Source organism: Podarcis tiliguerta (genome assembly GCF_965153285.1).
Source record: "Podarcis tiliguerta genome assembly, chromosome: W".
In the NCBI taxonomy this organism is placed as follows: domain Eukaryota; kingdom Metazoa; phylum Chordata; class Lepidosauria; order Squamata; family Lacertidae; genus Podarcis; species Podarcis tiliguerta.
The window spans coordinates 21,789,728-21,852,018 of NC_139552.1; the positions used below are offsets into that span (position 1 = coordinate 21,789,728).

Genomic DNA, 62,291 nt, shown 5'->3' on the forward strand with positions numbered 1-62,291 from the left:
CCCCCAGAAACAGTACTTCTGTCTTGTCAGGATTCAATCTCAATCTGTTTGCCGCCATCCATCCTCCAACCGCCTCCAGACACTCACACAGGACCGTCACCGCCTTCACTGGTTCTGATTTGAAAGAGAGGTAGAGCTGGGTATCATCCGCATACTGATGAACACCCAGCCCAAACCTCCGGATGATCTCTCCCAGCGGCTGCATATAGATGTTAAAAAGCATGGGGGAGAGGACAGAACCCTGAGGCACCCCATAAGTGAGAGCCCAGGGGTCTGAACACTCATCCCCCACCACCACTTTCTGAACACGGCCCAGGAGGAAGGAGCGGAACCACTGTATGACAGTGCCCCCAGCTCCCATCCCCTCAAGACGGTCCAGAAGGATGTTATGGTCGATGGTATCAAACGCCGCTGAGAGATCCAGCAGAACTAGGAAACAGCTCTCACCTTTGTCCCTAGCCCGCCGGAGATCATCGACCAGTGCGACCAAGGCAGTTTCAGTCCCGTGATGAGGCCTGAATCCCGACTGGAAGGGATCCAAATGGTCCGCTTCTTCCAGGCGTGCCTGGAGTTGTTCAGCCACCACTCGCTCAATCACCTTGCCCCAGAATGGAAGATTTGAGACTGGGCGATAGTTGGCCATCGTGGCCGCATCTAAAGATGGTTTTTTAAGAAGCGGTTTAATAACCGCCTCTTTCAGTGGGTCTGGGAAGACTCCCTCACGGAGGGAAGCATTCACCACCCCACGAAGCCCATCGCCCAGCCCTTCCCGGCTAGCTTTTATAAGCCAGGATGGGCAAGGATCCAGGAGACAGGTGGTTGGTTTCACTCGTCCAAGCAGCCTGTCCACATCCTCGGAGGTAACAGATTGGAATTGATCCCATGCAATTTGACTAGACAGGACTCTAGCACTCTCCCGCCCCGGCCCTGCTCCCACGGTGGCATCGAACTCTTCCCGAATCTGAGCGACTTTATCTGCAAAAAACTTTGCAAAATCATTGCAGGAGATCATGTGGCCCGTACTGGGCCCCGATGTAGCAGGTGGTTCCGCTAGATTGCGGACCACCTGAAAAAGTCTCCTGCTGCTGTTTTCTGCAGATGCAATAGAGGCGGTGAAGAAAGTCTTCTTCGCCGTCGCTACTGCCACTTGGTAGGCTCGACATTGAGCTCTAACCTGTGTCCGGTCAGCTTCAGAATGGGTCCTCTGCCACCGGCGCTCTAGCCGTCTCAACGATTGTTTCATTGCCCTCAGATCCATGGAAAACCACGGGGCTGTCCGGGCTCCATGCAATCGGAGAGGGCGCTTCGGAGCCAAACAGTCAATAGCCCTGGTTAACTCCACATTCCAGCGGGCCACCAGGGAATCAGCTGAAAGGCCATCAACATGGGATAAAGCATCCCCTACCACTCTCTGGAAACCATTTGGATCCATTAAGTGGCGGGGGCGGACCATCCGAATCGGTCCCACCTCCCTGCAGAGGGGAAGGGTCGCGGAGAAGTCAAGTTGCACCAGGAAGTGGTCTGACCATGGCACTTCTTTTGTTTCGCTTTTACTTAGTGTCAGATCACCGACATCCATTGAGGTAAACACCAGGTCCAAGGCATGTCCGCGGCTATGAGTTGGGCCAAACTTATTCAGGGACAGCCCCATGGAGGCCATGCTTTCCACGAAGTCCCGAGCGGCCCCTTGTAAGGTCGTGTCGGCATGGATATTAAAATCCCCTAGGACAACCAAACGAGGTGTCTCCAGGAGGACATCCGCCACGACCTGAAGCAGCTCGGGCAGGGAATCCTTGGTGCAGCGGGGAGGTCGGTACACCAGAAGGAATCCTGTACTGCCCCTATTGCCCAACTTCCAGAACATGCAGAATACCCTTAAGCATGGAGGGGCAGGTGGCGGCCACACCTCCCCTCCTCCACACAAGGTCAAACAATGCCTAACTGCAACCCTAACAAAGTTGTGACGATTGCTACGAGGTAGGCGAAAACCAAGTGTCCAGTGCCAATTTGCCAAGTGGAAAAATTCCTACCAGGCCCCTCGGACAACCAAGGCGACCAACCCAAGTCCATAGCAAGGCCATTGCCTAACCTGCAAAATAGGGAGGGAGGGCGGGTGATTGAGGAAGCGAGCCAAAAGGAAGTTCTCTGGGGGTTGGCTCTGACGTGGCCGGGATCCCATAGGCAACAGGGGACAGAGTCCCCCGCCCCTGGCGGGGAGTGGGTGGCCACGTGGTCCACCGCAACTCCTCCCCACTGGGAAGTGGAGCGCATTTCCCAAGACATATCCTGTATTTGCATGTTACCCCAACACATTCCTCCTATGTTAACCATGTATAACCCTCCCCTTTTCTGATGGAGTGGTGATGTTTAGCGAACTGTCTGCTGGGATAAGATAGGAACTTTTGAAATTCCTTGTCACCCCGTTCTCGGGGTTCAATTCCTCTCTGAACCTGTTGCGCAATCAACTTTGGTCTCCGCTATTTGCTCCGCTTGGTGGCTGGACTCCTTCTTTCTTCCGCAGGGACCCACGGGCTCTCAGCAGCCTCCCACCTGGATTTTTCCGTAAGAACAGAAACTCAACTAATCCTCTTGAGAGAAGAAAGGTGGCCTTTGCTCCCACTGCAATGTTGCAATCTAAATAAGCACATCTTCCTACAAGGGAATAGTAGCCACCTATCTGGGGGGAAATAAAGTGGTATGCTGAGAGACATGGTTACGGTGGAGAGGAAATCTGTGTTCCACAATCCGAACATCCCGAGAGAAACCAGATGGCAGCTTTTTTTTACTGTGTCCGCAGAACTCAATGAAAGCCTGTGGGATGTAAACACAGGAGCAGTCAATGACAACATTCCTAGAGTGTACATGTTAGAACGTGGGGAGGGATGTCTGTCCCGCAAGCAGGTAAACTTCCTGGGGCCGGACTTCCTCCGCATGTGACCAGAGGTGGGTGTGGCCTCACCTGTGCAGGTAAATGATAAAAGCACAGGGCAGGCAGCCATCTCTCTCTCTTGCCTCTTGCCTCTCTCATCTTCATCTTCCGAAGAAGCAGGATGCCCTCTTGGCTCTCAGCCAAGAGAGGAGGATAGGACGATCTTCCTATAAGATAGATTCTAAATGTATTTTACCTTTTTAAGCCTGTCTGCCTTCTGGGATCATATTGTGAACAGAACGTGAGTAAACTCTTTTATATTTTTATAAAGACTGTATTGTGTCTTGCATTTTAAGAGGGATCAAAAGGGGGAAATTACCAGAGTAATTATTATAGAGGTTCTAGTGAACCTGTGCAGACGTTACCGTTGCGAACTTAAAAGGGGGAATGTTATAAACTCGTTAGCACAAGTTGGACTAGGATATAATCTCACAATATATCCTCTCTTGCATCCCTGAACATTCCCACAAAGCCAACCAATGGTTTTGCAGTTGCTTTCCATGGACATTTTGCAACCAAGCACAGAATTCCTTGAACCCCGGAAACGCTTCTGATTTCTGCTTGAGCATGAACACATGAATGTACCTGGGGAAAGCATCAATCAATACCATGAAGTACTTTGCTCCACCTAGAGAGGTTGCAAGTGGAGCAACAAGGTCTGCGTGGACAGTCTGGTAGGCTTTAGATGCCCACCTGCCAGAAACCTTGCCCCATTGAACTGTGTGTCATCATGATGGCCTTGGCCGGTTGTGACTTGTGAAGGCCGCTTCCTGCAAGGCCCTTTCCACCTGGCCCAGACAGGCCCAGACAGGGCCCAGACACCAGCTCTACTAAAGAGGCTCCTGGTGAGACCAGAGGGACATCGCTCGGCCTGACAAGAAACCCAAACTATTGGATTCTTTTGCCCCATCTTTTTGTGCCTGCTAAACAGCCGTGTCATGCTTATGATCATATTTTATTCTCTTGGGAATTCTGCTGTTTTAAATGTGCATTTTATATTTGACTTTACTTAGCAATGTTGGTTTGGGGGGGGGATGCTTAAGTTTTTTTGTTTTGTTTTTGTTAACTTTGTGTTAAATATGTATTCTGTAGTTGACTTCCTTTGTAATGTTTTATTTTGAAATCTTTAATATTTCAGTTTTTGGTTAACTATGTTACTTTAACTGTATACTCTATATTTGACATTCTTCAGATTGTTTTATTTATGTTTTAATATGCTGTAAACTGCTTTGAATGAAATAAATAACAACAACAACAACAACAACAACAATGTTCATTGAAATGTTGTGTCCAAAGACTGCAGCCGATGGAGAGATCACCCAAGCCATCCCGAAGCCCCAATTTCACTCGGCCCCATTTCACTCTGGTCCATCTGAGTATCTCCTTTCCACCTATGCCTCCCCCTCCCCCCCCCCAATATTCACAATTAAGGAATCAGAAAACAACCCCCACCTCTCTTTCGACAGAACTAGGTGGAATGATCAGGCATAGCAACTCCTGCAGAGAGGATAAAACCAAAATGTCTCCAAGGGACGCATTTATCAAACAAGATATCTGCCCATAGCTCCGTCAGTAGAGTGTGAGACTCTTCATCGCAGGGCCGTGGGTTGGAGCCCCACGTTGGGCAAAATATCCCTGCATTGCAGGGGGGTGGACTAGATGACTCTTGTGGTCCCTTCCAACTCTACAGTTCCATGATATCCTGTGAGGAGTAGTCTGAAGTGAAGGCACAAGACAGGAGTTGATCATCATGTGAGCGGCGCACAGGTGGGCTGAAGCGAGCTGCTGACCAGTCCTGTGGAGCCTCCTTTTATTGAGACAAATATGCAAGCTAGGCAGATACATTTTGGGCTGCGACCTTTACACACCTTTGTTCACGAGATCGTGGGGTGGTACAAAGTTATTTTGGCACCTGTTTCCACCGCGTCATTTTCCCCTTGCACAGTGTATGGCGTAGGAGACAAAAGGTCTCAGGGACAAAGGTTACAGACAGGACACCGCAGACTGCTGAGACCGCAAAAGGTCAGACAGAGGGAGTGATGTTCCAGACAGCCATGACTTTGTCTGTGAGGGGGAGCATGCTACGCACCCCAGGGTCACGCGTGCAGGCAGACTGTGCTCCCTCCGGACCCCACTGCCCACTTATCCCTACAGTAGTCAACAGAGTTTTACTCAGAAGAGATGCGTCAAAATCAACACAGCCACGTAATTTGTGCCCATCAATTTTAATAGGTCTGCTGTGGAAAGGACTGATGTTGACTACAACCCTGATGTCTTCTGATTATTTTATAGAGCGTTTCCCTCAATACCAAAAAATGGAGGCAGAGACAATTTACTGAATTTCAAAACCACCGAAGCTTTATTGAATGAACGAATCAATTTATTTATGCCACATTTACTGATTCACCAAACTGACCTGGCCCCCATTCCACCCTATTTACAAGGAGGCTTCCAGGGCTGGGGTTCTATTTATGGATCCTGTCTTTGGTGGCAACGACTCCTTCCAAGCCTGCAGTTTGGCCATCTTTGTGCTGTGGCAGGATTTCACAGCCACATGACCCAGGAGGTCTGCATCAAGCAAGGATGCTGCAGCTACTGAGTGGGCTCTCCTTAGTCTGGAAAGTGCGACTGAGGGAATTGGCTGGCTCAGGGGGCGTGACCAGCCCTATTGGGGATCTCCCTCTTCTGCCGGACTTGGTTTTTCGAATACGTGGGGGGGGGGGGGGGTTGCGAGTTGATGTGCATCAGCAGGACTCCCCCTACTGGTGGTTAACCCTTCCCGGACTTCAAGCGGACGGGCTGAAGCCGGATAGTCGGTTAGGACCAATGCCTAAGCCAATACCACTCATCACCTGTAACCAATAAAGCTGTGGCCATATTTAGCCCATTAACCTTAAATAATTGTGTCATGTGTCTTTATTTCCACTTTGGGGGGGGGGGGCGGGAACTCGCCACGCAATAGGGCTCTTTTTGTTTTTTTATACACCCACAGACCCCAAACGGCTCTCCACAGGAACACAGTGGCGCATCTCATGTATGTGTGTGTGTGTGGGGGGGATTCCAACACTCCCCCCACCCCCACCCCCAGCAAAGGAAAGAGAAGGGAAGCATTTCCAGCATTTAAAAGAGCCCTCAGCACAATGCTTTTAGGACAGCAGCCCTGCCTGGAGAGCGAAGGGGGCTGCTAGGAAGGTCCTCAAAGCATCAAGGCATAGATGAGCCGAAGAATGCAATGAAAACTCTCTTAGAGTCAGAGTGACTGACAGGAAGACTGACAGAACCCCTGTCTGTTGCAGTTGATGGCTGAAGAGTTGAGAAACGGAGAAGGGGTAGAGAGAGGGGGGGTGTATAGTGGCTAGAATTCTGGACTAGGAGGACCTGGGAGATCTGAGTGCAAATCCCCACTCAGTCATGAAGTGCACAGTTTGATGTTGGGTCCAGTCACTCTCATCCTAGCCTGCCTAACAGGTTTGTTGTGAGGGGAACAACAGGGGGAAAGGCAAGCCTGGGGATCATCTAGTCCAACCCCCTGCAATGCAGGAATATGCAGCTGTACCTTATGGGAATCGAACCTGCAACCTTGGTGCTATCTGCAGCTCCCTCTAACCAGCTGAGCTGCAATGAGATTTGAGGGAGAATGGGAAGGCGGGTGGGAAGAGACTGAGAGCAAAACCAAAATCACAGGAAATTTTAAGAGATAAAACTACATCAAGTTCAGTATATGCAAATGATAAATCAAGAGATTGAATGGAAGATTAGACAAATGAGACAGAAGACTTTTGAGTCGGCAAATAAATGTGGGAAACTATTGGCGTGGCAAATGAGGAAGAGACAGAAATTAAATACAATTACAAATTTGGAAGTGGAAGGAAGAAGTATACAGAATCCAGTCGAAATTAGGAGTGCTTTTCAAAGATACTTTAAACAGCTATATTCACAACAACCACAGAAGGAGTCGGACATAGAGGAATTTTTGAAAGTAAATGGGCTACAGAAAATATCTCAAGAGAATAAATCTAAATTGAGTTATAAAATAACAGAACATGAGGTTGAAAGTGCCATTCAGAATATGCAACTGGGCAAATCTCCGGGACCTGATGGACTGACTTCTAGATATTATAAAACATTGAAGGACTGGTTGATTCAACCCTTGAAAGAAGTCTGTAATGACATATTACAGGGGGAAAAGGCACCTGCAACGTGGAAAGAAGCTTTTGTTACACTTATACCAAAAACAGAATCTGAAAAGACTCAGCTTAAGAACTACCGCCCTATATCATTGCTCAATGTGGATTATAAAATCTTTGCAGACATTTTGGCTAGAAGATTAAAGAAAGTTCTAATAGAGGAGATTCATAAGGACCAAGCAGGCTTTCTCCCGGGTAGGCATTTATCTGACAATGTGAGGAATGTAATAGACATTTTTGAACTTTTACAGGAAAATATAAACACAAAAGCAGTAATGATATTTGTGGACGTGGAGAAAGCCTTTAACAATATTTTTTGGAGTTTTATGAAGAAGAATCTCCAAGGAATGGGGGTAGGCCAAGAATTTGAAAATGGTATAGGTGCAATCTATTCTGAACAAAAAGCTAGACTAATTGTTAACAATGTTGTGACTGAGGAGTTCAGAATAGAAAAAGGAACACGACAAGGTTGCCCAATTTCCCCATTGCTTTTTATATCAGTCCTGGAGGTGTTGCTGAATATGATTAGAAAGGACCAATTGGTCCAAGGGATACAGGTCGGAGCTAAACAATGCAAACTAAGAGCTTTTGCAGATGACCTGGTTTTGACATTACAGGAGCCAGAATCTAGTGTGAAAAAGGTTTTAGAACTGATTCAAGAGTTTGGTCAATTGGCAGGTTTTAAATTAAATAAAACAAAAACTAAGGTTTTGACAAAAAAAATTAACAGAAATTGAGAAAGAAAGGTTTCGGAATGAAACAGGATTGACAGTGGTGAAAAAAGTAAAATATTTGGGAATTACCATGACTGCTAAAAATGGGAATTTATATAAAGACAATTATGATAAATGTTGGATGGAGATAAAGAAGGATCTAGATACATGGTCTAATTTGAAACTCTCACTTTTAGGCCGTATTGCTGTGATAAAGATGAATGTATTGCCAAGAATGTTATTTTTATTTCAGACATTGCAGATTATTGATAAAACAGACTGTTTCAAGAAGTGGCAGAAAGATATATCCAGATTTGTCTGGCAGGGCAAAAAGCCAAGAATAAAATTTAAAATATTAACAGATGCAAAGGAAAGAGGAGGCTTTGCCCTGCCGGACTTAAAACTTTACTATGAAGCAGCAGCTTTCTGCTGGCTGAAAGAATGGCTACTTCTTGAAAATACAGATATATTGGATTTAGAAGGATTTAATAATGTATTTGGCTGGCATGCATACTTACGGTATGACAAGGTCAAAGTGCATAGAATGTTCAAAATCCACATTGTCAGGAAAGCACTGTTTAATGTATGGATTAGATATAAAGATCTCTTGGAAAGCAAGACTTCAAGGTGGTTGTCTCCAATGGAAGCAAAAGCTTTAAAGAAACTCAATATGGAGGCCAATTGGCCAAAATATTGGGAGATTTTAGAACAAGATGGAGATAAACTGAAATTACAGAGTTTTGATAAACTAAAAAGCAAAGTCCGCGATTGGCTCCACTACCATCAGATAATGGAGGCATTTAAATTGGATAGGAAAATTGGCTTCCAGGTGGAAAAATCAAAATTGGAAACAGAATTATTAGAACCCAAAACTAAGATATTGTCAAGAATGTATAACTTGCTGCTGAAATGGAACACACAGGATGAGGAAGTGAAATCAGTAATGATTAAGTGGGCACAAGATGTTGGTCATAATATAATGCTAGCAGACTGGGAACGGTTATGGACCACTGGTATGAAATTTACGGCATGTAATGCCATAAGAGAGAATATAATGAAAATGATATACAGATGGTACATGACACCAGTCAAGCTAGCAAAAATTTATCATTTGCCTGATAATAAATGTTGGAAATGTAAAGAGGTTGAAGGTACTTTCTTTCTTCTTTGGTGGACGTGCCCAAGGATTAAGACCTTCTGGGAGATGATCTATAATGAACTGAAAAAAGTATTCAAATACACATTCCCGAAGAAACCAGAAGCCTTTCTCCTGGGTATGGTCAACCAACAGGTGCATATGAAGGATAGGACATTCTTTATGTATGCCACAACAGCAGCAAGAATACTCATCGCACAGTATTGGAAGACACAAGAATTACCCACGCTGGAAGAATGGCAGATGAAAGTCATTGACTATATGGAATTGGCAGAAATGACTGGCAGAATCAGAGACCAAGGAGAAGAGACGGTGAAGGAAGATTGGAGGAAGTTTAAAGACTACTTACAGAAACACTATAAGATAATGAATGATTGATGACACCAGATTGAACCTAAAGACTATTAGCATAAAAATTTAAAGATTAAGAAAGATAAATGTTTTAAGATATATGGAAATGTAATTATATTAAGACACCAAGAGTATGTTTAATTTAAGATATGACAGAGGGAAGGAATTTATTGTCAAAACATAAGATCTGGAATACAGAGTGGGAAGGTCTGGGGAAGTCGCAGATCCAGGTTAAGGATAAAAAATACAAGGACACAATGATTGATTTTAACTTTTTTGTTTATTGTTTATATTTTCTTTCATATATGTTGTTGTATTGTATGCATGTTGTTGTATTGTTTTTCTTTTAATTGTTTATTCGTATTGTGTGTTATTGATTGTAAAATCTAATAAAATATTATATATATATATATAAAAAAAATAAAGACTATTTACAGAAACACTATAAGATAATGAATGCTTGATGACACCAGATTGAATGTAAAAGGTTATTAGTAAAAACTATAAAGATTAAGAAAGATTAATGTTTCAAGATATATGGAAATGTAATTATATTAAGACACTAAGATAATGATGAAATCAAAATTTGACAGAGGAAAGGAATTTGCTGACAGAATATATGATCTGGAATACAGAGAAGGGAGGTCTGGGGAAGTCGCAGAAACAAGTTAATATAAAGAATATAAGGAGAAAAAAAATTGTTTTTAATATCTTTATTTCTTCTTTTTTATACTTTTTTGGTGTTTATATGTCGCTGTATTTTCTTCTTTGTTTTGTCTGGTTTGTTGTATTGTGTTCTATTTTTTGTTTACTCATTGTAAAACCCAATAAAATATTATATAAAAAAAAGTTCAAAAATTAAAAGATTTAATATTTTAAGATATAAGAAGATTAAGCTATACTAAGATATTAAAATTAAGACAAAAATTAATTAAGACAGAGGGAAGGGATTTGCTGATTAAATATATGTTTTGGAATACAGGGAAGGGAGGTGTGGGGAAGTCGGAGAAATAAGTAAATGCAAGGAATATCATGAAGATAGAATTGTTTTTATCTTTGTTTTTTCTTTTGGATACTTTTTGCTGTTTTGTGTTTGTGCAATTTTGCATTTTTTCTGTTTTTTGTTGTTGTTTGTTTTTTCTCTCTTTGTTGTTTCATTTTTTATGTAAAACTTAATAAAATATTTATATATATATATAAAAGAAAATGAAATGATAAAGTGAAAGCATTTGCTGAAATACAGTAGAGAAGTCACGCCTCCCGAGTTGAGGGAGGCCTTGCTTTGCATGCAGGAGATCCCAGGTTCAGTCCAGGATCTCCACCAGACAGGGCTGGGACTGTCCCCTGTTTGAAAACCCTGCAGCGCTGCTGCCAGTCAGTGTAGGCAGTGCTAGGCTAGCCAAGTGCAACTTCCTATGAATGCTCCTCTTATACGATTTCTCGAAACACAAGCAAGCTACCTTATCAACGAGTGGTGAGAGTTCATTCATGACTTTTAACAAACAGCAGAAACCATTTTATTATTTCTATGTGAGTACAGAAATCCTGAATATGAAAGTGTTACCGGAAAAATCCGAGGGCTCTCTTGGACAAAAAGTAAAGACACCAACCAGAGTAAATTGGAGCAAATCAGCAGCCTGTAGGCTTGGCCTTTATTGTACTGTTGCAGCAGGGTGTTCCCCTCACTCACAGGAGAGAGGAAAGACCCAGAAAAATGGTGTGAAGGCCTTATAAAAACTTTTGAAATTCCCCTCCTCTAGGTCAAGCCCACCCCCAGAAACATCATGCATACATTACAGAAAGGAGGGGTTGAGGGAGGAGTTGTGGTGGTAACCTGAGTGTCCTGTCACCTGGCTGGTTCCTCCTTTTCCCCCCTCCCCATGAGTACTTTCCAGGTGACAAAGGGGAGCTTGCAGTTTCCTGCCCCCTGAGGGGAAATCCAATCACTGTTCTTTTGTTATAGTCCGTGTTGAATCCACTCCTGTATGCAGTCTGTAGTGTAGTTGATGGCCTTCTGTCTAGGACCATCAGGGTTGGCATAGCAACTGGGCAGGGCTCCTGTGGATGTGCTGCTATGCTCAAGGGAAGTCTGTAGTGTAGTTGATGGCCTGTATATCAAACCTTCCCCATTTTGTAGTCCTTCCTTCATGGAGTAAAATAAAAGTGGAACAGTGCAAATCTGATGTATGGTTGATTTTCTATGAATTTATAACAGAAGTGTAGTGTATGTAGTGTGTGAGTGTGAGTGTGTGTGAAGTCTGTACAAACTGAATGATGGGGGGGGGGGGGCGTTTCCTGCTACAAAAGGAAGGAAACTTCCTGCCTCTGCAATAAAGGCAGCTGCACTGCTAGGTGAGCTGTCCCGAGGCCAACTGAAACAGACCCTCCAAAGATTCAAAGGTGAAAAGGGAATTTTGAGCATCTGAGCACAACTGGGCCGTCTTCTGCGTTAACGTGAAGTGCAGGAAGTGATTGCCTTGAGAGGGGTAGGCAACCGAAGGCCCGGGGGCCGGATGCGGCCCAATCGTCTTCTCAATCCGGCCCATGGGCAGTCCGGGAATCAATGTGTTTTTCCATGAGCAGAATGTGTCCTTTCATTTAAAATGCATCTCTGGGTTCTTGGTGGGGCATAGGAATTCGTTCATTTTCTCTCTCCAAAGTATAGTCGGGCCCCCCACATGCTGTGAGGGACGGTGGACCAGCCCACGGCTGAAAAAGGTTGCTGCCCCCTGGCCTTGAGCCTCCTCCCCAGTATTGATTGCTGATTCTACTGAGTCCATCAGTATATTGTTGTGAAGTGACCTGGTATTTTTAAGGAAGTGCAATATAGGCTTGTCTTACATCTTTAACAACAACAACAACAACACAGTAAATTGCACAGAAGAATTCCATGTTGCCTGTGGGAGCGGCTGGGTAGACCTCTTTGCAGCTGCATGATCCATGCATTTGATCTCTAAGCAACTGGTCAATCTTCATAATTGGCTCTGGCTTCGTGTAGGAGATTGAACGCATCCTTCTATTTCTCAGCCCTGTATTCCACCCCCACCCCCCTCCTCCTATACTCGGACGGTGCCGACTACTCATCTCTACAGAGTGAAATGTTTCTGAGTCCTGCAGATCTAGTCTCAGACGTCAAACCTCTACCCCAAGGACGGGGGAGCCTGTGACCTTCTAGAGCATACATTTCTTTGGACTGCTATATGCTGAAGTGAACAAATGTTTTGTCTGAAACCCTTGAGAGCTTCTGTGAGCCGCCCTAGAGAGCACTGGGCTAGAGGGATCATGGGGATGACTTGTTCCACAACAGCAGATGGCATGCAGAAATTTAAACTGTAGCAAAGGGAGGTAAACTGTCTAGCTAGCTAGCTAGCTAGCTATGTCTTGCTGAAAGTGCATGCACTCCTCTTAGCCAAAGCCCCAATAACTGCAAGCGTGGAGCCACACAAACATGCCTGATCTCGACACTGTCTTGGGGGAAACTCCCGATGCTGGAAAATTCATGTGCTCAATTTCTGCACATTGAGACAGGAGCCAAAGAAAGCAGTTAGCTTAAAGCACACACAGAGTAGGGGGGCTCACGAAAAAGGTTTCTTTGGGAGGGGGTGGGTTGAGGTTTGCTCCGATGTGAAAGCTAAAGAGCAGGCTTTCACAGAGAAAGGAGCAGAGTAAGGCGGAAACTACTGGGACCCGTGCTTTCCAGGCACGCTGACGGGAGGGATGAGTCCAGCATTGCATTGTTGGGTCGTATTTCCAGTGACAACTATTTATGACAGAGGTTTACAGAAAATTGATCTAAAACCTCTGCTTGTAAGAGGCTGTGGGCATTTGAAGAAGCTCATCATAATCTTTACATGAAATGTATCTTTAGAACACCGGTGGCGCCATGTCCCCATTTGTTGCCTTACTTTCTCCATCAATGCACCACCCACAATTTGCCATCATATTGGCATCAGGTGTTTTCCAGGCCAGTGAATGTCAGCAACCCCTTCTTCTAAAGCTGCTTCCCCAGTTTCATCCAAAATAGAAAGAAATGCCATTTGGTAGCCCATTGAGAAGCTTTGGCAAGTAATGAAATACATTTCTGAAAGTTATTTATGGATGCACAAGGTCGCCACATCTTTGCTTCAGGTGAATGGAAAGGAACATTTCCCCAGGCGGCACACCACTGTCCCCGAATCTCGTCCGCTGCTTGGTCATTTCAAGAGATTGTGTGTCTTAGTAAGATTTTGTACATTTCAGAAAGCTTTCCCTTGCCTACAAATGAAGTGCATGATTTTTCAAAAACTTATTACTTTTACTTCTGGTGTGGTAAAAAATTGCAGGATCTGGCTATCATTTAAAGCAGTGTAAGATGCTGGTTTACGTTTCCCCTCACATTTGGTGACTAGGTAGGGATATGCAGTTTTGTGTTTTGTTTTTGGAAGAGTTCCTAAGGAGTCCTGCTGCTTCCGAGTTTTATTTCGGGGGTTGTTGTTGTTTACAAAAAGGTAATCCAGTTGTAACCTTTTTCTAGATACAGTTCTGTACATTCTGGTACTACCTGTTCACTCATGGTCCCTCCAAATCCCTTTGTTTCTTTTAGCAATGTGTCCTTGTGTATCTGCATAAGCTTTTCAAAGCCTGCTACCTTTGCTTACAGAATTTCTCCTGAGGGGCGCTTTGAACACGTCCCGTAATACATGTGGATAAAAGGAATCGCCTTTGTTAATTTCAAAAGCCATTTTATTTCTTCCATGATTTTCCTCTGTTGTTAACTTATTTTGTAAAAGCAAGTGGGGTTTAGTCACCAGAGAGGTGGATTCTGTGGTTTTGCTCAATAGGTCATGGTCATTTCAAGAGCCAGAGGGCCTGAGATGGTTCCAGCTCTAATTTCCGTGTAAGATTAGGAGTCCAAGAATGTGGAATCAGTACTGCAGAAGGTCAGTTCTGACATACTTCCCCCCTAAATAGTGGGTGAAGTCCTTTTGGAAAGGACTCAAAGGTTTCAAAGTGTCAAGTTTTGCTGTACTGAAGGACTGTCCATATCTACTCTATTAGAACATTGAACCCTCCTCCCCACTCCAGGAATTTGGCTATCCAAAGTGGGTTTGAATTTGGATAATAAAAGTTTCCAGTCGAGTAGATTTATATATTTTAGTGAAGGTAAGCAACTTAAAATGACCACAGACCCAGTAAAACTCATTACAAAGAGAAGAGAAACAACATTTAAAAGCAGATACAAAGAATGAGGCATTATTCTTTTCTCAAGAAGCCAGCAAAATTTCATTTTTCCTGTTTTATTTTAAGCATGCTTTTTATTCAAGTTTTTAGCAAACAACAAGGTGGTAAGCTGCTGACAATAGGCAGACCATCCTTTCTCAAGGGCCATTCCAAATGTGTCCAATTGATGGCTCCCAAATCAGCTGCACCCTGTGAGTCCAGAGGGCAACTGGTGCCATTGTCCCTGTGAGCATTTTGTAAGAAAGGGCACCAAGATTTCATCAAGCTGTCTGCCTTGATGAGACTTGCAGTGAGGATCCCTTTGATAAGCCATCGGCAAGGCATAAAGGAGGGCAGGTGGCTTGGTGAGCAGGGAAAGTCTTTCAAAGATTTGGACCAGCGATGTGCCTTTGCTTCGGGCCAAGGGTGATGGTGGATGGATCATAGCTACCTAACTCAGCACTGTCTGTACTGATTGGCAGTGGCTCTACAAGGTTCCAGGCAGGTGATGTTTTCAGTTTCACCTGGAGATGCTGGAGACTGTTCTGGGACCTGCATCACCAGCGAGCTCTGGTCCTCCCTTAAGGAGTTAGGCGGCTCAATGGTCTGACTCTGTGGAAGGCACCATGCTATTCCCCTTTAAATTAGCCATTTTCGACAGAAAACATGAGAACTGGAATTTTGCTCTTGAATGGATTTTTGGATCGCCTGCATGCCAAGCACATGCTTCTCCCACTGGGCCAGCACCCTTCCTCAGTGACTGAGCTCTCATTGCACACAGCCATCCAGCAAGCAAAAAAATGGTATTGTTAGAAGGGCAGAGTGGGGAGCAAGAGATTCAGGGGCCGGTTTTAGACCCACAGTGCTCGGGTTTATTCTGCTGCCTGCTTGACATTGTGCCTCCTTTCCTCCTACCTTTTATTCCTATGAAAGTTTCACAGTGTCGCTGCTTGGGATTCTGGGTAATCTATGGTGTTTTTCTTTTCAGTTTTTTAAATTAATTTTCCAAATTTTTTTTGAGACAAACAAACAAACAAACAAACATACATACATACATACATACATACATCCTAATTGTAATTAAACCAATCTTGATAACATTGTTAAGTGACTTCCTCAAATCCTCCTGGTTGAATTTCATTGTATTTCATTTTAACAGTTTTCCAAAATCAATCTTCTCAAGAAAAAACAACAAAAAAACTTGATCACTTCACATCTTTCATTCTTTCTAATCTAGCTTGAAACATCTTAATTCCTATCCTTACATATTTAAATCCTAAGCCTATCTCATATTTGCAAGCTTTTCCAATTAGGTTATCTTGACATATTAGCTAAATAATCTTTGAATTTTGTCCATTCTTCCTGGTACTCCTCCTCCTTCTGTTCGCGGACTCTTCCCGTCAGGTGGGCTAGCTCCGGGATTCTGGAGAATCTATGTGACTAGATGCTTGTAATGTATGCCAGGCAATCTGGCACAAGTGGGTAGGGTTGCCATCCGCCGGGATTTGGCCGTTGGAAACAAGTGTCCATGCGGGAAACGCTTGAATGTCCAGGAAAATCCAAAGGTATAGCAATTCTACACGTGGGGAGTAGGGACGCAAGCGCAAATCAGAATAAAGCAAAGGCTGGGAAAGTTCAAACAGAAACACACACACACTATTCCTCAAGATTTGTGTTTAAGACACAGGATCATAGAATTGTGGAGTTGGAAGGGACACCGAGGACCATCTAGTTCCGTTATTCCCAATCAGGGGTCCGTGGCCCCATCCTTTGCCTCCCTCCAACTAATTTTCTCTCATTTTGGCATGGCAATAGCATACATTCTATGGGCGGTCTTGTTGTTTTTAGTATACCTAAAATCCTTTGCTTATTACCCCACATTTTCAACCCGCAGCCCTGAGTTTAAGAGTGTCACGCTCTACCAGCTGAGCCACCCCACTGTAATTATCCCACACCTCCCCTCTTGACGAAGCTGCCTGCAAAGCTGATCTGCCGAGGAAATGTCCTTCTGCAGGCATGGTTTCAATCCAAACAGCAAATACTAGTGGCCAACTCCAAAAGTGCGGTCAAGAAACCCTGCTTGCCAAAGAACAATTGAACGCACCCTTGAAGCTCCTTTGCAGCCATGTCTTTACCTTGACACCACGCATGATGCTAGATGTGGGGCCTGCGGGCCTGTCCAGATTCCCCACCTCTGCTCTATCTAGCCAGGCTGATGTTTTCAAATGGGGGTTAAAGCTGTGAAGCTGTTTGGATGCATGACTGGACTTGACTGTGGGCATTTCATTGTGCTGTGTCCCAGAGCCTTAAGGATGGGGTGGCCTAGGAACCTAAGCCACCAGGTATATAAAAGTGAGGTCCACTCCAGCCAAGAGCGAAAGAAAACCACCAAGCAGCCCTGCTCCCCAACAATGCCCCCCAAAGAGGATACGGATCGTCTCGGGAATGCTGGTGTCCAGGCACTCAGTTCTCTCCTGCAGCTCGTCCTGCGTCCCCGGGGTCTGGAAGAGGTCCTCCTGAAGCAGAGTATCACCCATGCGTTCGGAAGGGATGAGGTACATCCTGGATAGCATGAAGAACAATCCAGCCCTGGGGTGCATAATGTGAGGTCGAGGAATGCCACAATGGAGAGAAGCCCATCACCAAGAGAGCTGGCACAGGGGCTGAGAACTGTATCCCGCCTGCTTTCCACAGTAGCATTCCTACCACCCTTCTCCTGATTTGGGGCAATGGGAGAGTGAAATCATTCCCCGCTTCTTCTAGTGGCCAGTCTCAGAGAGCCGCTTTGCTAGGGAGAGACAGACAATGGTTGGGAACACTTGGGTTCTTCTGAGCCGCTCTAAGGAAGACCGTATGCTGGATGTCCCACCCGCTGCCGCTCCACCAAGGTGCCACTATACGCACAGCAGGAGTTTGTAAGAGCGAGTCGGTAGCTAAGATATGAATCAATTGGGATGTTTGGAACCTGCACACCCCAAAACTGGTACTGGATTCCCGCCCACACCCATCCTTTCAATGGTACCGTCCCCCTCAGCTCACCTGGTAGCAGGCATTCTTGAAGAGGTGGTCCACCAAAAGCCAGATCTCCTTGGCCGCTCAGTGGAGTCATCACCATCCTGGGGTACGATATCCAGAAACTGCTTCTCCTGGAGGTCCAATGACAAGCGGGACTGGCATGAGCGCCTGACAGAATGTGTGCCTGTATGCATTCTTTCCTTGCTCCAGCTGGGGGGACAAGTCTTGCCCTCTGAGGCCACAACTAGGGTTGGGCGATAGCTGGCTTTCAACACGGTGATATATCACTAGCTAAACATTGCAATACACCAATATATCACTGTTATGTACTGAGTTGAATAGGATCCAAACTGCAGCAGTCTGATTGGTCCTAGAAAAATAGGATCCAAAAGGCAGCAGTCTGATTGGTCCTAGAACAATAGGATTCAGAATGCAGCAGTCTGATTGGTCCTAGAACAATGCAGCAGTATGATTGGTTGGCAGGAACCACCCAATCATGCTCCAGATAGAAGTGAATCCACAACCTGATTGACTTACAGTAGAATTCCGGAATTAGCCAATCATGTGCAGCCCATTGTGTAAATAATGTATATAAAGCAGATACTTTGAGGGGACTTTCATTCATTCCTCCTCACCACTATGAGCTGAATAAAGAGCATGAAATCACTTTGCGACTCTGAGTATATTTCACTGGCGACGAAGGTGGGATCCCGCTGAGCTGACTGCCACACACAGCACCGCAGCACCGTTACCTGCCGCACCGCTGCCTTGCACCGTGTATCCAGGCTTCAGCTCCGGGACACAAGGAAGTCAGAATGGCAACCAACAGCAGCTTCTCGCCGTTCAACCCAGCATCTGGAGACTGGGAAGTGTACGCCTCTCGTTTCACCTTCCTCCTAGAAGCCAAAGGGGTCACCGATGAAGAAGACGCCAAGAAGAGGGCAATATTCTTCAGCGTCTGCGGAGAGGAGACGTTTGAAATCGCCCGGGCTCTCCTTGCGCCTGAAGACGTTGCTACTGTTCCATACAAAACAATAATGGAACAGCTGAAGGGGCACTTTTCACCACAGCCCTCAATGGTGGCTCGTCGAAATGCCTTCTACGCAAAGTGGCAAACCCCTGGGGAAACCATAACTGGGTTTGTGACCTCTCTCTGCCAAGCCGCCCGGTTCTGCAACTTCTCAGAGCTGGAGAACATGCTTCGTGACCACCTCATCGGTGGCCTGAAGGATGAGAAGCTGCAACGACGCCTCTACGCTAAGAAGAACCTAACGTTCCAGGTCGCTCTGGAGGAGGCCCTGGCAACGGAAGCTGCCGAGAGGTCGACACAAGAGGCACGGCCAAGCCTGCCACCCCAACCGAGGGTCCACCACGAAGACCTCACCGACGACTCAGGATCCAACAGGGAGGAGGTGCACCGAGTACAGCAGCGCACTCAAGCAGCCCGCATACCACAGCTGCCTCAACGAGAAGGAGGGAACTGCGCAAGCTGTGGAGAAAGTCACGAGAGTGCTCGCTTCGGCAGCACATATACTAAAATTGGAACGATACAGAGAAGATTAGCATGGCCCCTGCGCAAGGATGACACGCAAATTCGTGAAGCGTTCCATATTTTTTTGAATATGATTAGAAAGGACCAATTGGTCAGAGGGATACAGGTCGGAGCTAAACAGTATAAATTAAGAGCATTTGCAGATGACATAGTTTTGACTTTACAGGAGCCAGAATCTAGTGTGAAAAGAGTTTTAGAACTGATTCAGGAATTTGGTCGATTGGCAGGTTTTAAACTGAATAAGACAAAAACAAAGGTTTTGGAAAAGAATTTAACAGAAATTGAGAAAGAAAGGTTTCAGAATGAGACAGGCTTGACAGTGGTGAAAAAAGTAAAATATTTGGGAATTACTATGACTGCAAAAAATGGGAATTTATATAAAGATAATTATGAGAAATGTTGGATGGAGATAAAGAAAGATCTAGAAATATGGTCAAACTTGAAACTCTCACCATTGGGTCGAATTGCTGTGATAAAGATGAATGTACTGCCAAGAATGTTGTTTTTATTCCAGACATTGCAAATTATTGATAAAACCGACGGTTTCAAGAAGTGGCAGAAAGATATATCCAGATTTGTCTGGCAGGGCAAAAAGCCAAGAATAAAATTTAAATTATTAACTGATGCAAAGGAAAGAGGAGGCTTTGCCCTGCCAGACTTAAAACTTTATTGTGAACAGCAGCTTTCTGCTGGTTGAAGGAATGGCTACTTCTTGAAAATACAGATACACTGGATTTAGAAGGATTTAATAATGTGTTTGGTTGGCATGCATATCTATGGTATGACAAAGTTAAAGTGCACAGAATGTTTAAAATTCACATTGTCAGGAAAGCATTGTTTAATGTATGGATTAGATATAAAGACCTATTTGAAAATAAGACCCGAAGGTGGTTGTCTCCAATGGAAGCAAAATCTCTAAAAAGACCCAATATGGAGGCCAATTGGCCAAAATATTGGGAGATCCTAGAACAAGATGGAGATAAACTGAAATTGCAGAGTTTTGAGAAATTAAAAAGTAGAGTCCGTGATTGGCTTCATTACCATCAGATAATGGAAGCTTACAAATTGGATAGAAAAATTGGTTTCCAGGTGGAAAAATCAAAATTGGAAATCAAACTGTTAGAACCCAAAACTAAGATTTTGTCAAGAATGTATAACTTGCTGTTGAAATGGAATACACAGGACGAGGAAGTGAAATCAGTAATGATTAAGTGGGCACAAGATGTTGGTCATAATATAATGCTAGCTGACTGGGAACGGTTATGGACCACTGGTATGAAATTTACGGCATGTAATGCCTTAAGAGAGAATATTATGAAAATGATATACAGGTGGTACATGACACCAGTCAAGCTAGCAAAAATTTATCATTTGCACGATAATAAATGCTGGAAATGTAAAGAAACTGAAGGTACATTCTTTCACCTTTGGTGGACGTGCCCAAGGATTAAGACCTTCTGGGAGATGATCTATAATGAACTGAAAAAAGTGTTTAAATACACCTTCCCGAAGAAACCAGAGGCCTTTCTCCTGGGCATGGTCAACCAACAGGTACATAAGAAGGACAGGACATTTTTTATGTATGCCACAACAGCAGCAAGAATACTCATCGCACAGTATTGGAAGACACAGGAGCTACCCACGCTGGAAGAATGGCAGATGAAAGTCATGGACTATATGGAATTGGCAGAAATGACTGGCAGAATCAGAGACCAGGGAGAAGAGACGGTGAAGGAAGATTGGAGGAAGTTTAAAGACTATTTACAGAAACACTATAAGATAATGAATGTTTGATGACACCAGATTGAATGTAAAAGGTTATTAGTAAAAAGTTTAAAGATTAAAAAAGATTAAATATTTTAAGATATAAGGAATTGTAATATATTAAGATATTAAAATTATGACAAAATTAAAATTAAGACAGAGGGAAGGAATTTGCTGATAGAATATATGATCTGGAATACAGAGAAGGAAGGTCTGGGGAGGTCGGAGAAACAAGTTAATGCAAAGAATATAATGAGGATAAAAATTGTTTTTATTTTTTCTATGCTTCTTTTTTATATTTTTTGTAGTTTTGTGTTTGTATGTTATTGTATTTTTCTATTTTTTGTTGTGTTGTGTTTTACTTTTTGTTGCTTTATACTTATTGTCAAACCCAATAAAATATTTTTTAAAAAAGAGAGAGAAAGTCACGAGAGGAGGACCTGCCGTTTCCGCAACGCAGAGTGCAGACAGTGCAGAAAATCGGGACACATCGCCCGGGTGTGTCGGGCTCGGCCCACCCAATGCCAGGCATCAGATGACCAATCCAAGAGCCCCAGGTCCCGGGGCCCAACGCACTAAGGCAACTCAACAGAGCTCACGGACTTCCAGGTATACCAGTTGCCCCACCCCAACGTAGAGAAAATTTATGTAGAGGTACAGATAGAGGGGGACGCGGGTGGCGCTGTGGGTAAAAGCCTCAGCGCCTAGGGCTTGCCGATCGAAAGGTCGGCGGTTCGAATCCCCGCGGCGGGGTGCGCTCCCGTTGCTCGGTCCCAGCGCCTGCCAACCTAGCAGTTCGAAAGCACTCTCGGGTGCAAGTAGATAAATAGGGACCGCTTACCAGCGGGAAGGTAAACGGCGTTTCCGTGTGCGGCTCTGGCTCGCCAGAGCAGCGATGTCACGCTGGCCACGTGACCCGGAAGTGTCTCTGGACAGCGCTGGCCCCCGGCCTCTTGAGTGAGATGGGCGCACAACCCTAGAGTCTGTCAAGACTGGCCCGTACGGGCAGGGGTACCTTTACCTTTACAGATAGAGGGGGCCCCATGCCGCATGGAGCTTGACACGGGTTCAACTCTATCCATAATCTCGGCAAGGACCTTAAGGAAACTGTGTCCTACTGGGGGTCCCAAACTCAGGCTGGCCCCATTCACCCTCCGGGACTTCCAGAAACATAAGGTCCCCAGAATGGGGGTGTGGACCTTCAGGGTGCAATACCGAGGGCGGACGCAGCAACTGGACTTGCTTGTGGTCAAGGGCCCCTACATTAGCTTACTGGGATTGGCATGATTTGGACCACTGGGGCTAGCCGTCACCGGGGTGAACCACACTACCTTACAAGTGGACGTGGACGCCATATGCAAGGAATTTCCGGGGGTTTTCGATGGGAAATTGGGACAGTATACGGGACCCCCCCATTGCTCTACAGCTTGACCCCGCAGTACGACCGGTCAGGCTCAAGGCCCGCCGGGTCCCGTTCTCCCTGAAACACCATATAGACAAGGAATTGGACCAGATCGTGGAGCAAGGAGTACTGGAGCCGGTGCCTAATGCCCCCTGGGAAACCCCAATCGTCACACCCATCAAGCCCAATGGTTCGGTCCGCATCTGCGCAGACTACAAATGTACCATAAACAAGGCCCTCACGGCCCATGCATACCCAGTGCCAGTGGTCAGCCATGTCCTTGCCACCCTGGCTGGGTCGAAAATTTTTGGCAAGCTGGACTTGGTCCAAGCATATCAACAGCTACCAGTAGATGAGGCCACAGCAGAGGCACAGACGATTGTGACGCACAGAGGAGCGTTCAGGGTAAAGCGGCTGCAATTTGGTGTCAGCGTGGCACCAGGTATATTCCAGAATCTAATGGACTCTCTCCTTAAAGGAATTCCTGGCGTCACCCCCTTCTTCGATGATGTGTTGATTGCCGGGCCCACACCAGAGGAGTTTGAGGACCGCCTCTGCACCGTTTCCAGACGACGGGTCTCAAGGTGAAGCGGGAAAAATGTCTACTAGGAGTGCCTCAGGTGGACTTTCTGGGATTTATGGTGGACGCAGAAGGGGTCCACCCGATTGGGGACAAGGTACGGGCCATTTGTGATGCCCCAGCGCCCAAGAACAAGACTGAACTTCAGGCCTTCGTGGGACTATTGAACTTTTACCATTCCTTCCTTCCGTGGTGTTTTTTGCATAGTACACACACACACATCATGATTCGCAATATATTGCCAGGTCAGAAATTATGAAACCAGTCTCACTATCTAGACTTCAAGCTGATTTGAAAATATATCTATATTGACGTATCGCCCGGCCCTAGCCCCATCTCAAGTGGGAAAACAAAAAACAAATTGCTCGCACCCCAAATCCAAGCTCCCCCTCCCCCTATTAATATGCAGCTCGTAATCCTCCCACTCCGGATGTGCAGTTCACCCCAAAGCTTACTGAATATGCAGCTGTGGACATGAGGTTTGGCTAACATTTTATTTAAATTGCTGGAACCTCCCCTGGGACCTTAGGGTGAAGGGCAGGAAATAAGTAAGAAAAACAGCAACAGAACATGAATGGGCCTTCATAGGTTGATGGGCTGCAGCCCCTGCCAGCATGATGAGATGATGGGGTCACATGTTCACCACCCCTTGTCTAGAGCACGTTGCAGAGGCAGTGGTAGAAACTGAGCAACAGCTGGAGCCCCAGCCCACGACTTTGTCTGGCCAATGCAGCACACAGCAGCTGGTGAACCATGCCTCCGGCCTCCTTCCCATCTTCCTCTCCAGAAATGTTCAGGGTGGTTAGTTCTATCTCCAGCTCCCACATTCAAGGGAAAGAGAAAGCGAGGAGGGGAGAGCAAGAGAGCTTTAGGAGCACAGCAGTGGCAAGCAGCCCATCACTAAAAGGAGTTGGAAAGGATGGAGAATTTGATCCCCTCATCCCCAGGGCAGCTGTTGATTAGGACCCAGTTCATCCCCCCTCCCCCCCCCACCAATATTCCCCGCCTCTGGAGAGAGAGAGAGAGAGAGAGAGAGAGAGAGAGAGAGAGAGAGACAAAGACAGAGAGAGACAGAGAATTTGATCCCCTCATCCCCAGGGCAGCTGTTGATTAGGACCCAGTTCATCCCCCCTCCTCCCCCACCAATATTCCCCGCCTCTGGAGAGAGAGAGAGAGAGAGAGAGAGAGAGAGAGACAGAGACAGAGACAGAGACAGAGACAGAGAGAGACAGAGAATTTGATCCCCTCATCCCCAGGGCAGCTGTTGATTAGGACCCAGTTCATCCCCCCCCCCCCCCCGCCAATACTCCCCGCCTCTGTCTTAAAATCATAGAATCATAGAATCATAGAGTTGGAAGAGACCACAAGGGCCATCGAGTCCAACCCCCTGCCAAGCAGGAAACACCATCAGAGCACTCCTGACATATGGTTGTCAAGCCTCTGCTTAAAGACCTCCAAAGAAGGAGACTCCACCACACTCCTTGGCAGCAAATTCCACTGTCGAACAGCTCTTACTGTCAGGAAGTTCTTCCTAATGTTTAGGTGGAATCTTCTTTCTTGTAGTTTGGATCCATTGCTCCGTGTCCGCTTCTCTGGAGCAGCAGAAAACAACCTTTCTCCCTCCTCTATGTGACATCCTTTTATATATTTGAACATGGCTATCATATCACCCCTTAACCTCCTCTTCTCCAGGCTAAACATGCCCAGCTCGCTTAGCCGTTCCTCATAAGGCATCGTTTCCAGGCCTTTGACCATTTTGGTTGCCCTCCTCTGGACACGTTCCAGTTTGTCAGTGTCCTTCTTGAACTGTGGTGCCCAGAACTGGACACAGTACTCCAGGTGAGGTCTGACCAGAGCAGAATACAGTGGCACTATTACTTCCCTTGATCTAGATGCTATACTCCTATTGATGCAGCCCAGAATTGCATTGGCTTTTTTAGCTGCCACATCACACTGTTGGCTCATGTCAAGTTTGTGGTCAACCAAGACTCCTAGATCCTTTTCACATGTACTGCTCTCAAGCCAGGTGTCACCCATCTTGTATTTGTGCCTCTCATTTTTTTTTTGCCCAAGTGCAATACTTTACATTTCTCCCTGTTAAAATTCATCTTGTTTGTTTTGGTTGAGAGAGAGAGAGAGAGAGAGAATTTGATCCCCTCATCACCAGGGCAGCTGTTGATTAGGACCCAGTTCATCCCCCCTCCTCCCCCCCCCGCCAATACTCCCCGCCTCTGGAGAGAGAGAGAGAGAGAGAGTATTGGCGTGGGGAATGACACATAATGTATCAGAGTCTTAGTGCAAGAGTAGCTGGTGCATGCTAAAGAACACAGGAGCCTTGCTGGGTTAGATCAGCATTTTGTTCCCACAATGGCCAACCACATGCCCTTGGGAGTCCATAGGGACACGGGGACAAGAGCACTCTGTCCATCATGTTCCCCAGAAACTGGTAATCAAAAGCATGTGGTTTGTGATAATAGTGGCAAGAAATAGCCCTGACCGGTAGCCACTGATAAACATATCCTCCATGATTCTAAATGTCTACAGCTGTCCAAATTGACAGTCACCACTGTCTCCTTGTGGCTAGGATAATACACCCAAGTCTATCTGATTTCGAGAGGAGTGACATTTCCCTGAGCCACCCCAAAGCAGCCACTACCGTTTCCCAAATGCCAGTGCTCAGGTGGTAAGAGTAAGCCAGAGTGGCATAGCCTGTGCAGCAGTTGCTGAGCACAGAGACAAGGAGAAAACTGGCTCTTGGGGCCAGAGGGGGCTGGCGCCTGCATCATGAGACTGGGCTTTCTGCCTCCCGTGCTGCCAATCGCAAGCGGACCCAGAGTCAAGCAGCGCAAAATCAGTTACAAGCAGTGATGGCAAATTCTGGTTTCGTCTCCGTTCTCCTCTGCCGAGTTCTACAAGGGCCACGTTGAGACTAGGGAAGAGAAAAACGCAGAGAGCTAGAGCCACCACCTGGACTGGATTTGAGTCAGAAGGCAGGCAGGTGCGGGTTGCCTGAGAGGAAAGTCAGATTGGTGGGGTAGTGCCTGGTTTGCCCTAAGGGACCAGCTGCCACTGCATGGAGCAGCTGCTGAGCGTTGACAAGGGCAACTCCATTTACGTGCCTTCGAGGCACATGCACACTGCCGCAAAGCTGGAAGGGGCACTTGAAGGGGCAAAAATGTCCCCCCCCCAAGAGCACAAAAGCGCCAAAGTGGCATGGAAACAGCATCTCGACTCCCTCCCAGGAGCTTTGGCACCGACCTCTCAGGCCTGTGGAGAGTTGGAGCAAGGAGTTTTGCAGGGAGGCTGCTGGTTTTCAAAAGGCCTTTCAAAAGGGCTTCCGGGAGTTTAGAGGGTGTTTGCAGGCTTTTCCAATGCTGTCCCCAATATACACAATTTCATTTAAACGCACGGTACCTCCGAACGCAACCCCCGTGTAAACGGGGCGTTGCCTGTACCTGATTTGAGCCCGCTACAAGAACATCTAGAGGATAGCAAACCAACTCTTACCTTTTCTAGGAAGCTGTCTTCTCCCTGAGATCAGAGGAGGAAGGCAAGAGCAAAAGACAACCAAGGGTGTTAATGGCACAGGCCCTGAGAAGAGAAAGAAACAGCCCGTTGGCTGAGCAGTATCTGGGCAGATGGCAGGGAAATGCACACGGTTCAGTGGCCCTGCGAAAGGGCAGGTGGGAGGACCAGAACCTGGGATGACTCAGTCAAGGCAAACAAAGGGCATGAACAGCACACAGGAAGCGGATGCACAGCTACAGAAGCTGAATGCAGCGGAGGACCCCCAGCCCCCACATTTCTGAGTGGAAGAGCAGCTGTTTTTCAAGCAGGCAAGCAGAGTGGGAAGGGTAGACATCCAGCACAAGGCTTCCAAGGAGGTCCCGAAGCAGCTTGGTAGGTATCTCCCACTGATGGTGAGGAAATAGTCCTTGCTAGGGTCAAGGTGAAGGACAAAGATAGCCTCAATCTTCTCTTCCTTGCTGACGTACACATCCAGGGAAATGTCCCCCGTCTCACCTAAAACGGGAGGAGGTCAGGCAGATACACTCTTTGGCACAGCCAAGTTGGCTTGTCTGTAAATTAAAAGTGAAGACAGTGAAGAATTGAACAGAAGGACACAATGCGAGCCTGCTGGATCAGGCCAATGGCCCATCTCGTACAGCCTCCTGTTCTCACAGGTGTATGGGGGAAACCTTAACTTCAAGAATTAGGAAAAGAAGCGACTCAGTTCCCACCCCCACCCCACTTTCCTCTCTAGTCCTCCAAAGCGGCAGCTGCACAGAAGATGGTGACATCATACTGGGGGGTGAGAGAAAGTGATCCTAACAAAAGAATATAAAAAGGGAAAGCACTTATTTGTCTCCTAAAGCATTTTTGCGCCCCCAATGTAACTTTCTTTTTTAGTTTACATTTCACTGAGTTTTTAAAAGTTTGGCTAGTTCTATATGTTCTCCAAGATATTTTTGTGCCTCCACAACATAAAAATACGCATATTTTTTTAAAAAAAGTAATTTTTGGACGGACTGCTCTCACTGGTTCCCTGCAATGCCAAAAGGTGTTTGGGGACCCTCCAGCATTGTTTGGCTTCAATTCATTTGTGCGTGTGTGTGTGTTTGTTTAAAGCTGGTCACACACACTTTTACACTTTGGGCTCAGCTGCTTTGACGTGTGGCCCTTGGAGGCTTGAGCATGGGGCAATGCAGCCCACAAATGTTAAGCCTCCCCTGCTCTACCAAACTCCCAAGGTTGGAGGGAGGAGGGTTGGGAAGAGGAGGAGAAAAGGAAGGCCTTCCCTAGATGACCCTTGGGGTCCCTTTCCAACTCTACAGTTCTCTGATTCCAGAGAGAGACGCGCTGGGCTCCAAGTATCCCTCGCAGGGCTCAGCGCAAAGCCATGGCTTCCAATACTGGCTGTCACTGAGCTTGGGGATAAAGGAGAAGTGGAGGGTGACCTGCCCGTTGTTTGTGATCTGGAACTTCTCCTTCTGCAGCTGCCGGAACTTCACATTCTCAAACGGAAACTGCAGAGCAAAAGGCGGGGGGGGGGGGGGGGGAGAAAGAGAGTGCTTGCCTTCAGCAGAGGCAAGGAAACGTGCTCCAGGGGGAAGTTTGTCCTTGGCCCCGGGCTCTCATTTAGGGGACTGCACATGCAACAGGTCCACGTGGGGCTCTCCAGATATTGCTGCACTTGCCACTGGCCATGTTGGCTGGGGATGATGGGAGTTGTAGTCCAGCATCTGGAGGGCACCACGCTGGCTACCCCTGGAGTCTTTGCCTGCGAGGAAGAGGCTGCCGCTCAGTGGAAGGGCATCTGCCTTGCATGCAAAGGTCCCAGGTTCTATCCCCAGCATCTCCAGGTAGGGCTGGGAGAGATCCCCCGGAAATCCTGGGGAACCGCTCAAGACTGAGCTAGATGGGCCAAGGGCTTCTTTCCCCCCTGGTCTTTTTGCAGCAGACCCTCTTTAAGGGGTTGGAGAGGATCCTATTCATCTTTACCTCCCTCCAGGGAGGGAAGGAATTCGTTCTCCATCCTGTCCATCAACTGAACAATATCCTCAAACACTTTCCGGTACCGTCGGTCATCCACGACGGTGGATGGCAGAGCACATTTGTTGGGGCTATGGACTGAAAGGGGGGGGTATGAGTTAAGAGCAGAAAGGCCTGATGCACCCCCCTGTTCCCAGCCCTGAAAGAGGCAAGTACTGTAACTCTGAGAGCTTCCCCAGGATGGCAGCGGCTGTGACTTCCAGAGCCAATGGGCTGAAGCCAAATGCTCCAAGCCAAGTACCACACAAGCTCCACTGCATGAATGGAGCCAACGGTTAAGGTATACAGTTCAGCCCATGTGGTCTGCCCTGCCTGCAGGAGCAGCGTGTACTCAGAACAGTGGAGAATGGAAGCCTAGGGATTCAACAGAGCCAAAAGCTGCCCACTCCTTGCACCGGAAGTCATTGGCCAAGGAGGAGCTGTGTGGAAAGGGGCCTGGTTGTTGGTCAGGGCCTGCCCAGATTCGAGGAGGTGCCACATAGCAGGCAACTAAAAACCCTGACTAGACGATAGCCCTGGCCAGGGCAGGTGTTACCCCTGTGAGGAAGAGGGAGCTGACGGGCTTGTGGTCGCTCCTTTTCAATTCCATGTGGCTTCGGTAGCTGAGCTGATTCACGCTGCCTCCTCTCCAGAGGATTGGCTCACACCATGCTGGCACACGCCACTTCCCACTGCAAGGAGACACTGTTGGACTGGCTGAGGCAACACACAAGGCTCACACAGTCAAACTTTGGCTCCACACACGGCCTGTGATCTTGACCACGGTCAAGAGCTGGAGATGATGGGGCTTGGGAGTCCAACTTCTGAAGGGGCGGACCTTGCAGGTGTGCAGGCATTTTGCCTCATGGAGAGAGTTGTTAGGAAATCAAAAGCAGAATGAATTTCTGACCTCCCCCAGTTTGGATTCCTACATTGCAGGGGGTTGGACTAGATGACCCTCGTGATCCCTTCCAACCCCACAATTCATTAATTAAGTCTACCCTGGCTGGCAGCAGCTCTCTGTGGCCCAATCCTTTGTCAGGTGGAGGTGCCTTTCAACTTGAGACTCTGCATACAAAGCATATGGCACACCACCAAATGATGATCCTTCCCCAAAGCAAGGGGCCCCGTTATTCTTGTTCAGACACTATTTTTTCAGTGATCCAAAAGACCCTTTCTGGCACCTGAAATGCTGCCCAAAGGAGCCTGCCGTTTTCCGGCTTCGTCACTACATGTTCCGCCTGTCCTTTTGATTTCCCCATTACCACAGCAAGAGCAATGAAACTAGCAGGCCTCGGTGGCTTCTGACAGTTGTCAAGAACCACAAGCATATGCCAAATCCTGGATGGTGAGGCTCAATGGCTACTAGCCATAATGGCCACAGAACATACTCCACCAAGAGAAGCAGCATGGCTTGGAGGAGGGGAGCGTGCTGTTGCACCCAGGTCCTGTTTGTGGGCTCCCCGAGAGGCATCTCATTGGCCAATGTGAGAACAGGATGCTGGGCCAGATGGACCAATGGCCTGATCCAGCAGGGCTGCTCTCATGCTCCTATGCCCTGGCAGACTCATCTTGAGAGAGCACCAAGTCTCATTCCCAGACTTCCTTGACACAAAGAGGATTCTCATTCAGCCTGCTGCACCTTTCAAGGAACTGCAACACCGCTTATACACACCACGAAACAGAGGGTGCTGGTTATCAGGACAAATGTGGGGGAAAGGAGCCAAAACATTTCCAGAGCAGGGATGGCTTGAGGAAGACAACATATCACAGCCTTGCATTTCACAACTCGCCTAGCAGCCTTTGGCAACCCGGAATTCCATGCAAGCAAAGTGAGCAGGTGAAGGAGAGCTGGATCTCTCTCTTCCTCCGTGGCTTGGTGTCCATTCTGGCTGCAGAGGAAAGGAAGTCCGTCCAGCCCTCAACTCTAGCCCTCCTCCAACAGCTGGCTTAGCAGAAAGCCATGTCTAAAATATATTTTTGACTAGCCTGCTCAGGAGGATGGAAAGGCAGGCCACTACTAGCATCTCAGCAGACTAGGAAAAACAGACAAGCCTTGCAGAAGAATGACTGAGAGGACTTACTTACAAAGGCTCAGCTATCAAGCAGGATCTTTTTTTGAGTCGAATTTGTACGTCGGGATGAACTTGATCTCTCCCTCTGTGAAATCAGCAAAAGCTGTCTTTTGGGTACGCTGAATGTTTAGCTAAAGCCAAAAAGAAATCGCTAATCTGCAGAGAAGCAAAAGACCCCCTGTTGCCTGACAATGGAGTCTATTAACAGCCACTGTTGTGCTGGAAGACCAAGGTGAAGTACTAGTAGGTTAAAGGTAAAGGGACCCCTGGTTGGACAGTGTTCTCGAAGCTACAAACATGAGTTTGACCAAACTGCGGGAGGCAGTGGAAGACAGGAGTGCCTGGCGTGCTCTGCTCCATGGGGTCACAAAGAGGCAGACACGACTAAACGACTAAACAACAAAGGGACCCCTGACCATTACGTCCAGTTGTGACCGACTCTGGGGTTGCGGCGCTCATCTCGCTTTATTGGCCAAGGGAGCCGGCATACAGCTTCCGGGTCATGTGGCCAGCATGACTAAGCCGCTTCTGGTGAACCAGAGCAGCGCACAGAAACGCCGTTTACCTTCCCGCCGGAGCGGTACCTATTGATCTACTTGCATTTAGACGTGCTTTCGAACTGCTAGGTTGGCAGGAGCAGGGACCGAGCAAGGGAAGCTCACCCCGTCGCGGGGATTCGAACCGCCGACCTTCTGATCATCAAGCCCTAGGCTCTGTGGTTTAACCCACAGCGCCACCCGCGTCCCTACTAGTAGGTTAGCCAAGTGCAAAAAAAGGGGTATACCTTCTGAAATCCTATCTTATACCCAATTATTAAAGGTACAGGATGCTTGTGCATTTTTGCCCCATGTCATCTTAAATTACTTTGCTGCATCACACGACAGGAAAATCCTCTAACTCAGGAGCAGCAGACAGGTGGCCCTCACAATGCTGCAGAACTACAATTCCCATCATCCATGATTACTGGCCATGATGGCTGGAGCCAACAGGAACTGCAGCTCAGTAACATCTGGCAGACCACAGGTTAGCCATACCTACAATATGCAATGTTATATGTACCAATAATCCATACAAACTGTTAACAACCACCAGAATACACCCCGACACTATGAGCAACTGCAAAACCATCCTTTTGCATCCTGCATTGGCTCCCAGGACGTTTCTGAGCACAATTCTGAGTGTTGGTGCCAACCTTTAAAGCCCTAAATGGCCTCAGCCCTGAAAGAGTGTCTCCATCCCCATTGTTCAGCCCAGGCATCAGGGTCCAGCACCGAGGGCCTTCTGGCGGTTTCCTCACTGTGAGAAGCGAAGTTACAGGGAACCAGGCAGAGGGCCTTCTGAGTAGTGGCACCTGCCCTGTGGGACACCCTCCCGTCAGATGTCAAGGAGATAAGTAACTATACAGCCTTTAGGGAAGTTTTTAATGTTTTATGATGGTTTTGCGCATGTTGGAAGTCTGAGGCTGCCCCCCCCCCCCCCGCCTTCCTTGCAGCATCCTTCTCAAAGGGCTAAGGCATGACTACGCTCACAGAGTTTAAATCCACCATAAGGTGCAGCAATCAGGCCTCTGTTTCAACACAAAATACCAATGATCCTTATGCCAAGTGGGAGAAAGGTTGTCAACATGATGAACACACAAACCTTGGAGAGAAAAATGTAAAACAAAAAGCATCAGCAATTCAATTGGACTTAATGGAAGTATCTGCTGATAAGAACATGTGAGCAATGCAGATTTTCCAGATTGATGCAAAACCTAGAGCAGGAAACCTTAGACCTTTAGATATTGCTGGACAGCAGCTATGCTGGGGCTGATGGGAGTCCAACAACATCGGGAGCGTGTGCTGAGCTAGGAAAGCCCTCTAACTGGGAAATTGCAGAGCAGTCCTACTTATTCCAAGGCAACCCTCCAACTTAATTGGGACTTGCTTCTAATTCAGGTTGCACAAACCTGCAACCTTAAAAAGCATTTGTAGAAGTCGCAGTCATCCTATGTTCTTTGCTCCTAACTGCCTGAAAGTGGTTCCTCTAGCCTAGGCTGGGGTATCCCAGACAAAGGAAATAAACAGGGCAATATCCTAAACCACCACATATAACACAAAGATGTCTCTCACCTGGCCGTAGGTCAGAAGTCTCTGAAGCTCATTTTTAGTGATCAGATGACAATGCTGGAAAAAAGCAAAGCAACCACAGCTACAGGCTAGCTCACGGGGTCGGGGGGCGGGGGGCAGCCTGCTGCCACTTCCTGCAATATCTAGTAAGACTGATAGCTAGGATTGGGCAGTATGATCATATTAGGCTAGTGCTCTGTGAACTAGACTGGCTCTTGAACTGCTTCCAGGCCCAATTCAGAGCACCCCATCTGGCCTTTCAAGTGTTTCAAGGTTTGGGAAAAGGGTACCAGAAGAAGGCCCACTTATGTTTGCACTGCCTCTCCACTGACTAGAATCCCCTTCCCAGGGAACTCCTGCTCTTTCAAGCATGGCAGGGCCTTTTCAGTCATGGCACCCGACCTTTCAGAAGAATCTCCCAAAGAGGTTCACCTGGCCCCTGCTTTGATGTCCTTTCAGCAAAGACTTTTAGAATTTCCCCTTGTTTCTTGAATTCATGGGCAAGGCGCTTGTGGCCCTCCAAACCCTGCTGTAGTACACAGGAACATAGGAAGCTACCTTCTATTGAGGCAGACCATTGACCCATCAAGCTCAGGACTGACTACATGGACTGGCAGCAGCTTTCAGGCAGAGATCATGCCCAGCCCGATCTGCACACACTGGTGACTGAGCCTGGAACCTTCTCCATGCAAAATGGCCGCTCTGCTTTCGCGTTACTGCCCTTAACAAACTGCAACTCCCACCCCGATCACTGGAGAAGTTGCCCACATTTGCTATAATCGAATCCAATACATCTCTGCCACTCGGTTTACGTTGCTCTCTACTGGCTGCTCTAGTAGAAACCTTAGTGGTGCAGCTGCAGCAGCAGGGATCGCCGACACTGCACCCTCCTGGTGTTGCTGAAGTGGAACTCTCATGAGCCCCAGTCAGCAAGGCCAGTTCTTAGCAATTATGGGAATTTTGGTCTATCAACATTTGGAGAGCACTATGCTGCCTGCCATAAAGAAGGCTGATCACCGAAGAATTGATGCTTTTGAATTCTGGTGCCGGAGGAGACTCTTGAGAGTCCCAAGGACTGCAAGAAGATCCAACCTCTCCATTCTGAAGGAAATCAGCCCTGAGTGCTCACTGGAAGGACAGATCCTGAAGCTGAGGCTCCAAGACTTTGGCCACCTCATGAGAAGAGAAGACTCCCTGGAAAAGACCCTGATGTTGGGAAAGATGGAGGGCACAAGGAGAAGGGGAGGACAGAGGACGAGATGGTTGGACCGTGTTTTCGAAGCTACCAGCATGAGTTTGAGCAAACTGCGGGAGGCAGTGGAAGACAGGAGGGCCTGGCGTGCTCTGGTCCATGGGGTCACGAAGAGGCGGACACGACTAAACGACTAAACAACAAGAAATGCTGCCTACCCTGAGCTACACACAGGCAGGAAAGTTACAGAAACATGACTCAGTTTGCTTCTCCAGATAGCGGAGACCAACAAGTTACATCAGCCAAGGCTTTCTCCCTCCAAGCCCTCGAAACGCACTCGTTTTCATGATTGCCAGCTGCGGCAGACCCTGGTCAGGGGGCAGGAAGCTCATCTGGGCACAGATATCCTTGTAATCCTGGTTTCGGCGCTCAAAGTCTTCCACGTGGGCAGCAAGGTGGGAATTGACAACGCAGAAGCTGGTATTGTTGCAGACAAACCTCGCGGCCACACAACCCTTGTTACCCTGCAGGGGCGGAGCAAAGATGGCTGGTTTTTTTTTATATAATATTTTATTGGGTTTTACAGAAAACATAAAACAACAGTAAACAAACAACCTCACAACAAAAGAACAGAAAAATAGACACTACAACACACAAACACAAAACAGCAAAATACAAAAAAGAAAATAAACATATTAAAAACGATTTTTGTCTCCTTGTATTCTTTACATTAACTTATTTCTCCGACTTCCCCAGACCTTCCTTCTCTGTATTCCAAATCAAATATTCTGTCTGCAAATTCTTTCCCTCTATCATATTTTGATTTTCTAATAATCTTAAAGTCTAATAGATAGTTGCATTTCCTTAAATCTGACAAAATATTGGATCTTTCTCTATTCACTTTTTAACTAATAACCATTCACCATCAATCCGATGTCATCAAACGTTCATTATCTTATAATGTTTCTGTAAATAGTCTTTAAATTTTCTCCAATCTTCCTTCACCGTCTCTTCTCCCTGGTCTCTGATTCTGCCGGTCATTTCTGCCAATTCCATGTAGTCGGTAACTTTCATCTGCCATTCTTCCAGCGTGGGTAACTGTTGTGTCTTCCAATACTGTGCGATGAGTATCCTTGCTGCTGCTGTAGCATACATAAAAAATGTCCTATCCTTCTTGTGCACCTGTTGGCTAACCATACCCAGGAGAAAGGCCTCTGGTTTCTTCGGGAATGTGTATTTAAACACTTTTTTCAGCTCATTATAAATCATCTCCCAGAATGCCTTTATCTTTGGGCACGTCCACCAAAGGTGAAAGAATGTACCTTCAACCTCTTTACATTTCCAACATTTAAGTGATAGATTTTTGCAAGCTTGACTGGTGTCATGTACCACCTGTATATCATTTTCATTATATTCTCTCTTAGAGCATTAGATGCCGTAAATTTCATACCGGTGGTCCATAACCGTTCCCAGTCAGCAAACATTATGTTATGACCCAGGTCTTGGGCCCACTTAACCATCACTGATTTCACTTCCTCATCCTGTGTATTCCATTTCAACAGCAAGTTGTACATTCTTGACAAAATCTTAGTTTTGGGTTCTAACAGTTCTGTTTCCAATTTTGATTTTTCCACCTGGAAGCCAATTTTTCTGTCCATTTTGTAAGCCTCCATTATCTGATAATAATGAAGCCAATCTCGCACTTTACTTTTTAGTTTTTCAAAACTCTGTAATTTCCATTTTTCTCCATCTTGTTCTAGGATCTCCCAATATTTTGGCCAATTGGCCTCCATATTGAGTTTTTTTAGTGCTTTTGCTTCCATTGGGAAGAGCCACCTTGGGGTCTTATTTTCAAGCAAATCTTTATACCTTATCCAAACTTTAAACAATGCATTCCTAACAATGTGAGTTTTAAACATTCTATGCACTTTAACCTTGTCATACCATAAGTATGCATGCCAACCAAAAACATTATTAAATCCTTCTAAATCCAAAATGTCTTTGTTTTCAAGAAGTAGCCATTCTTTTAGCCAGCAAAAAGCTGCTGCTTCATAATAAAGTTTCAGGTCTGGCAGGGCAAAGCCTCCTCTTTCCTTTGCATCAGTTAATATTTTAAATTTTATCCTTGGCTTTTTGCCCTGCCAGACGAATCTAGATATGTCTTTTTGCCACTTCTTGAAACAGTCAGTTTTGTCTATAATCTGTAATGTCTGGAATAGAAACAACATTCTTGGCGATACATTCATCTTTATCACGGCAATACGACCCATTAATGAGAGTTTCAACTTAGACCACATTTCTAGATCTTTCTTTATCTCCGACCAACATTTGTCATAGTTGTCTTTGTATAAATTCCCATTTTTAGCAGTCATAATAATTCCCAAATATTTCACTTTTTTCACTACTGTCAAACCTGTCTTATTCTGAAACCTTTCTTTCTCAATTTCTGTTAAATTCTTTACCAAAACCTTTGTTTTTGTTTTGTTTAGTTTAAAACCTGCCAATCGACCAAACTCCTGGATCAGTTCTAAGACTCTTTTCACACTGGATTCTGGCTCCTGCAATGTCAAAACTAGGTCATCTGCAAATGCTCTTAGTTTATAATGTTTAGCTCCGACCTGTATCCCTCTGACCAATTGGTCCTTTCTAATCATGTTCAACAACACCTCCAGGACTGATATGAAAAGCAAGGGGGAAATTGGGCAACCTTGTCGTGTTCCTTTCTCTATTCTGAACTCCTCAGTCACTACATTATTAACAATTAATTTAGCTTTTTGTTCAGAATAGATTGCACCTATACCATTTTCAAATTCTTGGCCTACCCCCATGCCTTGGAGATTCTTCTTCATAAAGCTCCAAGAAATATTGTCAAAGGCCTTCTCCGCATCCACAAATACCAGAGCCGCTTTTGTATTTATTTTTTCCTGTAAAAATTCCAATATGTCTATTATATTCCTCACGTTGTCTGATAGATGTCTTCCTGGGAGAAAGCCTGCTTGGTCCTTGTGAATCTCCTCTATTAAAACTTTCTTAAATCTTCTAGGCAAAATATCTGCAAAAATTTTGTAATCCACATTAAGCAATGATATAGGGCGGTAGTTTTTAAGTTGATGTTTTTCAATCTCTATCTTTGGTATAAGTGTGACAAAAGCTTCTTTCCACGTTTCTGGTGCTCTTTTCCCCTGAGGTATATCATTACAAACTTCCTTCAATGGCTGAATTAACCAGTCTTTCAGTGATTTATAATATCTAGCAGTCAGCCCATCAGGCCCTGGGGACTTGCCGAGTTGCATATTCTGAATGGCACTCTCAACCTCTTGGTCTGTTATCCTGTAACTCAATTTCAACCTACTTTCTTGAGATATTTTCGGTAGCCCATTCACTTTCAGAAATTCATCTATATCTGCTTCCTTCTGGGGTTGCTGAGAGTAAAGCTGTTTAAAGTATTTTTGGAAAGCAGTCCTTATTTCAACTGGGTTCTGTATAATTCTTCCTTCCACTTCCAAATTTGTTATTGTGTTCATTTTTGTCTCTTCTTTATTTGCCATGCCAATAACTTTCCACATTTATTTGCCGATTCAAAAGTTCTCTGTCTCATTTGCCTAATCTTCCATTCAATTTCTTGATTTATCATTTGCATATATTCAACTTGGTATAACTTAATCTCTCTTAAAATTTCCTGTGATTTTGGTTTTGTTCTCAATCTCTTTTCTACCTCATTGATCTTTTCCAGGATCTTCTCTCTTCTTTCCTTTTGTAATCTCTTTTTAAGCGTATTTTGTTGTATCAAGAACCCTCTCATAACAGCTTTACTTGTGTCCCATACAGTTCTTTTCTCCACCGTGGCATTCAAATTTATCTCAAAGTAGTCTTTCAAAGTTTTCTGGGCTTTTTTATTTACATCATCATCTCTAAAGAGAGAGTCATTCATTCTCCATCTAAAGGAACCAATTGGTAGTAGATTCATTACCATCTTTACTGCATTATGGTCGGAGCAAGTCTTTGGGCAGATTTCCACTTTTTTTATCTTCGGTGCCAGTCCTCTAGTAATCCAAATTTGGTTGATTCGTGTCCAGGTCATTTTGGCTTCGGAAAAGAAGGTTCCCTCTCTTCCTAGAGGGTTTTTTGTTCTCCAGATATCAATCAGGTCCAAGTTATCAGTCAATTCAAAAAAAGTTTTCGGTAGTCTACCATCTTTGGTGACTACCTGTTGTTGTGCCTTGTCCATATTTGTTGAAACAACTCCATTCATATCTCCCATCAAGATCACATTGTACTCCAAATAGTCATTCAATGTCTCATGCAACTTCTTAAAAAACTCGGATTTTCCTTCATTTGGTGCATACACACCTACTATCAAATACTTCTGTCCATGATATTGTATTTCAATTGCCAAATATCTTCCTTGTTCATCCTTAAAAATAAATTTTGGCGAAAGGCTCTCTTTAGCATAGATTACTACTCCTCTTTTTTTTACTTTGTCAGATGAAATAAATTCTTGACCCAATCTTTTATTGATTAAAATTTTCCTGTGGAGCCTGGTCACATGTGTTTCTTGTAAGCAAATCAAGTCCAATTGTTCTTTTTTTAAAATATAAAAAATCGATTTCCTCCTTCGAACAGAGTTTAGACCATTACAATTCCAACTTAAAAGTTGCAGAGACATGGTGAATTTGTTCTATTGTATTCCTCCAGATGCTCCCAATGTCTTGTCTTTGTCTGCCGAATCTGGCGGTGTCCTTTTCTTCCTGTTCCGTTTCGGTTTGGCTCCTGTCACGTCTTCACTTCCTTCCTCTGATGACTCCGATGGGTCTGCTACTTTTAAAGTTCCTTTTCGTAGATCCTCCTCGTAAACTTCTAAAAATGTGTTCTTGTCTTCCACTGATTTAACTTTTATCTTTCTTCCCTTGATGCTGAAAGAAAGTCCTTCCGGAAATTCCCACCTGAAGATAATATTGTTTCTTCTTAGTTGAGTAACCAAGTCTTTATAATTTGACCTGAGGTCCAAGAGGTGTTTTGGGATGTCCTTGAAGATTTCGGCTTTAGATTAATTAATTACCGGTGGTTTTTGAAAATGTAATCCCAAAATCTTATCTCTTTCTTCTTTAGTTCTAAACGTAACCAGACAGTCTCTAATTTTAATTCTTTTACTTGTTTTTCCCAATCGAAACACGCTCAAGATCTTAATTTCCTCTTTTTGGGGTTCCAAGTTCCAAAATTTCTCAAATTCTTGTGTAAGGAGGTCCCGCAGCCTTCCTTCCTCAATTTCTGGCACGTTCCTGATTCTCAGATTAATTTGTTTATCTTTCAACTCAATCATAGAAAATCTAGCTCTATAGTCCTCAAGTTGCTTCTTCATCGGTGGTAATTTCTCCTCTGTAGCTGCTGCAGTTTCCCTAGCCTCCTCAGCGATTTTTCTTGTCTCTGCCGTTGCCTCCAATAATTCCTTAATTGAATCTGTATTTTGCTTTATACTTGCAGTATTTTGATCTATTTTTAAGGAGGCCTCTGTTACTCCTTTATTTGTTTCTGCAACCTGACTTTTAATTTCCTCCACTTGTCTTTTTGTTTCTGTCACTTCTTCTGTCAGTTTATCTATTGATCCTTGTAATTTTGAAAATCCTGCTGTAATAAGGTCTTCTGTCGAAGACATTCCTTTAGCTTTAGGTAGAATAGAGGCACCTCCTGTTGGTTCTGGGAAGGAACCCCTCCTTCTCGTGTGAAAAGATTTACCAGATCTTGTTGTTTTGTCTTGAAATTGCTGTGTTTTCCCTTTTTCCTCTGCCATAAGCCAACAGTTTCAAGGTTACTCTGCAGCTGCAACTTGTTTACCAGTTCAAAGGGAAACAGTGGAATTTTCCTCAGTTACTTTGTTACTCTGTAACAGTTTCAATGTCCACCAGGGGGACCTAACAAACGTTGCTAGTGGAAGGATAATATGTCTCCCACTCTCCTCTCACAGCAAATTTGTAGCAATAATGTCCCTTCACAATATCTACAGCTCTCAATTTCATATAGAGTTCTCTTATCCTGATAAAAAGTTCCTTTAAGCACTTTCACAGTCCGCTAAACTTCACTTTCACTTTTGACAGGTCAGGACCGGGAGTCCAGGCAGTGAACTTTAATGTTACTTAACTTCTCTCAACGCAGGCAAAAGAAATTTCAGGCTCTCCCCCCTCTTTCCCTGCTTCCCGAGGGGGAACTTCTCTCCAAAGACTTCAGATTTCAACCTTTTCAGTCCTTATTTTTACAAGGTTTTAGTCCTCAAGTCTTTGCTTTCCACTATTTACAGGCGGAAGGCTGACTTCCTGTTTAAACCTTCCCGCTTCGGTATCCAATTACATTATTTATTTAAGTCCGATTAAATCCAATTAAGTCCCAATTCTTGCTTTGTTTCATAAATTCTTTTAAGATATTTGTACTTTTCCTACTCACGGATCCTTCTTTTTAATCCAAATTGTACAAGAAGAAGTTGAGCGCTGCTCCGATCACAGCTGCGCGACGTCACTCCGAAAAAGACTCTCAGCACCGCTTCAACCCCCGTTTCGCTCCAGAACTCTTACCGAGCCCCAGAAACGTTTTGGAGGAGCGCAGTTGGTGCCCGCCGAGTCCCACGGACGTAGGCTTCCTCCGCCTACGTTTTCAGGGGTTCACCGCGTCGCCGTAGCGGCAGAACCCTATTTTTCGGAGCTCTCCCCTCCGGTGCTCAGAGGGAAGCCGCCATGATTGATGGCGCTCAACCCGGAAGTCGGAGCAAAGATGGCTGTTAGTGAGCAAGCAGGAAAGAGGGGGGAACTGGTTGGCAGAGATTAGAAAAACAGATAGACAGACAGAAAGACCGACGTAGGGAATTCCGCTGTCAGGGTCTACTCCCCATCTCCCCCATGATGCCTGTGCCCACTGTCTCCCTCATCACTTCCTTGATGCGGCTGAGCTGGTCCTTCCTGACAAAGATGAGCAACATCATTCCAACTAGACGCACCAGATGCACCTAGAAGATGCAAGGTACTGGGATGTCTACCAGCTCTGTTCATTGCTTGCTGTCCTGGGCCGGCTGGATGCAGATAGGAGTGGCAGGGGGCACCAACTGGGGATCCCCCAAGGGAAGAAGGCTCAGAGCCAGGGAACTGGTGGGGGGTCATCCGAGGGAGAAGAGGGAGCAGACTGTGAGCAAGAGGAGGTGTTGGAAACTGAAGAGGCAGGAGGGCAGGAAGATTCTGTGGCAAACAGCAGCCCAGAATCCGAGGCAGAAGTGGAGGCTGGAGGCGGGGGTCAAGAGGCAGAGATCAGGCAGGCTGCTGAAGAAGCCAGGGGGTCTCCCCATCCTGCTGCGATCAGCTCCCCTCCCTGCTGGTCTCCCAGAACACAGAGAAATTAAGAGAAGGGAGCAAAGACAGGCAAGGTGTCAGAGTCTCAGGTTGCTTGGGAAGGACCGGGGGGGGGGGGAGACTTAAGAGAGTCTTGCTGACCTTCTTGCTGACCTCCTCCTCCTCCTCCTCCTCCTCACTCCAGCTCCTGACAGCTGTCTGGCTGCTGAAGAAATGGGTGGGGTTGGACTTACTTTCTTGTACTTGGATTTGGAACGCAAAGCCTTTTCCACAGCTGTCAGCCACTCTTGCTCCTTTGTCGAGTCCAAGTAGAAGAAAGCCTCTGTGCTCAGGTCCAGCTCCTGGAACCGAATGCCCAAGTGCCAAAGAGAAGGATGTGAAACTGCAGGAAGAGGACTCCAATCGGAACAGACGTGCTGGTTAAATATGCAAAGACAACAGGAGTGTGCAAGGGCAGGCAAGATCAGGACCAAGAACAAACAAGTAATACCAGCCACTTCTTCCTCAGCTTAGCTATTCGGGGCCCCAAAGGAGCTTTGCGAATGAAAGAAAAAAAGCTTTTTCCTTGTATTTTTTAAGCTGTGTCAGCCAGCCTGATATCTAGGCACTACCCCAGTAGCCACAGGCAACCAGAAATTCTTTGAAGGCAAGTGAGTTGGTTGATCTCTCCCTTCTTCCTTCACCTGGCAACCTGGTTTCCAGGCTGGCTTTCCGGGAGCAGAAAACCACCTCTCAGATCTGCTGTGCCAAGCTTGTTTGCTAGAAGATTACCCCGTGACACCCTTGTCCTCTTTGCAAACCTCCTAAATGGCTAGCCTTCTGTGTTTCCATGCTGGCCATGAAGGAATGGGCATTCCCCACTCTGAAAACAGCACAGAAATACAGCCTGTCTAGTAAAGGGGTAAAAAGAGCAAGCTAAACAGCCTCTGTAAAACAGTAGCATCTGAAGCTGCTGACCACATACTGATAAACATATCATAAAAGGAGACATGAAAAACAAATGGCCACTGGGTACTACTAACAGTGGGACACGGGTGGCGCTGTGGGTTAAACCAGAGAGCCTAGGACTTGCAGATCAGAAGGTCGGCGGTTCGAATCCCCACGACAGGGTGAGCTCCCGTTGCTCCAATCGTGGGTTTACAAAGCTGGTAAAATGAACCACCATAGGATCTGGACACACCAAACTGTGGTTAATTTAAAATCCAAGTGGAAGCTTCCCAATAGGCTTGGGGTGGGGGAGAGGTGTGCAAACCTGGAGGAGAGGCTGCCGTCCTGCTCATAATATGAAGCCACGGTTCAGTATGTGGCACCAAGGGACATTGCCCACCACAACTAATACTTTCCATTACCCACCCATGTGGCCTGAGTGAACAGGACAGACTTTGCCTGGCACCCAACAATAAAGCTGTCATGTAGATGTCGCTTTCTCCAGCCCCAACTCTGATACAGGTTCCACTGGTCTTTGCACTTTTGCATGATCTGACCTGAAATTCTGGGTGTTGACATATTCCTTCTCTCTCTTGGCGAGGACGTGCTGGGTGAGTCCCTCTCTCTGTCCGGACTGCGGATGTGTGGAAGGCACAAAGAGCTGGCGCATAGTGTGGGTCATTGGGGTTGCTTCTTGCTCATGCTCTCCTTGTCACGGATACGCCTCAGGGAGATGAGAACAGAACTCAAGTAGTCCTTAAAAGCAAGGAGGCGGGAGGGCACAGTACACCTCTAAGGCAACTTACAGCCTGCTTGGTGGCAGCGGTGGGGGTGGAGGCTCCCGGCGGGCACTCATTTGCTGATTCTGCAGGTTTCTTTCCTTCTCCATGAAGTCATCCTCGAATCCCAGAATTCCGGAGAGAGGAAAAGACTTCTGAGGTTAGAGAGGCTTCAGAACCGTTTGGGGAAGTTTCGGGAAAGGAACTTAGAAAATACTTAACTGCAGGAAAATGTTCCTGCCTCCCCACAGCACCACATTTGCCGGACAATTGCCTCTCAGCTTATGCATGTTTAGGAAGGATTGTGGAGGCAACAGGTCCTCCCCTCAAGGCCTTTTCCTCTAAAGGAGGTAGAGTGGTCTTCTCCAATCCTCTGGCCACTGCTGAGTTTTCCAAACTTGCTGGCATATTGCGTGTAGCACCTTAACAGCATCATCTTTAACAAAATTTAATAGTTCAGCTGGAATATCATCACTTCCACTGGCCTTGTTATTAGCAGTGCTTTATAAGGCCCATGTGACTTTGCTCTCCAGGATGTCAGGCTCAAGGTCAGCAACCACACTACCTGGGGTGTAGGAGACACCCATATCTTTCTGGTATAATTCCTCTGTGTATACTTGCCACCTCTTCTTGACGTCTTCTGCTTCTGTTAGGTCCTTTCCACCTTTGTCCTTTATTATGGTACTCTTTGTATGAAATGTTCCTTTCATAGCTCCAGTTTTCTTGAACAGATCTCTGCTTCCTCCCATTCTGTTGTTTTCCTCTATTTCTTTGCATTGCTCGTTTAAGAAGGCCCTCTTGTCTCTCCTTGCTATTTTTTTGGAAATCTGCATTCAATTTCCTGTATCTTTCACTATCTCCCTCGCATTTTGCTTGCCTTCTCCAAGTCCACCTTTCCTTTTGAAGCAAAATGTCCTTGAAATGGGGGAGAAATGCCCTGCATGAAGTCTTGGGTTTGCAATTTGGGGAGAGGGAAGACTGTCTGCGGCGCTGGGGAGCGGGCAGGCTGGCGAGGCCCCCTAGATCTAGAGGCCCTAGGCTTCAGCCTACTTAGCCTATACATAAATCCGGCCCTGCCTATGTCACAGTGAGCACAGGCCCATCGATCATGTGCAAGGCATTCTGCGTGTTGGGAAGGAGCCTCCTGTTCTGGGCCAGGTGGAAGAGTGACACCAGCAGAAGACTGGGTGGTGGGGTCGAAGCTGATCCCGGGGAGCACGTGAGGAGTCAAGGCTTCCCGCATGAAGGCCTCGCTTCCCCTAGAAGTCCCTGCCTCCTGGTCTGTGTTTGCTTTCTTCTTCAGGTACAGCGCCAGCATGTTCTGGATGGTGCACCTGCTTTCGGGGGAGAGCTTGTCGAACTGGTCCACACTAGAAGAATAGTCATGAGACGGGTGAGACTCCTGCAAGGCGTCCCCAAAGTCAGCGGAACATAAGCGCATTTGAAGAGCCTTGCTGGGTCAGGCCAAGGCCCATTCAGTCCGACATCCTGTTGGCATAGTGGTTCCTTCCAGATGCCCGTTTTTGTCGATTCATGATGGTTTCTATTCATGACAGTAGGAGGGCAATTATATGCAAGACTGTATTCAGTACTGTTTGTGCCTGCAAAGCTTTCGGGACAGACATACTCCGACCCTTCCAACCAGTGCCCCCTAACTTCCAGCTGAAACCAGGTACCTTTTTCATACCACAAATGTTCTTCAGTGGTGAACCATGGCATCTCAAATTCCAGGGGAGCCCTGTACGATGCCAAAATTCAGTGCCCCCACGCCTCTCAACGTCTATTCAACATCTTAGTTGCGGTGTCCCCTGTGGGGCCCGCAAGGCTTCACGCCAGGGTGACCAAACCAGTTGCACTCCCCTAAATCCATCTAAATGTAGATCCCGAACACCTGGAAGGAAGCCTATATCACATTATTTCCTAAAAAAGAGGTAGACGCTTTAGAATTGACGAATTATAGACCGATTTCACTTTTAAATAACGATTATAAATTGTTCGCGGATATAATGGCTGAAAGGTTAAAAAAAGTCTTGATTAGTAGAATTCACAAAGACCAAACAGGCTTCCTACCAGGGAGACAATTGAAGGATAACATGAGAAATGTGATTGACATTATTGAATATTTGGAAACTAGAATAGACAAACAGGCGGCCCTGATATTTATTGATGCCGAAAAGGCATTCGACAATGTTTCTTGGCGCTTCCTGACTGAAAATCTAAAAAAGATGGGAATGGGAGAAAGATTTAGAAAGGGCATTGAAGCTATTTATTCTGAGCAAAAAGCAAAACTTGTAATAAATAACACCACATCAGAATATTTTGATATATCTAAAGGGACTAGACAAGGTTGCCCCCTGTCTCCTTTATTGTTTATAACAGTGCTAGAAGTACTTATTAAGAATCTGAGGGAAACAACAGAGGTTAAAGGAGTCAAGGTGGGCATTAATGAATACAAGATTAAAGCCTTCGCGGATGACATTGTACTAACATTGGAAGATCCAAAAGATAATGTGGAAAAGGCTCTAAAAAAATTGGAAGAATTTGGTGCTGTGGCTGGACTTAAAGTGAATATGAATAAGACTAAAATGTTGATCAAAAATTTAAGTAAAGAAGACAATATAGACTTAGAACAAAGGACAGGAATTAAGATAGTAAAGAAGGTGAAATATCTTGGAGTGTGGATCACAACCAAGAATATTAACCTTTATAAGGACAACTATGAGGTCACCTGGAGGGGCATTAAGAAAGATCTAGAAATTTGGGAGAGAATGAAACTATCTTTCCTGGGGAGGATAGCGGTTGTAAAAATGAACATACTACCCAGAATGCTTTTTCTGTTTCAAACTATACCTATACTTAAAGGGTTAAAACAGTGTAAAGAGTGGCAAAGAGCTTTAGCGAGATACATCTGGCAGGGGAAAGACCGCGAATAAAAATGAAAATATTGGTAGACAAAAAAGAGAGAGGGGGCTTTTCCCTACTGGATTTAAGCATATACTATGAAGCGGCGTGCCTACTTTGGCTTAAAGACTGGATAAGATTGGAAAATAGAGACATCTTGGACTTGGAGGGCTTTGACAATAGGTTCGGGTGGCACGCGTACTTATGGTACGGAAAGGTGAAGGCACATAGAAGCTTCCTGAACCATGTTTTTAGAGGACCTATATTTCAAGCATGGGAGAGAAACAAAAATTTGCTGGAAAGGAAGACACCTTGGTGGATCTCGCCAACAGAGGTCCTAACGGTTAAAAAAATAAATATGGAAGGGAAGAATGCCACCTATGAAGAACTTATACGGAAAACTGATCAAGGCATCAAACTCAGACCATATGAAGAGATAAAAAATTCATTTACTGGGTGGATACAATACCACCAGGTAAATGATTTGCTGAAAGAAGATAAAAAGAACCTAGGGTTTGAAGATAAAAAATCTAAATTTAGTATAGAAATCATAGAAGGTAAAAATAAAATATTGGCAAAGATATATGATATTTTACTGGAGTGGTATACAAAAGACGAGGAGGTAAAGGAGGCTATGACTAAATGGGCAGTGGATATTGGGTATAATATTGAGTTTGAGAAGTGGCTGGAATTGTGGAACACCAATATGAAGTTTACGGCCTGTACGGTACTAAAGGAAAATCTATGGAAAATGATATATAGATGGTACCATACACCAGTGAAGTTAGCCAAAATCTATAGGCTGAAAAATAAGAAATGTTGGAAATGTGGAGAGGCAGAGGGAGACCTCTACCAAATGTGGTGGTCATGCAGTAAGGTGAAGGGCTTTTGGGAAATGATTTACAATGAACTTAAAAAAATTCTCAAATATACCTTTCCCAAAAAGCCTGAAGCCTTTCTGTTAGGAATGATGGGTAAAGAAATTAAAAAAGAAGATAAGATACTATTCTTATATGCCACTACAGCCGCAAGAATTTTGCTAGCGCAAAACTGGAAAACAGAAGTTATACCCAGTATAAGTGATTGGCAGGTTAAGTTGATAAATTATACCGAGCTCGCTAGAATAACAGGAAGATTAAGGGACCAAGACGAACAGAAATTTCATGACAATTGGAATAAATATTTGACTTATCTTGGAACTAATTTTCAGACGACACTGGCGGGACTGAATTAAATCTAACAGTAAATGATACAGATTAAAACGATAAAATACGTGAATACAAATTTATCTGATACTTACCAAAAGTGTGGAAGGAAGTCTACGGCTCGGCGGAGCCTAAAAGAATTTTGTGTTGTATTTTTGACTTGTTGTGATACGCGTGAGTTATGGTATAAATTTTGTATTTGTTCTTATGTATAAAAGAGCAATATTAATAAAAATTTACTTGCAAAAAAAAAAAATCATCTAAATGTAATTGGGGGGGGGGGTGTCCCACTTAAGTTGCACTTTATAGCTCAAGAGGGCCCCTCTGGCTGATAATAATATAGTAGCACAGGGGACGCATCACAGAACAAAATGACATGTAGTTGGTCCACCACAATTGCAAGATTATTGCATCCTTCAGGAATGGTGTGTCCAGCTCCATCTGAGTCATCATCCAGGCACGCTGTGGAGCTGCATGGATGAGAGAGGGGCATCTTCGGCCAGTCAGGGGTGAAGAGCTGGCAAGATGCCCTGTACTGAGCAGAAAAGCAAACTCTTTGGCCTCCAAGATCTCTCCCAACTCTCAGCAGCCCTCACTGTGAGCCATACTAGAGGAATTTTGTCCTGCTTTTGCTGAGCTACAACACAGGAGCGCACCCCCAGGGGGCCATGATGTGGTAACCCTGGCGAAGCATTGCAGAGCAACTGAGAAAGGAGAATGATGTTTGCGTGGACAGTCCATTAGAAAGCTGCACTATTATTGCATCGATAGCACATTGCAGAATACGGCCCCCCTCCAGGCAAAAACATCCGTCTGGAGGCACAGTAGCTCTCATTTCAGAGGTTGTGGTTTTACAGCTTCCTATTTATTTATTTGTTTGTTTGTTTGTTCGAAATTATTTATTTATTTCCTAAAATTTATACACTACCAGATGGTAAGAAACATCAAAGCCGTTTACAGAAAGATAAAACCATAAAATCAGGAAAAACCTACAGTACATTAAACGCTGAAGAAGTGAATACCAGAATAGATGAGAACTCACTCCCAAGGTAAGGGGAAGAGACATGGCTAAGATGGCAGGACAGATTACTCTATGGTGTTAACCCCTTCATGCACTAATTAGACTGAAGCATGTTGGTTATATGAGACTGGTTATCCGCCCTACACAAACAACCAGGCACTCAGTTGTGAGGCATGCCTCTTACCGGAGGGAGGGTCACTCCAGAGGCAGCTGTGGCATGAGGGTGCTGGATCATGCCTTTGTGGGCACACCTGAGGATTAAAGAGGACCCCCTAGGAAGCGTGCTTGGAGATCTTCCTTACCATGTGGCTCTCTGGCAAAAGCACAACAGTACTAACGGCCATATGGAACCACGCCTCAAAGCTGGATCAGACTTCCCAGATCCTGTAGCCTACATCAGGAGGAAGACTGGGGCAGAGGAGCCTAGAGTGGGAGTCAGAGCTGCTCTTAGGGCTGCATGTCTGAAGCATGGGCAGAAATCTTTGGGTGTGAGGTTGCATGGGGCTGTCTCTTTGTGTTTTGCTGGTGCCAAGCCGCCAGCCAGCCAGAGGCAGGCAACCAACTGGCTTCAGGGGCAAGCTCCTTTGCAAAGCCAGTCTGACTTCACCAAATGCAATGACAGAGTGACCATTCAGCCCTTGTTCTGTTTCGCTGTGAAATTGCGTGTGTTCCTCAACGCAGAGAACCTCTTTTTCAACGTCAAGCTGGTCTAAGGAAGAAAAGCATAAGAGTTCGTCTTGAATCCCCACACACATGTGCTGGGAGATGCCTGCACACTGCACACGTAAAGCACATCTCCTCCCACCCACACCCCAAAAGTCCCTGGGAACAATGGTTTTTTAAGGGTGCTGGGAATCGTAGCACTGTGAAAGGAAAACTAAGGTTCTTAGGATTCTTTGGAGGGGGTGGAATGTTGAATAGACAGCGGCCACATGGACGGACACCCACACCCACACACCCACACACCCACACCCAGGCATAGCTTCAACTTTTAGCACAAAAAGTCTTCAGTCAGATGTCATGCAACCCTTTGGCAGGGGCAACTTATCATTTTATTGATTTTCCATAACAAACAATTAAAAAGGCGGACAATCTTGCAAAGGAGTGTTGCCATTTAAACTGCTGGTGTGACGTAGGAACCCGAAGAAAGAAAAGGGACAAGCTACGAAAAACGAAACATCCCACCTGGGCACGGTTTCTGAGAGAGCAACAGCAGAAGACCCAGACTCTGGCAAGATGAGCATTTGCCCAGTGGATTCTGGCCAGTCCGTGAGGGCAGAAAAGGGGATGGCTGCGTTGGCCGCCAGCCCCTTCCCACTCCATCTCAGATACAGAACGCATTTGCTCTGCCACTCCTTGGCTCTGGCGCCACCTACTGTTGGCCTCCTTGCCTTCCACCCTCCCAGTCCCAATGAGCACCATCCACCCCTGGTCCAGAGGCACAGAGCAGTAGTTAGGTGATCTTGCGCCCCGGCAGAACCGTCCAGATTGCGCCCCCTAGCCACGGACAAGTTAGCTCTTCTTTCTGCCTCTCCTCCACCCCCCCCCACCCATTCAATTCACCCTGGAAGTACAAGTATCGAAAAGTAAAATGTTAGAGATTCCCCCCACCCCATAGCAATATAATTGGATTCAGCTAGCTGGTCAGTCTACTTTCGGTTTCACTCCTGGCTCCTTGTTAAATTAATACTGCATCAGAAACCTCCCAAGCAGATAGCCAAAGTTCTTTGGCATTTCTCCAGTTGTTAATGAGATGTCTCTTCTAGTCCAGGGGAGTCTTTTGATCTTCTTCCAGGAAACCAAGAATCAAAAACCTTGATTTTCCTTTTTTCCCTTTCCCCAGTCATTTCCACATAGGCAATATTAGAGTTATTAAAACCTTATTATATCAACAAATGCAAATTTTTTAGCCTCCCTTGCTTTCCTGGTGACTTTCAGCTTAAACACAAACTGCTCTGGAGTGAGAAAAACCCATCACACTCGAAAAGCCCAGCTGGAGGGACCTGGAAGTGTGAGGGAAAGAGCAATTTTGTAGTGGCTTTGTGGCACAGGAGCACCAAGTTCACCAACTGGCTGATTCAGAGTGAATCCCATTCAAAAAGAGTGCAATGGTGTGTGTTTCAGCCAGCCATCCGGCTGCTGCAACTATTCCCTGGGTGCCACCACACTGTCCTGTCTGTGTGTTTGGAAGGGAATGGGAGCTATGCTCCCCCCGGAGACACGCCACTCCTTCTTCCTTAGCTGTGCTGCTCAACAGTTGAGGCAACCTTCACAGTTCTGGGATGCCGAGGAAGCGAACCAATAGTCACGTTCATCTGTCCTGGCTCAGTATGCCCTATTCTGACAGGTGCTGCCTTTCATACTCACGCCCAAGAGCCTTTCCGCTCCAGAGATCTGGGGCTGAACCCGGGATCTGCACGCCAAGGCTGGAGTGCCAGCTGGCCACGTTGGGCGCCTGCCTGGAGAGTGGAAGCCGGGGGTTGGAGGGACACCGTGCTGCTCCTGGCAACCCCCACCCAACCCGACGTCCTCCTATGCCTGAATCCCGCTTCCCCCGGGACGCACTTCCCATCCTGGAGCGGCTGGGGGGGGAGCGCTCCCCACCCCCCTTTCCAGACCCCCCTCGTTCTTCTTCTTCATGCCTCGGGTGTTTTCCTGAGTGTATCTTCAGAACAACCCTCTGTGAGGGAGGCTAAGCTGGCCCAAGGACTGGCCCAAGGTAGCTCAGCCAAGTTGCCAAGGCCAGCATTTAAGACCCTTTCCCCTCAGATGAGAAAGCCGGGATGAGTCATGCTAGCAGCCTGTGGCCTTGATGGGCTTTGTGGCAGCCCAGCCCAGCTGCTATAGTCCACCTCTGAACCGAGGAAGTGCAACTGGAGAGACAGAGCCCATTACTTTTCTCACGGGACAGAAGCGCACGAATTCCCCCTCCCACTTGCCGCCCGCCCCAGTCTTTCTCCGGCGGCTCAGTTTAGTGCGCCAAGCGGCTCATCCCAGGTGGGAATTCGGGTGGCGCTGCTTGCAGAAGGAGAAGCGGCTGGCGCTAGCGGACACTCCCATTGTTCTTCTCAGGTAGGACTTCCGGGATCCAGACGAACGTTTTACCAAAAAGTATGGCTTGACTACTGATTAACCATTTAAAGGATGGCAAAACGACCTAAGTTTGGCAGACAGGTGAAAAAAACCACGAATTACATTTAAAGTTCTGTGAGATGCAAAGGAAAGCTTGCATTTTAAACTTGCATTTTACAGCTTCTTGCTTGGTGTGGTTAACGGAATGCGAATATTGAGAAAGAAGAGACTTGGAATCAGAAGGTTAGGATTTAAGGTAAGGTTACCAGATTTTTTTCAAAGAATCTGTGGACACTTTTTTTTTTTCAAAAGAGAAAAAAAATGTTATTTTTTAAAAATACCTTCTCTTCTGGGTCTCCTCTGTCGCGTGGCCTTCCTCTGGGCCCCAGCCTGATCTCTTGGAGTGCTATCTGCCCTGGAGTAGGCTCGGGTCGGGCCTGGGCTCGGCCCCGTGTCCTTGCCCTCCTGGTGCTCTCCTACCTCTCTTCCTCAGCGGCCGCAAGGTCGGGGCTCCCCTCTTTTTTCTCCTTCCTCTTTCTCTCTCTTCCTTCTCCTTCTCCTTTCCTCCGTCTCCCTGGGTTGGCTCCGGGGTTTTTACTGGCCCTGGAGCGCCGCTGGGCAGTCGGCCACGTGGCCGGGCGCTCTCGCTCCCGCCTCGATTTGGGTCCTGGGGGGTGTGTGTCAGCGGTTCCCCCAGTTGACGCGCCGGGCATCCCTGGTTCCCCCTCGGCAGTGGCAGTGGTAGCGGCAGTCTCAGCAGCCCGGAGCCAGCCTGGTAGTGCACTTGGCTCTGGCTGGCTTCAGGAGCTGCTCATTGCCCTGGCACCCGCCATTTTGCCTCGCCAGAAGTCCCCATATGATGTGTCTTGTGCCGTTGAACCAATCACGCAACATTCCTTCCCTACTAATAAATCTACAACACTTAAAATATAAATCTGGGGGCCTTATATGAAATCCGGGAACATTCCGGGGACGGATTTTGTTGGGGACAGATTTGTAAATCCGGGGACTGTCCCCGGGAGACGGGGACATCTGGTAAAAATTCCGTAATAGGGCTTCTCCTGCCTTTGCCAGTATGTCAGCCTTCTCCGCCTCCTTAAAGAGGGCGTTCAGAAGCACTTGTACGTCTGGCCATATGGGATTGTGAGTGGAGAAGGTGGCGCAGTCTGGATGAGTCCCTCCGTCTTGCTCTTTGGTCACTGTGACCGAGCACCATTTTGGGCCGATCAGGATCTATGGGGAAGGGGATCCACCCAGAAGTTGTGGAGGGAACGGGAAGAGAAGCCTGGTCAAGAGACTGGCTCATGTCAGAAGGAGGCCTGACTGCATCCTTGGCGAAGCCCAGGGCAGGGCAGGAAGGCAGCATTGCCCAGCGGGAAGGCATTTGGAGGCAAATCATCAGCAAGGAGCAGAAAATCCCCTCCCCTTCCCTCAAGAAGACTGAAGAATCTCTAGTCGGCCTTCAGGTGAGTTCAGCATCCCAGCTCTCTGGGGTGTTCCTGTCCATTACAAAGCTGACTCGAGGCTCCGTCAACTGAGCCCCTACACTCCTTGCGTACATGAAAGGGGCACAGAAAGGAGGGGAGGCAGCCTTTTCCTGGAGCCGTCTTACCTGCAGCAGTTCACTCGCTGGCTGCTGACCCTTTTCCTCCATCACCTGGATGATCCTCTCAAGAGAGGAGAGTTTCCTGCAGAGTCTGGCCAGCTGCTCATCCCTTCTCCCTGCAATCTCCTTCTCCACCTCTTCCACATGATTCAGCAGACGCTTTTCTTCTTCTTCTTCTTCCAGGAACTGGCGCAGTTGTCTCAACTTCTCCACAGTCTTCAGCCTCTCCGGTTCTGAGGAGGTCGGAGTGAGGAAGATGGTCAGCCTTCAAAACATCAGCAAGAGAATTAGGATTTGAATTGAACTGCTTCCACCCTCTCAGCTCACAAGTCCTCAGGCTTCTCCTTGACTGCTTTTCACATAATAAACAACAATGGGAAAGAAACTCCATTTAGCTGCATTCAAAGGTGAACTTACCTAATTCGCAATTCTTGGGAAAATATGGAGACCAAAACAGCAATCTTTTGAAATTCACACCTCTGAATTTCTCAAGGTTGACCCAGCAAAATACACAAAAAATGTATTTATGAGGGTAAAGCATGTATCAAAATATTTATACGAGAAGGTAGCCACCCTAGCATTTGATTCGTTTTCAGAATAATAAATAAATAAGAAACCGATATGGAAAAAGGAGAAATGAGAGAAGTTGAAATGGGCAGATTTCCCCATCCCTCCTCAGTCCGGACTTGCTTCTTGAAGTGCTTGTTCCCTCACTAGTAAGAATAGGGACACTTCCAAGGAGGTCTTTGCTTTCCTTGTCCAGGTCTGCTTGATAGGCCAGAATTTCCCCTCTCTCTTTCCTCCGAATCTCCAGGGGGCGACAAAGAGAGGAGATGCATATTCGACTGGCTTCTTGGGTCCAGTGGCCTTGCTATAATAGGAAAGTAATTGACTGGAGGAAAGAAAAGTACAGAGGTTTTCAACCTTTTGGGGTCCACAGCTCCCTGGACCAACTCCCTTCTTTCTGCGGCACCCCTGTGGGGCTCAGGAGACCAGTTAGGTCCCCCCTTGCTTGCCTCCCCTCCCCCTTTCTCCAACAGCCTCCCTTGCGGAGTGCTCTCTCAGCCTCCTCCCCTCTCCCCTCTCCTTCGGAGTCCTCCTCTTGGTCTCTGAGCTGCCCCCGCTGCCCCCCAGGGGCCTGGGACTTGCCTGTCCATTCCCAACAGCAAGGGCCCCTCAGCTCCTGGCAGCCCACACCCCCTGGCCAGCCCCAGAGGCACCATTCTCTGGGGGAGAACAGCTGGGCAAGCCTTGGGGAGGCAGAGATGGCATCCGAGGAGGGAGGGAAGGAAAGAGGGACAGAGGCCAGTGTCTCCCGCGGCACCCCTGACCATCATTCAAGGCACCCCAGCTGCCACAGCACACTGCTTGAAAACCACTGGAAGATCCCTTGGCCCCCCTGGCAGAGAGACTCCCTCCTCCCAGCCATCCCAGCAGCCCTCAGGCTTCCCCTTGGCTGCTTCTAAGGTAATAAACAACCACCAATGAATACCATGCCTACTTTGGAGCTGAGAATTAAGAAGATCACCTGCCAAGAAGAATACACAGCTATTTCTCCCCCTCAAGGTACCTTGTATTCCTCGACAGCCTCTTCCAGAGGAATCACCTCGTGGTGTTGGTGCTTCTTGGATCTGCCCCAAGCCACACAGATGGGGGCTTCATCCTCCTTGCAAAAGAGTTTCAGGGGCTCCTGGTGCTTCTCACAGACTCCTCCTTTCCCTCTGGAAGACTGAGAGTCTTGGCTACTTCGACAAAGGTAGCCAATTGCCGATTGCGGACGAGGCTCCTTCTCTGGACTCCAACTCGGCCTTGAGGACAGGAAGCCAGCCTCCTTTTTGCCCCGCTGCACTGGATCAGGCCGGACTGGCAGAAGTTGTGCCCACACTCTGGGATGGTCCCTGTGTCGTAAGAGAGTCAGGGTCAGAGAGGGCAATGAAGGAGAAGGACCCTACCAATATCAAATAGATCGTATTCTGCCTTCACACCCTACAAGAAGGTCAACGGTGCCTTGGGGAATGGATCCTTTTTCGCTGTATCGAATTGTATCCTTTTTGCTGTATCTTTCTCATTGACTTTAAGAATGGATCTGAAAGTAGTTTTCGACTCAAATGTATTTTTCCTCAAAATGCTGTGCTATTCTAAATGTATCCAAATGTATCCAAATGGGTTTTTGTATTTCCCCCCAATCTCATCGCCTAGAGAATGTTTCTTAAATGTAACAATCACTTGTTCCAAATGTATTTGATTCAAATGTATTCGAGTGTATACTTTTATGGGGAAACGTAGCTAGGAAAATGTGGAGATATATATTGCTTATAGTGCCTTTGAATGCTCAACGTTCCTCCCTCTATCCTTTCAGGAGCTGCCAAAAACACTCTCCACACCACACTGCCATCTACTGGGTCTACAAATGATACCATGAATACACACAAATACAAGCTCTAAAATATATTAGTTTTATTTTCCGATAAGTATGCAAACATAAGACTATCACACCCGAATTGATAGCTATGCAGAACAGGATTCCCACCCGCCTCCCTCCATTGGATAGCTGCCTGCGCGGCTGTCTTTGAGGGGGGTGGAGGGAGGAACGGGCGGGATCGACATCGGATAGCTGCCTGCCTGCCTGCCTGTCTGAACATGCCGTGCACCCGGGGGGCGCTGCGACCGGCGCCCATTGGGAAGGAACAAGACAGGAAAAGGAAGGAAACGGGCGAGGTATTTTTAAGGCCCCACTTTTCACATGGTGTCCTGTTGTGTGTTCGGAAAGTACTCTTTATTGTTTGATTTGGGTTAATGTCAGGATGAAAGCGAGTTCCTTCAAAATAACACATTCCTTTTTATCGTACCAATTTCTCATATTGTAAGAAGCGGAAGAAGAAACCATAGAGAGCATTCATATTTCCCTTCTGATCAATGAAGTCAAACGTTACAATTATCCATGTTAGAATGAGCACCTATAGGGAGAAGACAGATCTCAGTAAGCCAAAGCAAGGCCAAGACACCAAACCCCTTCTGGAATATGGTCAGCGTGTACAACATCTAGCTGAATCATCGCCAGGATAACGAAGTCAGACTGGGGGAAATATCATTCTTCAGAACCAAGACATCATTACCATGCTTTCCAAGTTACCTGAAAGTCACTAGAACACTTGCGAGCACAGAGCCAAGACACAGCCAAAATAAGAGCAAAAGACGGAGTTTGGCCTCATTAGGTCCCCCTCCCATGAACTCCTCGGCATCGCGCCTCGGTATTCCGCAACTCGAGATAACACTGAACTGCTCTGGATTGCAAGTCAAGGCATCCAAAGTGTCTTTGAAGATTGAAAAGCCCCTAGTCAATGCTTTGAACTACTGTCGCTTTAAAAAGGAAACTCTGATTAGTAAGAGTTTGGGGAATTAAAAATTGGTTTGTTCTGGGGTTGCTGAAGCTGTGTTCTGGCTTGAAAAGCCAGTGAGACCACTGGGCCATCTAGTTCTGTATGGTCTGCCACAGCCAGCAGCTGCTCTCCAGGATTTCAGAGCTCTGTTTCCCATGAATGGGTTGAAACTGCCGCTTTTTGCATCATGTGCCTCTCCCAGTGGGCCACCCCGAGCCATTTCCTGTATAGCGTTCTACATCCCATGTAGTCCTGCTTCTTCCAGCTCAGTTCAGTTCATTCTGCAACTGTGCAAGTTAGGCCGCATCTGCTTTATACATTCAAAGCACCATCATGCCCCTTGACATGCTAACAGTTGCATCTTTGTATTCAATCCCTTCAGCACCTTGGACAGCAGTCTCTCAAGGCTCAGCCACAGGTACCTGGTGCCCCATGCTTCCTAGGCCCAGGTCCGTGCTTTAAAGGCACTGTGTCCGAGTGTTTTGTTGTCCCAGGGCTTTCTAATTTTCAGCATCCCTTTCCAGGGCAGCTTTATTTCTTTCATGTCTGAAAGGAATCCTCTGTGCGTGGCAAAGGCTTGTTGCTGGGACAATAGGAGGCTGCCTTATACTGAGTCCCACTATGGCTCTATCTAGCTCAGTCTTGTCCACAATGGATGGCAAAAACTCTCCAGGGTTTCAGACAGAGGACATTCTAGCTGGAGATACAACAGATTGAACCGGAGAGCTTCTGCATGTAAGCAGCTGCTTTACCACTAAGCTATGGCCCTTCTCCCATTGCTTCTGCCCTGAATGAACTGCAAGCCTGTCCTCCAGTCCTCCCAAAACTCTCTTTGGTGGCTACACTCTGCAGGAGGTCATTGGCTGCAGAGGTTGAGCTGAATCCGTGAGAAGGCTGATCTGTAATGAAATGCTGACTTTCAGGCATCTCTTGAAGACCTTTTCTATGCCAACAGCTCTGTGCTATCATTTAAACATTTCTTGAGCACCCAGACATTTGAATTCTTTGGACTGATTTTAATGTCCACCCTCCACCCGCTTTTGTACATTGCCGTATTTTATGACATGCCCTAGCTTCTGAGAAGCCTTTCGCTCATGGTCGGCCAATTGGTGCCAAAGAAGGATAGAATTTTTTTTTTATGTACGCCACAACAGCAGCAAGGATACTCATCGCAAAGTATTGGAAGACACAAGATCTACCCACCCGGGAAGAGTGGCAGATGAAGCTGATGGACTATATGGAAATGGCGGAAATGACTGGCAGAATCCGAGACCAGGGAGAAGAGTCGATGGAGGAAGATTGGGAAAAAATTAAACTATATTTACAGAAATATTGCAAAATTAATGAATGTTAGAAGAATACTGGAATGAAGTTATATGGTTTTAGCAGAAATGTTATTAAGGATTATGTAAAAACTGATTGTTAATGGGCAAAAGTGGAAAATTGAAAGTAAGACTGTGTTAAGATAAATTATAGATCAAAAAACTGAGAAAGAGGGAAAGGATTTGCTGAACCAGTTAATTTGAATTAGAATACAAAAAAGGGAGGTGTGAGGAAGTCGAGGAAACAAGCAAATGAAACATAAAGATATGAAATTTGGGTGTGCTTTTAAATGTTTTTGTTTTTTCTTGTTATTTTGTTGTATTGTTTCTTTTTCTATTTTTGATGTATTGTTTGTTGAATTTTTGTATTGTTTTTCTTTTTTTAAAAAAATAATATTTTATTAAGATTTTCACAAAAGAGAAAAAGAAAAATACAAAAATAATAAAGAAAAACAATTAAAAACAATTCAAATTTTCATAACACATGTCAGAGCTGGCTCCTGGTCCCAGCTCACAAAGGACCAACGCTAGCCGGTAGTAAAGTATCAAAGTCTTTATTGAAGAATAGTTTCCATTTCCAAGCCTCAGCGCCCCAGCTCTACGTCCAGGGTCTAGACCGGCGAAGCTCCATCTGAATCCCCGCCCCCTGTACACCAGTTTAAGACTCTAATCTTACTCCACCTCTTCCTTCTCTCCTTTCTCCTCTGGGTCCTGCTGCCCCCCGGGGTCTCCTCCCTCCTGGACTCCTCAGACGCAGACGTTGACCCCCCAGACTCCTCCCGCTCTCTTCGGCGGGCTTTAGGACTTGGCTCCCTACCCGGGCTGCCAACTGTGCCGCCTTCCTGTACATTTGAACTTGGCGCGCGCGCGCGTTTAACCTTCCTCTTAACCGTTTCCTCGCTCCCTGACGGAGGCGTGGTCAATCCTGCCTCCTGTTCTCCCGCTGGTAGCGCGCCGCCTGATCCCGATGCCTGGGACTCCTCCCCCCTACTGCACTCTGGTGTGGACGCTGGTCCAGATTTCCAACTGCTGCTCTCTGAGTCCCCTCTGGCCCCTTCTCCCTGAAGTGCCCCCCTGGGTATTCCCCTTGCCCTGACGATGGGAGCCCCTTTTTGTGAATCCTCTGATTCACTCGAAAGACTCAGAGACCTCGGACCGCTGTCATCGCTGACATTTCCTTCGGACTCCTCCCCTTCGCTCTCCATTTCCTCCCTCTCCTGTGCCTCTGCTCCTGAACCCCTGACATCCATCCCCCCCTCGAAGCCCCCCCTTCCCCCCTCCCCTCCCGCAGGTGAGGGTGCTGGGTGCTCCGTCGTTGTGGGGGTGAATGGCGGATACAGTTCGTCCCCCGTGGCGTGCATCCAGCCGGATAAGTCCGGCTCGTCCTCCGTGCTCTCGCCGACCTCGATTTCCTCTGCTTCCATCTCTGTGCCGCGGTGCTCGAACCCAACGTCCTCCCCCAGCACGTCCATGTCCATCTCTCCCCCGGTCACCTCTGGGGCCGTTGCCTGCCAAGGACCCCCCAGCCACTGCCTGCTCCACCGCTCCTCTGGTCGATCGTCCCACCAATAAGAACGGTCTGAGGCAAACCCCGAGGGCGATCCCTCCGGGGAACGTGTGTCTAGTGCCGGTTCTTCGTCCGAGGTGAACCCCTGGAATGTGCTGGCTGAAAGTGTGGGTGTGAAAAGCCAGTCGTCGAAATACTCGGCTGGCATGGGCCTGTGTGGGAACAAGGCATGAAACTCTTCCTTGGGAAGAGGCTCGTCCAGGGCATAGTCCGGCACCCAACGGTTGGCGCTGGCCGGGGTACCTTCGCTGGCGAGAAAATATTCTACTCCCTCTTCCCCCCATCTCGAGTCTAAAATCTCTGTGACCTGGTTGATGGGTTCCCCTCTTGGCGACCCCCTCCTTCTGGGCGTCTCCCTATACGGGTCTGGTGCCGTGCCCTGCGCCTGAAATCGGTGAGGTGCTTTGTAGGGCGTGAGCACCGACCTATGGAATACTGGGTGCATTCTGGATCCCTCCGGAAGTGTCAACCGGAAGGCCACTGGATTGATCTGTGCCTCGACTTGGTAAGGTCCTAGCTGCTTATGTCCGAGTTTCTTCTTCGCTAATGATCTGGTCGGCACAGCTTGGGCTGCTAACCACACCCAGTCTCCCACCTGTATGTCCTCCCCGACCCTTCTGTGCTTGTCAGCCTGCAGTTTGTATGCGTGCTTAGCTAGTTCTAACTGCCTCCTAAGCTGTTCGTGAACCTCCTGCAATTCTGCCGCCAAGACTTCCGCTGCCTGTGGCTCCCCCTCCCCCAGTCTCTCTAATCCCGGGAAGGTTCTGGGATGCCTCCCGTTGTTGGCGAAGAACGGTGTCACCCCCGTGGACACGTGCTTCGTGTTGTTGTAGGCGAACTCAGCGAGCGGTAGGTAGTCCACCCATGTTGCCGGCTGCTGATTTGCATAGCATCTCAGGTACTGCTGCATGATGGCGTTGACGCGCTCCGCTTGTCCGTTGGTCCGCGGGTGTCTCGCCGACGCTAGGTTGATCTTGACGTTCAGGAAACCCATCAGCTTCTGCCAGAAGTTCGAGATGAACTGTTGCCCCCTGTCGGACAAGATCGACCGTGGCAGACCGTGCACCCTGAAAACGTGGTCTATGAACAGTTTGGCGGTCTGTTCCGCCGTGGCTACCTTCGCGCACGGAATGAAGTGGGCCATTTTGGTGAACATGTCCACCACCACTAGCACTGCCGTCTTGCCCCTCGAGCTGGGTAAATCCGTGACAAAGTCCAGGGCCACCCTCTCCCACGGTGCGCTCGGTGTCTGCAGCGGTTCGAGCAGTCCCGCCGGAGGTTTGTGCACTGGCTTGGCCCTTTGGCAGGTGTCGCACCTCGAGACGTAGTCCGCAACTTCCCCCCGCATCTTGGGCCACCAAAAATCTCTGGCTACTAATTCCGCCGTCTTCTCCTTGCCAAAGTGCCCGGCGGTGGGTGCGTCGTGCAACTGCTGCAGTACTTTCGCGCGGATGTCCTCTCCCGGTACGTAGAGGGCCCCTCTGCGGATGAGCAATCCATCGCGTATCTGGAACTCGTCGTCCTTCGCCGTGCCTTTGTGCACCTCCTCCATCTTGGCCCGTGCAAAGGGGTCTTCCTGCAGCGCTCGACGGACAGCATCCAGGTCCACGGTTGCCGAAGCGCACGCCCATGCTTCCGGTGCGAACATGTGCTTGGCCGCTGCTGGTGCCGCCTCTTCGAGGTATTGCGGTTTTCTGGACAGTGCATCTGCCATGATGTTGTTGTCGCCTGGGATGTACTCTATCCGGAAGTCGAAATCCGCAAAGAACTCCGCCCATCGTATGTGCCGCTGGTTCAGGAACCTTGCCGTGCGCCAGTACTCCAGGTTCTTATGGTCCGTGCGAACCTGCACTGTGTGTTTGGCTCCGATGAGGAAGTGCCGCCGCGCCTTGAATGCTGCATGAATGGCCAGCAACTCCCTGTCCCAGATGGTGTAGTTCTGCTCTGACTTGCTGAGCTTTCGAGAGTAGAAGGCGCACGGTCTCCAGTCCCCATGCGGGTCCTGCTGCAACAGTACAGCTCCCACGGCTCTGTCTGAGGCGTCCGTTTCAACTCTCATCGGTCTGCTGGGATTCACGTGCAGTAGCTGCTCTTCGGAGGAGAAGAGACGCTTGAGATTCTGAAAGGACTGCTCCGCTTGCTCCGTCCAGATGAACTTCTTCTTCTTGGAGCTGAGCATGTCCGTAATGGCCGCTGTCTGCATCGCGAACCCCTTGATGAACTTGCGGTAAAAGTTGGCGAAACCCACAAACCGCTGGACCTCCTTCCGGTTGCGCGGGCTCTTCCAGTCCAACACTGCGCGAACTTTGGCGCTGTCCATGGCGAGCCCCTTGTCTGACAACTTGTAGCCCAGGAAATCCACCTCCTTCCTGTCGAACTGGCACTTCTCCAGCTTGGCGTACAGCCGATGCTCCTGCAGTCTCTGCAGAACTTCCTTGACGTCTCCCTCGTGGGTCTCCTCTGATTCCGAGAATATCAGGATGTCGTCCAGGAAGCAGACGCATTTCTTGTAGAGGAGACCCGCCAGGACGTGATGCATGAAGGCTTGAAAACAGTGAGAGCCATTTTGTAAACCAAAGGGCATAACTCTGTATTCATAGGTGCCCAGGGGCGTGAACATGGCAGTCTTCCACTCGTCGCCTTCCCGTATGCGAATCAGGTTGTACGCCCCTCGCAGATCCAACTTTGTGAAAATGCGTCCTTTCCGCACCGTTGCGAGCAGGTCATCTATTTTGGGCATGGGAAAGGCCGTGGGCTTGGTCTTGGAATTTAAGAGCCTGAAATCCACTACAAGCCTCTTTTGGGGCGTGTCCTTTTTCTTCACAAAGAATACAGGACTGCCCCCCACTGCCTTCGACTCCCGGATGAAACCGCGCTTCAAGTTGAGGTCTATGAACTCCCTGAGCTCCTGCAGCTCGTCTTCAGACATGGAATACAGTTTCCCGGTTGGCAGCGTCGCCCCTGGCAGGAGGTCAATCTTGCAGTCATAGGGCCTGTGGGGAGGCAGCTTGTCTGCTTCTTTCTCGCAGAAAACCTCCAAAAACGCTGCGTACTTGCGTGGCACTGCTTGCAGCGTGCCTAATTGTAGCTGCGGGTCTTCCTCTCCCTCTTCCGGGCTAGGTAGGATGCAATGTTCCGCGCAATAGGATGAGCCGAAGTTCAGTTGGCGCTGGTACCACGCCAATGCTGGACTGTGCCTGTGCAGCCAACTCATGCCCAAGACTACAGGCGTGTCCGACAGGTGGGTGACATTGAAGCTGATGACTTCTCGGTGATTTCCAATTTGCATCACCATTGGGGGCGTTTGTTGCACCACCTGCCCCCCCAACAATTCTCTGCCATCCACCGTGACAACCTTCAGAGGCAGCGTGGCTGGCAGTAGTGCTATATTGTGCTGCTGAATGAAATCCAGTCCTATAAAGTCTGCG

At 47.1% G+C, this 62,291-nt stretch overlaps 1 protein-coding gene across 1 annotated transcript; it reads right to left on the reverse strand.

Annotated features, from left to right (window-relative positions):
- Positions 1-26,557: 26,557 nt before the first annotated feature.
- On the reverse strand, positions 26,558-44,230 carry LOC310668782 (inositol polyphosphate 5-phosphatase OCRL-like; the record flags this gene model as incomplete). The annotated part of the gene is given in 13 exon segments (XM_083422111.1): positions 26,558-26,871; positions 27,710-27,875; positions 28,340-28,450; positions 28,937-29,085; positions 30,490-30,586; positions 32,567-32,652; positions 34,093-34,302; positions 40,626-40,746; positions 41,317-41,499; positions 42,531-42,694; positions 42,697-42,734; positions 42,817-42,944; positions 43,931-44,230. Coding segments are annotated over 13 exon segments (2,067 nt in total).
- Between the last annotated feature and the right edge of the window lie 18,061 nt (positions 44,231-62,291).